Here is a 72,089-nt window from a genome sequence, read left to right as displayed (position 1 = left end):
CTTTTAATCCCTTTCAAGGTGATGCCAGTACTACCGTGTGACGTGGAGAAGACAGGGGTGATTATGGGTTTGAGACAAGGCTTCAGAGGTTCTGTTTGGCCATGTCCCACTTGAAGAGTCCATTAGACACTGGACTGGCCATTATCCAGCATCAAGGGAGAGTCAGGCTTGGGGCTCCATGTTTGGAAACCATCAGTGGAAGAATGACATGTACCTCCATGACAATGGCTGGATTTGCCTTGGGAAGCCTGAAGACTGAGTCCCACACAACAAGGAAGACTGAAAGGAAAGACCAGCAGGATATAAGGAAAATAGTGTAAGTGGGGGCCTGGAAGCCAAGTGCTTTAAGAAGAAGTGGTTATCAGTTGGTTAAATGCTGCTCAGAGGTCAAGATATGGATTAAGAGTTGGCCTTGGTTAGATGCATGGTTCAGAACTTCAATGGCTTGAATGTGTCTTTAATTGTTGATGTTGGAAATTAAATCCTCAAATCCATATGTTATTAGTATGTGAATACAGGGCCTTTGGGAGGAAAGTAGGATTAGATTAGATCATAAGGCCAGAGCCCACAATGACATTGGTGGCTTTGTAAGAAGAGGTAAAAAGACTGAACTAGCACACTTGTTCAGCCTTGTGTTGCCCTCCGCCATGTTATGATGCAACAAATTCTCACTAGATGCTGGTGACTTACTCTTAGATTTCCCAACTTTTAGATTTCCCAAGCTAAATAAACTTTTCTTACGTATAAATTACCTAGTCTCAGAGATTTTGTAATAGCAACTGATCAAGAGAAAGACATTGTCATGAGGAGTGTCTATAGAGATATGTGGATAAAAACCTGAAAAGAAGGCTAAGAAGGGAATGAAAGATGAACTGGAAATATCAAGTTGGAAAGTAGAGAAGATTCTACCTCCTGGAAATGGCTTCTCCCACTAGGGAATCATTCTTTAATATTTCATTTTAACCTTAGCACTTGTTTTTCCTATCTAGCTTACTTCTCCAGCAAAAATCTTCTCTTTTTGATGGAAATCTTCCCCACTGTGTTCAAACTAAAGAATAAATCCCTCCTGTGGCAGGAATCTGAACAGTGCAACACTCCCCAAATAAAGCTGCTTGTTTGTTATGCTGCCTGGTCACAGGGTTTGACTTTTGACCTACATCATGCTTACTGTCCCAGGGTCAAAGAGAAAAAAAGGGTTGGATTTTAAAAAATCACTATTGTCATAAACAACCAGATTTTGTTTTATGTAAATATAAATACTTCCTTTCCAAAATTTATTGGCAGATAGAAATTTGAGTTTAATATAATGCCTAAACATACAGTTATTCTATGGGTTTTATCTTCTAGACAAAGGGAAAATGCTGGCCATACATTACATTTTAAGGTAGGAAAAGAGAGTTTGTAAAGCCCAGTGACTGCTTTTGGGGTGAGTTAGGGATTTTGAAGGGTTGTCTCTCCAGTGGATGAGGTGAAACCCTCAGGTGAAACCCTCAGGCTTAGAGGGACAAGACACCTGGCACTGGCACCTGGCAGGAACTGTCACAGAAAACAGGTCACCTGGGGCTGTCTCTGATCCCCAACCCAGGGGCAATGGGGGTTTGAATCTTCATTGTTCTCCCAAAAGCCCATGTGTTAAAGGGTGGCACTATTGGGAGGTAATAGAATCTTTGAAAAGTGGGGCCATATGGGAGGGCCTTACATCATCAGGGATTTGCCCTTGAAGGGGAATGTGGGCCTCCCCCCGCCCTTCCTCTTCACTTTTTTGCCCCCTGGCTCATGATGAAGCGAGTGGTCCTGCTCTACCATGTGCTCCTGCCATGATGTGCTGCCTCACCAAAGGCCCAAAGCAACTCCAAAACTGTAAGCCAAAATAAACCTTTATTCTTTAGAAGTTGATTATCTCAGACATTTTGTTGCAGTAATGAAAAGCTAACAGTCACCTGCTGCACACTTTTTTTATTTTCCAACACAGATATTTAAAGACTTTAAAAATAAATGAGTTAACTTTTGACTTTTGAGTAGTTGGTGCTGTGAGCATAAACCCAAATATTGTTCAAGAATAAAATGAAAACTCAGCCAGGAAATATTTAAAAGTGCTGAAAAAGAGGCCAGGGGTACAGAATTATTGAAAACTAGAGCTGGGAAAGGGCTGCTGTTAGAAATTATCCAACTGAGGCCCTGAGCGCTGTCCATCGTGCCTTAGGTACCACCCTCTCAGAAAGCAACATCTAGCGGGAGGGAAATTAGAAACCTACCCCCAGATCTCCTGTAAACACCCATGATTTCCATCTTTCTTTCTTTAAGCAATTTTTAGATGATGAAAAGTAGAGCATATTCTGAAGAACATAGATGTGTATACCCTCCTGTTTCTTTTTTCACATTTTTACTGTAAAAAAAAAAAAGTCCAGGATGTCAAGTATGAGCCTTGTGTATTTCTGGGCTGGAAGGGCAGGGGTGGGGTGACAGGAATTGGGGTGGCCTACGTCATGCATACATTACCACCGCTGTGCTGGGCCCTGTGTGGGATAACCACCCCACCCAGCCTGGTTATCTCCCTCAGCCATGCTGGCAGGATCACGCCCGGCCAGCTCTGCCGCCTGAGCCCCATTGCAGCTGGCCCAGTATCCCCTGCCAGGCAAGGACAGAGCAGCAGTGGCCTTCCTGTCTCTGCTGTCACTGCAGTCTCCTCCTGCAAGAAGTTCCAGGGGGTCGAGTCCCGTAGGAACGTCTGCTAACTGCACAGCTTAATCGAAATATTCACAGGCACCAGATGCATGCAAGTTAGTTACTCAGCTCATTGGAAATAATTTAAAAATCTTAACTCCAGACTTTCAATCCACACGATAGAAGCCCTGTTATCTGAACATTATCAACGATAGGATCATTATTGACTAACCAGTCATCTAATTTAAAATAATTCAAGTGAGTGGGCTGTATGGATAATCCTAACCCCACTTTAGCTTAAAGAAGTTGGCCTTTCATCAATTCTCCAGTCTGATTGGTAGGGGTAACGAGGACCCACTATCCAAATGGATGGCATCACCATCCACTTTCTTTTCTTTACTCCTAAAGGACTTTCTTGTCTCAGGGCTGTTGGAGTTCAGAAGATTTTCAGGTCCCACCTCTCAGATCTACTCTCTCCTTCTCTGTTGCCAGACTTTCCCATAGAGTGCCCAACTGCCTCAGACTTGGTCCTGCAAAACCTCCCTTTGTCCCTTAGACCCATTTCTACTCCAAGTTCCAGCTGTCAAGTCACCATCCAGACTCAGACTTCACTGGCTGGAGGGGACAATCAGACAATTCATGCCTCACACGCTAGATTGTGGGAAGCTCTTTGTTGCCCCAGACATCCCCCCAGGCTCAAGGTTGGCCCCAAGCCTGGTTCTGCTGCTCTGTCTGATGCCCCCCCGAAGTGCCAGAGATGAGACCCTGGGCTTGCCCTTTCTGTGCAGAGTAACGGAACAGGTTCTTTTGGTGTTCAAGGGTCTGATTACAACTGAAGGGCCCATGCCTGGGGGTCAGAACCCACCACCCCAGGCAGCTGAGACAGCTTCCACCCCCAGATGGGCACTGTGGCCTGAGATCTTCCTGAACTTCCTCCCACCAGGGGGCTTAGATTAGCCATGCTCACGTGCACTTGGTGAGAAAGAGTTGTGGGGAGCAGTGCTGTGGTGGGGAGTCCTCCCTGGAGGAAGGCAGGCACTGTCTTGCTGGCTGCATTGTTGTCAATCTAGATTGTTCTTAATTCTTCCCCGCTCCTTTGCCTGCCAGGTGACTGCATGGTGTACCAGATGGGGTACAGTATACTTGCCCACATGTGACCTGGAGTGAAATCTCACGAAGCACTTTGGGATATGAGATGCTTACCGGACAAGATGGCTAGCCTTGGTTGTGAACTTGACTGGATTGAGAGACACCTAGAAAATGGTAAAGCATACTTCTGGGAGCATGTTTGTTAATGGGTTTGACAGTCATCTTGCGTTCTCAGCTGCTGCCCTTTCCCTGTGTCCTGAGTGGCTGCTCTATTGTGAGTACCTGGCCTGGGGTGGAGGTCTTGTGGGAATGCAGAAGGGCTGCCCAGGCTGGCCGCCCACTCAGTACTCTGCTAGTCCCTAATCAGCTGCCCTGACCCTCCTGCCCCGGCTCCTATCACCTCCAGGAGTAGAGCTCCTTAGTGCATTTCCTCTTTTGTGGGTGACCCCTCTGCACGTTCCTTGGCCACCTCTAGGGTGCTGCCTCCTTTTTCGGTCAGATCCAACATGCATATTGACTTTCAGAATCTGAGAAATTTGCCTCATCTACTAAATCTTGTTTGTAACTAAAAAAAAATCACATTATTTAATCCTTCTCTTGCTTGTCAAATAACTTCAACAATGAAATAGTCTTTCAAAAAGTCACCTACGTAGACCAGGCTTTTGAATATAATAGAAGATGGTAATGAATGAATAATTTCTTTTAAGGGAAAAAAGCAACAAAGGAAATGGTATTTCCAAACACATAGTGTATTTTCAAAACCCCACATTTTGGTTTGTCCACCTAAGGTAATCAAATTCCAAAGCATCAAATTCTTCCCACAGTCCTTGACAATGCTTCTCTGAGCATCTTACTGGCAAGAATTGGTTGGAACCAAGTAATTAAGTCTGTTCTAAGCAAAGTCACTTTTGCAAGCTAAAGAAAAATTATTTCATTATTTCAGGACCATATAACCTTGCTCTACTTATACAACACAAATTCTTAGTAGATGAATCAACTCTCTTCAGTCAATTAGACACATTTTTAGAGTTGCTTTAAACTTTTGTGGGCACGTAACCTGTGCGGTGATAAAGGTCGCTGAACTCCAAAGGGCTTAAGGCTCCAAGTGAAATGATATGCTCCCACCGTCACAGCACTCTGAATGATTTTTGAACAGGAAGTCCTGATTTTCACTTTGCACCGGGCTTCACAAATGATGTGGCGGTTCCTGCTTTCAGGTCATTATTAAGAAGAGAAGGCTCTAAGAGAAAGTTTGGTACCTTTTGCTTTCAGATTTTTTATTAATTCACACACATGTATGGAATCTACTTTGACAACTGAAATGAGCTCTTAAAAGCCATCTTTCACCCCTTTTAATTGTGGCAGGAGGGGTCATGGGAGTTGGTCTGATCTCGGTGGCTTTCATGCCGAGTGGAAATATCGTCTTCCTTCCCCCTCCCCCAGTTAATTCAGAAGGGCACCCCGCCCCTTAGCTTCTGTTCACCATTCCAGGCCGACTTTGCTGCTTCTCTCCTCCCAGAAATAAAACAAACTTGGGAATTTGCTCTTCTGGGGGAAATGACAAGTTTAGCCAACTTAAGTCTGCATTTGTGTCAATGACATGAAAAAGAAATCCAAAACGTGACATGAAAAAGAAATCCAAACGCGAGGAAATACGAACTTGGAAGGCAGTTTCCAAGGACAATTGATTTGAGATGCAGGGTGTGGAGGCTGGGACTGGAGACTGAGGAGGCTGGCTCCAGGTGACGTGGAAACACCTCCCCTGGAGGAGGAAGCCATCCCACCTCCTCGGGAAGACGGCCTGGAAAGGATGTGGGCTCAGGCTTATGAATATTTAACTTGTGCCTTTTAATGGTTTGGTCTTCATCATCTTTCTTTTGTAAAAGTAAGTCTGACTTCATTCTCCCCTAAACGAAGGCTAAACAGTGCTGAGCAAGCGTTTCGTCCCCTCCCTGATGTCTCTTTACGCCCAGGCCCACCGCTCCCCGGGGCACTTGAGGCTACCAAGTGCTTCGTCCTTCCGCACACCCTCCCACAGCTCCTGTCCTTCCCCGGGTCTGCGCCCTTTCCTGGAAGCATGTCTGAATGATGAATTATGGATCCAGAACAGGGTCCCGCGTGGGCGTTCAGTCGCACCACCCTGTAAAACAGTGAGTGTAATAAGAGTTCACTCTCCCTGAACAGAGAGCAGCCAGGACACCGTCAACCTGCTCCCCAAGCTACAGATTTGTGGGTACCATCCCATACTGAAAGTCACGGGAGGAGTGACGCAGATGAGTGACAAGCACCTGTGGGATAAACTGCAAGAGGTGAACAGGACTGAAGAAAGTCAAGGTTTAACATCTAAACTGCGCCTCAGTGAGCCCACCCTGCTCGCTTTAGTACATCAACGAGGGCTCATGTGTATATGGTCTTCTGCTGATTATAACTTGTCTTTTAGGTGCATTATGGTATTTGCAGGTCCCTGATGTGAGTAAACGCACAGGGTGACTCCCGCTGGAGACATTCCTTATGGACTTGGAAAACAAGCAACAAAGACAGGAACTTTTTTGGTGTAAACGGAGCTGGGAAGGGCAAGATGGCATAAAAGGGACAGCTGGGCCCTGCTCTCTTCTGCAGAATGGTCTCATAGTGCATGCGCACCCTGCCTGGCCCCCTTCCATACTTTTCTGCTCTTCCACCTTCAGGCCTCTGTCCCCTTGAAATACTAAGTGGCTGACTTGCCACTTCTTCCCACTTGGCCTGAGCATTCAGGGCTTGCTACGTCTCCCTGTCTTCTGGCTCCAATTACCCCAGGGCCATATCTGAGCAAGGCCCATAGCCACCCAGCGATGTGGCTTCTTGGTCACCTCAGTGTCCTCTTATCCTCAGCCTCCTCGCTCGAGGACACTGCTTGGAGCAGGCGGGTGTGCGTACACTCTCTTTTCTGGCCTCAGGCATCTGCCCAGAGAGGTCCTTCTACCTGCCCCAAAGGCCCACACACTTTTCTGCATTCAAGAGCCAGAGACTGAGCACTTGCTGCTTTGCACGACACGCAGTCGGTTACCAGGACTCAACTCACAGAAGCAGTCACGGACAGCGCGTAAACCAACGAGGCTGCGTTCCCACACAACACGAGTTAAAGGACGGAAATCAGAACTTCACATCACCTGGCCCCCTGGGTGTGGTTTACCAATCCCTAACCTAGACTATTACTAGTCTTTCCAGCCTCACCAACTGTTACCTTCTGTGGGAAACCACCCTGAATGTTGGGCAGGTTGGGCACAGGACCTTCTGTGCTCCCAGGGGACCAGTGCATATTTCTTTGTCAGCTCTTTCCATAGAGAGATGATCTGTACATGTGTCTGTCTACTACTAACTAAGTCCTTGGGGAGGGAAGGTGCCTTCCTCCTTTTATGCTCCTGACCAGGCCTGTTGCTCCCAGCTAGCTCCAGACTGGATCCCTTAGTGGTCCCTGGGCAGAGTTGGCCATTCTGAGATGGTGTCTGAGCCCCCTCCCTTGCCTGGGGCCCTGGGGAACAACAGGTCACTATAAGCGAGAAAGGATCTCATGGGCCACACTGTGGGCCACTCAGAACCTGACCTGGAGAGAAGGATGACGTGAGCATAGAAAGCATGTATGTCCACCCCAGATTCCTGTGTTGGAATCAGCCCAGGTGTGGTGGCATCAGGAGATCTCAGGTAATGAGATCACAAGGACAGAGTCCTTCTGAATGGGGTTGAGGCCTCATACAAGAGGCCCCAGAGAGCTGTCTTGCCCTGCCACATGTGAGGACACAGAAGAAAGGTGACATCTGTGAACCAGGAAACAGGCTCTCAGCAGACACTGACTGCCAGCACTTGACCTTGGACTTCCCAGCCTGTAAGACTATAAGGAATAAATGTTTATGAGCCACCCAGTCTGTGGCATTCCATGACAGCAGCCCAAATGGACTAAGACAGCATGAAAGGATACTTGAGAAGCCTGGGAAGGAGAGAGGCCCTCCACAGGGGGTACATGCTAAGGAGGGCATGTTTCCCTACTGCAGGGGTCTACTGAGAGCTAAGGGTTGTCCTCCTGTCTCATGATAACTAGCCCTTCCTCAAACCTACAGGCTCAGAATTCCCTGTGAGGTCTACTTTCCCAACCTTTTGGTTCTTGTACACACTGCAGCTGTGAACCACTCTGTCCTGCTTGAGCACAGACTGCTTTGCTCTCTCTGAAGACTGATTCAGGCTGCATCAAAGTTGGAGAGATGGGGAGTAACAGTTGTGCTGAGTACCCAGATAGGTCCAGCAGAGAGCAAAGATACCCCCAGGGCTCCCAGAGATCTTGGACAACACACATGTGACCATCAGCAGCATAGATCATGGTGTATCCATAGAGGTGAGCTGAGCAATGGTGGGCAGTGGCCTAAGCAATGGCAAGACTCAAGACTGAGGTAGAGGTCCAGGTCTGAGAAGGTGAGGCATGGTGGTAGGTATGGGAGTGAGGTGATAGGGGGCCAGCAGACCCAGGACAAGCCTAGAAAGGAACCTAGCACAAGGTCAGATGTATAAGCTGCAGACGGCCTCTCTGCATTTGAATCCCAGATCCACCTCTTACTTTGCTGGGTGACCTTGGGCAGGTTATTCCTTCTCTCTGCCTTGGTGTTTCACTAACAAAATAGTAAAAATAACGATCCTTAGCAGGCTTGTTGTGTGAGTGAAATGAGTTACTCATTTGAATGGATTAGGATAGCATCTAACATGTTCATACCAGACTACTGTTTTTATTACTATTATGGCCACCAAGAATCTACAAGCCAGCAGGACCCAAGGGGACATACATGTTACTGGGTTAGAAAACAGCTGTGGAGATGAACTGATCTGACATGCAGGTGCAACCCGAGTTCCTCACCATTCAGTATGTTCCATGCTTCAGAACAGACTGTGCCTTTCTCTTGGGGCCCCCTGCATTCCCAGAGAAGTATCTTTGATTTCACGTGGGCATAAGAGCCAGCATGAATGAACCACTTCCAATTTCTAGAATGTACCCCCTTGGTTTTGAATACTGACTGCAATTCAGAATATGGCCAGCTGTTTAAACTCTCCAAGGCTTGATCCTCTAGATTTAAATGAATACCATTCTGTTTAAGTAAAATCTCCTTTTCTCTAAATAGACAAGCAATCTAACTAAGGTTATTTGTATTCTAATGAACTTGACCTGGTTAGGGTGGCCAGAGAGTGAATCCAGTTAAATCCAACATAACTCTGATGGGATTGGATTCAGTGGTCCTCTCTTCTACCTGCAGCCTGTGGTCAACCTACCACTCCACATCCTATAATAGAACAGACTGCAGAGATACACTGCATTAGTTAGCTGCTCCTATAAAATAAGTTACTCAGGAACTTCATGACTTAAACCAACAATAACTATTATTATCTCACACCACTTTGGTGGATCAGGAATTTGGAGCAGCCTGAGGAGTGGTTCTGGCTTGGGGTCTCTCAGGAGATTGGAAGTCAAAGGTCACCTAGGACTTCAGTCATTTGAAGATCTGACTGGCACTTGAGGACTTGATTCTAAGATGGCACACTCACCCGGAGCAAGCTGGTGCTAGCTTTAGAAAGGACACCTTATTTCCTCGTCCTATGGAACTTTCCATAGGGATCCTCAAGTGTCTTTACAATATGGCAATGGGCTTCTGCCAAAAGTTCATCATCTGGGAGAGATAAAGGAAAGCCACAAAGACTTTTGTGACCTGGCCTTGGATTCTGCACCCTTCATTTTCACTATATGCTGTTGATTACACAAGTCAGCCCTGCTTACCATGGGAGGGGACAACACAGGGTGTGATTATCAGGAGGCAGGAGTCATGGGGGCTTCTTGCAAAATATGCAAAATAGCATAAAGCTATTTTGTTTAAAGACTAGATTAAATCAACTTTAAAAATATACTATTTTTTTGAAAAAGTCCCTTGGTCAAGACCTCACCAAGATTCTTGAGTCTAGGCAGATACTAGAAATAGGAAGCTATTTTCCAGGGCCAGATTTTTCTTATCCCTTATTGTGTATGGGGTGAGCTGGCAGCTTCTGTTGCAGGAGCACCTCAAGGAATGGGGCATGGCATTACTTACCCTGAAATAAATAGTTCAGTGTTTCCTTAAATTGTATATTCCTGGTGTTTGTGTGTATAGTAGATTCCAGATTAGTTCATGTCAATATCCAGGTTCCCTTCTTCTGGTTAGGTCTTTGGGACTAGCTACCACCAATGGAATGGAAGCAGAAATTATGTACGCCCCTCTGAATGGAAGGAGTTGAGTAGAGTGTGATTTATCTATTCTCCTCAGTCTTTGTACCTGTCAATGGGCTGCAAATCATTGGAAGAGGAAACCAAGGAACTGAAAGATGACCCACAGCAATCAGTTTGGAAAAAATCTGGATCCCTGAACCAGCAGGTGAAGCAGAGCCACCTCCCTGCCCCCCAAGGGACTCACACTGTGCTGTGATGAGTTGAGAAATAAACCTTGATTTTGTCAGATGCTGAAATATTTGGGTTTTGCCTCTGCAGCCAGCATTATTTGTTATGACTAATATCAAGTATAAGTCATACTCAAATCTTTCCCATTCTGAGATTCAGTTTAATTGTTGCAAAATTGAATCAATGTCTACTTCCTTTAGTATTTGTATTTTCTCATAGGACAAACAATTTTTAAAAATAAGGATGCCAAAGCCCCAGAACATAGTTGTAAGGTGCAAATGTATAATGTCACAATTCATTAAAGGACTTCTGGATCATAGGACAGGAAGGTGTGGTTTAAAAATAAAAAGTGAATAATGGTTATAAAAAATGCAATACTATATAAAAATTGATCCAATGTATTCTAAAGTTACAGGCACTTTACCTCCTAATAAATATCCAAGTACCACAAGATTCTTTTTATAGCCCTAGGTCTCAGCAGTTAAAACAAAACAAAAACAAAAACCATATAGTTCCAGGATTAAAGGTCAATTTAGGAGACCTCTGTAACACACTTATAAATAGCTCCTAAAATCCTGTCCACACAATCAAGGGCTGTTTCCCATTCCCTATAAAAAACTAGATCACATCCTCATTTTGGAATTTCAGCTCTATTCATTTTTGTCCTTTCACTGGACAAACTGAGTGCTATGATGAAATTGGGAAAAACTTGACCAATGGGCCTACCCTCACCCCATCACCCTCCACCGCAGGGTGTGGTCCTTTTCTTGCCATCGTCCACTTTGGAGCTGCCACCACTTCAGCAGGTGATCTCATGTTTCATGAGATGTCAAACCCAACCGTGTCCTGGGCAGCAGCAGGGACATGGCTTGTGGAATTCCCAGATTCCCCTGGGGCTTCAGAGCCTGTGTTGGCAACATGATGACCTCAGGCTAAATAGACTTATTCCTGCCCATGAGTCTCTTCCATTATTGTCCTTTGCAGTCTCTGAACTTGTCCCAGATGAAGCCCTGCCAAGCCTCGCTGTGGGCTGCATGTGTCTGGCTGCAGTGGGTGCTGAATTGGGGGTGGGGACGCCTGGTCTTGCTGACTTAGCCCCGAGAGTAAATTTCTTCCCTTTATTTATTTTAAATAAGATGACAGAGTGACCATTTACTTTGTGTCTTTGGACATTTCTTTTCTCTAACATCTTCCCCCAAAGCTGGAGCTCCCTAATCCCTGATGCAGGGCAAAAGAAAATGGGTGACACCTTTAAGAGGGCTGAGAAATTTATGTGCTGTAAAAGAATTACCGGTATGTTAAAGATGAGTGATTTTCCTCTTTTTATCAGTATGTGTACAAAAGAAAAGAGACCCAGGCCACTGATGTAACTGTGTGAAAAACAAAAGAATGTGTTGCAAAGGAATAGTCCAAATACTTGAACTGAAAACAAAGTGATCATTTTTACAGGCTGGCTCCGGTTACTGAAAAGTTGAATTAGATGACTAACACACACATCTGTATTTACACGATCTGGAAGACATAAATTACCAACACATAGGAAAAATCTGGAACCACAGTAAACCAAACTCCTAGAGGATGTGATGAAGTTACCCAGCAAGACTCTCCTCACCCGGGCGCAGTCTCCGCCACATTCGGCACCACTGCGCCACCTAGCGGCGCCACGGTACCTGTCTCACGCCAGAGTCCCATCAATTCAAAAGGTGCTTTGAGTTTCCCAGGAACCATGATAAAAGGAGATTGGAGGAGCGTGTTTGTGGCATCCACACGCAGCTGTTTCCAAGTTACAGCCACGGAGTAAAAGCTCATGAACATCATGCCTAATATTATTATTATTATTGTTATTGTTGTTGTTGTTATTATTATTATTCCTCCTCCTCCTCTTCCTTCTGCTCCTCCTCCTGTCTTCCCCTTCTCCTTCTCCTTTTCCTTCTCCTTCTGGGATTGAACCCAGACACTCAACCACTGAGCCACACCCCACCCCATTTTTGTTATGTTTTGTTTTGTATTTTATTTAGAGATAGGGTCTCATCAAGTGGCTTAGGGCCTCTTGCTAAGTTTCGAGGTGAGCTTTGAACTCACGATCCTCCTGTCTTAGCCTCTGAGTCGCTGGGATGAGGGACGGGCACACCTGGCCTCAAATGTCTAATTTCAAACTGAAGATTTGTGCTGTCTGCAAGCCTCCACTCAGTGCCCCAGCCAGTGAGCTGTGGCTGTACGCGAAGCACACCAGCAACCTCTGTGAGTTCAGTCACTGCCCCCCTGAAGTTTATCTGAAGTTGTGGGCTTCTGTTCCTTCCATTTATAAGGTGCTAGGAGCAAGTAATGAGGATGCAGAAGAACCACCAAACTCATCAAAGCCACTGATAAGCAGAGGCTGATGTACTTCACATGGCAGCAATATTGACCTACCGAATTTCTTCCTCTGAATTTTTGTCTGTCTTCAATAATTTTTGCTCTAAAGTTGGAGTTGAGCCCCACAAGCTGCTGGCTCCCCTTACTTTGGGGTCTCTCTCTGTCTGGCCTGTGCTCTCATCTATACTTACCTAAGATTCTCCCAGCTCTCAAATGTCCCCAGTTCTGCACAATTTCCTACTCAGCCACCTATATTCTCAATGGGAAGAGGGGGGAAATCAATGTCAACAATGCTGAAAGAGTCAGAAAAAAGTTGGGAAAGACACATTAGAAAACAATGTCCAGGGAATGAAGAGTGTTATAGCTGTACATTTCAAATAGATCTGTAGAAACATATGAATATAGAGAATGGTAAAATAGCTGAGCTGGGAAGGAAGCCTGGCTAGGCCAAAATTTGGGAGACCAGAGGGGAGAGTTGGAAAGATTGACATGTATTGTAATTTTTAGAACATTCTATTTTTAAAGCCAGAATATTCCAAATAATTGACATTATTTGTATTGGTATTTTTATGATATATAACTCACATAACATAAAATCTACCATCTTAATGTTCACATTTGAATGGTTTTTAGTATATTCACAAAGTTGTTCCACTATCACTTTAAACGAATTTTGTGATATTTTTATTATCCCCAAAAGAAGTTCTGTGTCCTTAGCAGGGACTCCCAAGTCCCTCTTTCCTGCTTCATACCCTGGCAATTGCAAATCACTCTTCCATCTGTATGGATTGGCACATCCTGGACATCTCATAGAAATGGAATCACATGATACATGACCTTTGGTGTCTGGCTTCTCTCAGTATGATGTTTTCAAAGCTCATCTATATTGCTTCATATGACTGAATGATATTCTGTTGTATAGTCATCAGGGGATAGACACTTGGGTCGTTTCTATTTTTTGACTATTTTGAATAATTCTGCTATGAACATTCATATGCAAGTTTTATATAAGCATGTTTTTCAATGCTCATAGGTATATATCTAAGAGTAGAATTGCTGTGTCAATAGTAACTCTATGTCTAAGTCTGAAGAACTGTCTGGTGTCTGTATAATTTACATTCCCACCAGCAATATACAAAGGACTTCAAGTTCTCTGTGCACTTGCCAATGCTTTTTATCTTCTGTTTTTTAATTACTACAACATGCACCTTAATATTATAAGTGGCCATTGATTTTATTTTTAAAAGCATGTATTCATGCAAACATAGACTAGAAAACAAATGGATGATCTTTGAAAATAGAAAGGCCTCTAAACATAAAAGCCAACTACATACTTCCACTTACCTTCCCAGAGGAGAATCATTATGTGACTGTTCACATGTTTTCTGCTCTCAGGTGTTTATAAAATCACAATCTTGGAGATTCCTCCCACTGATGCAAGAAAGTTCTCTGCAATTCACTCAAAAGTTAGTCATTAGACAAAGCACACAGATTTCTACTGGTGATTGATACCTTTCATTCAAGTGATTTGCAGAGAAGCCATTGCCTTGGAGAGAGGAAGGAGGTAGTTGAGACCCAGAAGGAATTTGTGAGGTCCCATTCATTTGGAATGCTTTCTTTTCCTTATTCCAAACAAAAGCATGCAAAATTTCCAAATAAAAAATTCATTCCAAGAGCTGGGTTCTCTACAGTTGCCCGCACTTTTCAAGTCTTCAAAATGATATTTCCAAAAGCAAATGTGCAGATTTTAGTGCAAATCAAACTGCCCAAGCAACCACACTTTTTGACATGGCTAAAGGGGAGATGAACAAAGATGTTTGCAATTTACCACCACAAATTTATCATAGGTCAGTAAGGATGTAATTAAAAATGACTTCAGCATTGTTACAATATTCTTTGTAGTTTTTTTTAGAAGCCAGCTCACCTCAGGACCCTAGGGAGAGGGAAGGTCCAGAATTCACTGCTATCTTGCTGATTCCTCCAGTAGCTCCAACAATTAGCTTTCATTTAGAGAGGCAGGCCAGGCCATTAGGAAATGAGCTAGGAATAAGATCATAGCAAATGCAAATTGACTGCCTGTGGTGGCAACTAGGAGGAAACCAAACTCATTTGACAAGGATTATTTCTAAGTTACAGGATCAGGAAGGTTTCTTTCCTCTACTTTTCATATATGCTCCAAATTTTCCACAGAAAATAATAAAAATTTCCTTTAATACATCCCTTTGTCTTCCAATGTTTTAGCATTCACCTAGAAGTTTATATGTTCTAATGCAGTGAAAACCTGAAACATGATTGAATTTTCAACTGCTGTATAAAGAATTCAGTCCCCTGCATGGGAACGCATCTCTGCTTCTCTCTGTCTCTCTCTATGTGGTGCCCACCTAGTAACCACCAATGCTCACTTCTGAATTCATGTCATTTCCTCTTGTTTCAGACCTCTCTCCTCTCCTTCTAAATTCCTAATTCAATTTACTATATGCTGGGAAATTCAGTAACTATGCTTTTTAGAATCATTTCTAAAACAGAGTACATAGACTTTAAAATATCTGAAGAATTTGTTGTGGAGGATTGTTCTGGATCTTTAGGATAGCTTTTCCTTAGGTCTCTCTTGTTAAAAAAAAAATCACCTCTGAGGTTGAAATGCATGAACTAGAGGATTTCCACAAATCCAACAATCCATCAACTGAGTCATCATTATATTTAATAGAAATTCCTTGAGCATCTCACTTCCCCCTTACAGAGAGCATGAATAAACCATTGGCCGCCACCTTGGAAATTAAAGCCAAGACACATGAGCCATTGTGAGGACATTACATTTTTTTTTTTTTGCAGGGGGTGGGGGTCTATTTCCATACTTTATTAGATAACAAAATTCAGCCTTCTGATTTTTCTAAATCCATCATTTGGAGCAAATTTACTTTACCTGTGTCCTGTGGTTATGTCATTTAGACTAGATTGTATAGACGGGATAGACTGATTTTTGCAGTGCTTTGCAGACTACAATTAATATAATTTTAGTTGTTATGTGTTTAAGATGTATTTCCTGTAATTCTTAAATTTTCTCCCAAGCAGTCAGGGATCAAATCAGCTATGATGTGAGGCTGCAGTTCATTGCAAAGAGCTGTGTTTTAATTTTTCAGAGATTACTGAATTATTTTTATTCCATTTTAGAGTGACTATTTATTTTACTTGTCCTTCATAATAGAGGACAATGTCATTGACTATTTTATAGGAACACAGTTGGGATTATTTTGGGGGAGTAAGAATGGCTTGCATTCAATCTCCATTATTTCTGTTCCCATTGTAATTGTCATACTAATATCTACATAATGATTTATAGCATCACCATATAGATGCTCTTATTGGATTCATAGATGGACAGTGAGAGCAGGCATGGCCAGTGCTACCAGAAAAAGAAAAACACCAAGGTTGTCTGTGACTTCTGGAAGAGGAGACTCTTGACAAGGCAGAGCAGTTGTAGGCATCCATCCTGGACATGTCTGATTTTCCTGCAATCAAAGGATCCTGGTCCCTGTTGGACTGGCAGTTTCTACTTGTATCTGCTCCCTAAATTTCAGGTGTGATGAATCTTAACTACAAGTTTTCACTTTTTACATTAATGATTCCAAAAGAGAAACATTGAACTCCACACATAAGTTACTCCAGAAAAAAATCAGCAGGCTGTCAGGATCTCTCCTTTCTAACCTTGATGCTGGAAAAGATAGAGCTTCTGGTAACTACCTGCACATATTCCAGTTTACTTTCTAAGATTAATCTTAGAAATATGGCATATAGAAGGGAAAGTGGCATTTTTAAATGCTATCTGTTTGTATGGAAGGCGTGGAGTTGTTTGAAGATCTTGGTATCATTTATCATTTTGAAGTGAGCCATTTGTCTCCATGGCTGGGAACTACGGCTTCTGAAATCATGAAATGCCACGTGTCTGTGAAGAGTGGCTAAGGTGGCCGTTGTCCCCAGTGAAGAGCAAGCACTGACGCCCTCTTCAGGCAAGCTTACCCACACTCTATTTTCAAGAGACCTTGTTTAGATAACTTAATGGAGTGGGATCATCTTGAACTATATTCTGTGTATTTGCACCAGAGTACTGGGAAAGGGAAGCACCTCATCAGAAGCTATCTTCCTTCTTGTCTTTAACCTTTTTTTTAAATAGTATGTTTCAATCGTGTCAATTGCCTTAAATCTTCATTGAAAATAGACATATTAAAAAAATAAACGAGAGCAATTTCATGCATTTAACACACACCAATAGTACATCAAGGATGGACTTGGCCATCAAAACAAGCCCTTGGGTATGATGGTTTAAAGAGTTAACACTGCCGTTGATCAGCTTTGATTTTCATGTCCTGCAGTTGTTTTAATTAGTGGACATCCTGCCTCTTTAAGCTGTACTTTCTCTCCAGCTTCTCCCCCACAAATTTTCCTTAGAGGTCACTGCCAGAGTTCAGGCTGGCTCTGGTTGAGTTTCTGCCTCTAAGCTAGGAAACTCTGAGATCTGCTTTCAACACGGAAAAAAAGTCATGCGTGGATGAAAATTGGCACAAGTTAAATCATTTCGTTCCCTTGGTGCTTAATTAAGGGAATGGCAGAAGTGTTAATTTAATTATATTTAAATACCTAATTGAAAAACAGAAGTCCACTAACTTCTGGCACACAGAGTCTGTGATAAGAATTTTAAAGGATCCATTTCAGTTTTATGAACTGAATCTTATATTTGGGGGCAGGGGGCTCTTATGTATTTGATAAAGTCCTATTTTGTTCCAGTGGTTCCTGTGTTGAGTTCAAGGCCATGGGTGCTTATGGAATCACTAGCGCAATTTTCACTATTTTAGAGATTAATGCTATAGTAATTTACATTACATTATCAATATATGACACATATTAATACTGTGACTTTGAAGGTAAATAAGAAAGGTGATTCAAAGTATGTGTTCCCTGAGAAACCAGTTTACAGAGGCCTTGGGCAAACTGCTGGCTGCCTGGAATGGTGCAGGCACAGGCCTCTCTCCCTGGGTTGGCTCCTCTGCATCCATCAGGCTCGCTGGTCTGGTGCTGGATGGCCACATCACAGTGACCGTAGGGCCCTGACTCTGCAGGTGCAGCACAAGAACCCTGGGGCAGCAACTGAGCTTGGCAGTCATTGAAATGTCATTTTGAGACAAAGGAGAGCCTCCTTTCGTCTTTCCTACTTCCTGCTTCTAGTTTGAGTCCTAGCCAGATGGCATCTGGCAGGATGCCACACGGGTGCTTGCCTCCGGTGGAAACAGCAAGTGGGAATAAAGGCTAAGAATTGATGATATTTGATCTCCACCTCCAAATATTGTCACGGGAGGAGGATTACTCCTGTGGGTGGAGCTGAGAACAGGTGAGGACCTCAACCCCACTTTGGAAGCCTCTCACACAGGTGCTATTCTCAAGTTCTCAAATTAACCCCCTAATCCTTACCATAATCCTATGAAGTAGGAAGTACTGCCATTTCCCATTTTCTGCAAGGAGAGAGATGGAGGTGTGGAGACACTCACCCAAGACAGTCACACAGTTAGGAGTGGAGCCAGGTGGTCTGGCTCTAGGGCCCCACTCCTGCCACTGTCCCTCAACAAGCCACTTAGGCTGAGGAAGATGTTCTTCTGCAGTCCCTTAGGCACTTTGAGGTCAGGAGGAAAGAGACCATCCCTTACTATTTTCATGGCTACTGAGGGCTTTATATTTTTTACTTGTTCATGTGCTGTTTTCTTTTCTGGTATTACTAGCAAGCTATAAACATTTACTTTCACCTATGTTTTTTGTCTTAAACACAAATGGGGAAAGAGGAAGATGCAGTGGTGCATGCCTAAAATCCCAGCAGCTCAGGAGGCTAAAGCAAGAGGATCGTGAGTTCAAAGCCAGCCTCAGCAAAAGTGAGGCCCTAAGCAAATCAGTGAGACCCTGTCTCTAAATCAAATACAAAATAGGGCTGGGGATGTGGCTCAGGGGTCGAGTGCCCCTGAATTCAATCCCCAGGACACCTCCACCCCAAAATATGAGAAAGAAGTAAGGAGAAATGAAGATAGGGAGGAAATTGGTTCAGCAGACAAGAAGCACTGTGGGAAGAAGAGACACAGTATTTCTCCTGGCTGTGACTGCTCTGGCACCAGCCCCTACCTGACAGGTCAGCTATGGTTCCAGTGTCCTCCAGATGGTCTCAGATGCTTCCTTTCTGTCCCTGCTGCACTAAATACCCATTGCCTCCCTGACCCCTTTGGCTTCCCAGTATCCCCAACACCTGTGCAGTTGGTTTCTTCTTTTAAATTTTTCTCTGGAAAGACTTAGAATGGTGTCTGTCTCCCTGATGGTCCTGTTATGCCCTGTATTGCTTTTCTTAGAGTTTAACAACATGGGGCTTTCTTCCCTGCAAGAGTAGAATGCGGGCTTAGAAAGAGTCTTTTGATTCCTTTCCAGTCCAAAAATTTACAAAAGCAAAATATTTGGTCAGTCCAACCATCCCAGTGCGAGAACAGAAATTAAATTATAAACCCAGAGTAAAAGCGAAAGAGTAAAGGTTACATGTAGTTCAATCCCTTCCTGCCCTCCACACGCTACCCCCACCCTCCCCATAATTATGTGGGTTGTGTTGCAGCGGGTTTATCTAACTACTAAATCTAAGACTCAAGCACCTTTCCCCCAAGAGATTCCCACCCAAAACACAGAAATGGCTTCAGTGAAGCCTTCCCGCCCTCTAGTGATACTATCCAAATTGCTGGGAGACTCTGCAGTGTCTGTTCCACCAGACCATCCTTACCAAGGACCTGCAAGTGCCAGGCCCTGTGCTAGGTGCTCAGAGGACACAGATCTGGGTAGAATGAGCTGTGCTCTCCAGGAGCTGAGATCTGGTAGAAGGCTTGACCCAAGGCAGATCCAGTGTATGATAGTGCACTAGATCTCCAGGCAGAGGGATGAGCCAGCTTTGGTCTTGCCCTGTTGAAGTCTGATTGGAAAATCTGGGGAGACTCCTTCAACAACACAACATCAGGTTGGGCCTTAAAGAATAGAATCATAAAACTGGGAGGAGAATGTGGAAGGGAGTTCTGGGTCTGGGCAGGGAGGCAAGCTGGGAAGGAAGGGGCACAGCAGATGGTCCAAACTGACTCCCTGTGAACTCACAGGGAAGCCGACCCTGGGATGGTCAAACTCCCTGGAGCTGTTTCTGGACTTTTTTCTCTTTCACATCTTTCAAGAGGGCTCAGTGTCTTCTCTGTCTCTGTCTCCAGGTATCTGACTTGACATTCCCTGGTCCTCAGGGAATGAGGAGGCCCTGTCCCAGCTCCTGTGAGCTCGTGTCCCCAGCTTCTTTCTGCCACCCCCTTCTCTTCCCTGCTCCACTTTCTCAGTTGCCTTCTTCAACCCCACTTTGGGGGTTTTGGTTTCCATCCCTTTGGTGGCCCTGCTGTTCGGTTGCTCGCTAAGTGATTTATACATTCCAGGCTGGATCCAAGACAGTGTGGGATGAAAATCAAATGCAAAGGACTAGAAAGAAAGGCCAGGATAAACACCAACGGAAAGGCCTCAGACTAACATTTCCAAGCTTTGCATACATCTGAGCTGTCCCTCTAGATGCTCCACCTGGGCTTACAGCAATCTCCAGGCCACCCTCACCAGGACGCTTGGAGAGCTGGGGAGAAGGACGCTTTGTGTTTCCTTCTTTGTCATTTAAACCAAAGACTGATGTGGCCTCCCTTTACAAAGGCTTAGTGGAGTAGGCCATGTCCTCTGCTTGTTATCTGTCAGGATCCTTGAGCCACTGCAGCCCCATGGCCCCAGGAGCTCCGTTCCTATACTCAGGTCCTCACCTACTAGAGAATATTTCAGAACTGCAACTCCAATCTGCATTAGGAGCATGTGTCTGGCCCACTCCAGTCCAGACACACCGTGGGAAGGTGTTGGGGGCATAGTTATTTATTATAATTTTTTGTTGTTGTTATTTGGGGGCAGTACTTGGGATTGAACTCAGGGACACTCAACCACTGAGCCATATCTCCAGCCCTATTTTGTATTTTAATTTAGAGACAGGGTCTCACTGAGTTGCATATCACCTCGCCATGGCTGAGGCTGGCTTTGAACTCAAGATCCTCTTGTCTTAGCCTCCTGGGCTGCTGGGATTACAGGCGTGGGCCACTGTGCCCAGCTATTAGTAGTTTCTAAATGAAGATAAAAGATAGTCCTGAAAATTTGTCATAAAACAAACAAACAAGTAAATAAATAAAATTGTAATCAAAACACTGTGGATGATCCTTTAGGAAGAGGAAACGGACTTAACTTATATATACAAAACAATCAAAGCCACAGTTTGATGATCACAGGAGTGCGCCATCATGCCTGGATTATTATATATTTTACATGTATTTTTAAAAATTAATTTTTGTGTGTGGTACTAGGGATCAAAAAATCAGAACTTCATGCATATTGGACAATCCCTGTACCACTGAACTATATCCCCAGCCCTATGTGTACATTTTAACTGTTGCCTTCATTAAAAAAAATTATTAAACAATAAGTGCTCTGAAAAGAATAAATGTCTGAAGTGATTCAGAGTGACTGGGGCTTTGTGGGTGACATGCTGGTTATGGTCGGGTCTGGAATGGCCTCCCAAGGCTCATGTGTTGAAGGCTTGGTCTCCAGTGCAGCAATGTCCAGAGGTGACTGAATAGACTCATACATACATACATACATACATACTTCTGCTTGCATTCAGTATTTCCCAAAATTTTTGAGTGTCTGTTTCCAGCATTGTGCTTGGTTATGATGGGTGAAGTCATACCAGCATTTGGTGGTTATGAGAAATGGCCAAGGGAATTACTGGTTTCTCCAAATCAATGGACTTGCATGTGATATCTGCCTCCAAACTCATTATGAGAGGAAAATAATCCCCTATTTGCTTGAGCTGATACAGATAGGTTTTTTGGTATGAAAGTATATTGACCTTGCTATGACTGAATGTGTCTCCCCACAAGCATGTGTTGGAAACTTAATCCCAGATGCAATAGTGTTGGGAGGTGGGCCTAATGGGAGGTGTTTAGATCATGAAGGCCCTGCCCTCATGAATGGAGTAAGTTGATCATAAAGGGGCTTGAGGTTGTGAGCCGGAGCTTTTTCTCGATTGCTCTCTCACCCAGGTGATGCAGTCAGTCATGTTACGACACACAGCAGAAAGGTCCTCACCAGATGGGGCCCCTCAACCTCTAGGTTTTGAGCTAAATAACTTCTCTTGTTTGTAAGTGACCCAGTCTATGCCATTCTGTATTAGTAGCACAAAACAGAGTAAGACAGAACTGATACACATTTTATTATTCTTTTGATGAATTTAGTAGATTTAAATAAAATGAAACTACTCTTCTTTTGGAAAGCAGGAATTTGATAAATGCTTGGTTAATGCAAGTTGAATAAGCTAAATTTCCTTAAATCATTGGTGAATCTCCACTTCTACCTCCCCCTCCCCACCCATTGTGAGTCAGCATCTCATTTCAAAGAGAACATTTGGCCTTTTTTTGGGGGGGGGGGGATTGGTTTATTTCACTTAGCATGATCGTCTCCAATTCCATCCATTCACCAGTTTATGCCATAATTTATTTCTTCTTTATGGCTGAGTAATTCCATTGTGTATATGTACCACATTTTCTCTACCCATTCATCTGTTGAAGGCCACCCATTTGGTTTCATAGGTTAGCTATTGTGAATTGAGCTGCTATAAACATTGATATGGCTGCTTCACTGTTGTACACTGATTATAAGTCCTTTGGGTATAAGCCGAGGAGTGGGATAACTGGGTCAAATGGTGGTTCCTTTCCAAGTTTTCTGAGGAATTTCCATACTGCTTTCCAGAGTGGTTGCACCAATTTGCAGTCCCACCAGCAATGAATGAGTGTGCCCTTTCCCCCACATCCTTGCCAAGATTTATTGTTGCCTGTATTCTTGATGATTGCCATCCTGACAGGAGTGAGATGAAATCTTAGAGTTGTTTTGATTTGTATTTCTCTAATTTGCTAGGGATGTTGAACACTTTTTCATATATTTATTGATCAATTGTATTTTGCCGCAGTCTGGCTGGGCACAATTCAGGAGCCACTTGTCAAGAAACAAACTTTATTTTTAGAACACACACACCGCACCACACAGCTCCTCAGGAAAACCCTCAGAGCCCAACTGCCACCACCGGCTTCCCACAAGCCTCTCAACCTCCCCCACTCCTCCTGTTCTTGAGGCCAATTGGCTGGGTCGCATGGGCGGAGCCAAAAAAAAGTCCCCCAATGAGCAGCTCCGTGGTCTGAAAGGGCGGGGAAACAGCCCAATGAGCATCACCGCAGAGGAGCCAATCAGTTGGCAGCTAGAAGTTTGCTGGCAGCTGGAAGTTTGCTGGGGCCCCTTTGGCTGTGGCTCTCAACAGTATTTCTTCCATTCAGTTTCTTTGCCTATTTATTGATTGGTTATTTGTTTCTTTGGTTGCAAGTTTTTTTGAGTTCTTTGTATATCCTGGAGATTTATGGTCTATCTGAGATGCAAGTGGCAAAGATTTTCTCCCATTCTGTAGGCTCTTTCTTCACATTCTTGATCATTTTCTTTGCTGTGAAGAAGTTTTTTAGTGTGATACCATGCCATTTATTGATTCTTGATTTTATTTCTTGTGCTTTAGGAGTCTTATTGAGAAATTCAGTTCCTAAGCCAACATGATGGAGAGTTGGGCCTACTTTTTCTTTTAGTAGGCACAGGGTCTCTGGTCTAATGCCCATGTCCTTGATCCACTTTGACTTGAGTTTTGTGCAAGGTGAGAGATGGGGCCTAATTTCATTTTATTACATATGGATTTCCAGTTTTCCCAGCACCATTATTAAAGAGGCTCTTTTCTCCTATGCATTTTATGGTATGTGTCTAGAATAAGATAGCTGTGTTTATATGGTGTCTTCTGTTCTGTACCATTGGTCTTCATATCTGCTTTGGTGCCAATAACATGCCACTTTTGTTACTATAGCTTTGAGGAATAATTTAAGGTCTGGAATTGTGATGCCTCCTGCTTCACCTTTCTTGCTGAGAATTGCTTTGGCTATTCTGGGTCTCTTATTTTTCCAAATGAATTTCACAATTGCTTTTTCTATATCTATGAAGAACATTACTGGAACGTTGATAGGAATTGCATTAAATCTGGTATGGCCATTTTGACAAGATTAATTCTGCCTATCCAAGAGAATGGGAGATCTTTCCATCTTCTAAGGTCTTCAATTTATTTCTTTAGTGTTCTTTAGTTTTCATTGTAAAGGTCTTTCACCTCTTTTGTTAGATTGATTCCCAAATATTTTATTTTCTTGAGGCTATTGTGAATGGGATAGTTTTCCCAATTTCTCTTTCAGTGGATTCATCGCTGATGCATAGGAACACAATTGATTTGTGAGTGTTAATTTTATATCCTGCTACTTTGCCAAATTCATTTATGAGTTCAAGAATTTTCTAGTGGTGTTTTTTTAAAATATTTTTTTAGTTGTCAACGCACATTTGTTTTATTTATTTATATGTGGTGCTGAGAATCCAACCCAGGGTCTCACATATACTAGTCAAGTGTTTTACTACTGAGCCACAACCCCAACGCTCTGGTAGGTTTTTTTTTTTTTTTTTTTTTTTTTTTTTTTTGCAGGGAGGGTCTGCTAAATATAGACTCATGTCATCAGAAAATAGTGATAATTTGAGTTCTTCTTTTCCTATGTGTAACACTTTAATTTTTTTCTTCTGTCTAATTGCTCTGGCTAGATTTTCCAAGATTATGTTGAATAGAAGTGGTAAAAGAGGACATCCCTGTTTTGTTTCAGTTTTTAGAGAGAGTGTTTTCATTTTTCTCCATTTAGAGTGATGTTGGCCTTGGGTTTAGCATAGATAGCTTTTACAATGTTGAGATATGTTTCTGCTAACTCTAGTTTTTCTAGTGTTTTGAATACGAAGAGGTGCTGTATTTTGTCAAATACTTTTTCTGCATCTATTGAGATAATCGTGTGATTCTTGTTTTTTAAGTCTATTGATGTGATGAAGTACATTGTTTATGTACTTTGAAATGTAGTTTGAAATTTTCTTTCTTGTTGTGTTTTTGTCTGGTTTTAGTAGTAGAGTGATACTAGCTTCATAGAGTGAGCATGGAAGGATTCCCTCTTTTTCTACATCATGGAATAATTTAAGGAGGATTGGTGTTAGTTCTTTGAAGGTCTGGTAGAACTCAGCTGAGAATCTGGTCTTGGGCTTTTCTTTCTTGGTAGGCTTTTGATACCATCTTCAATTTCATTGCTTGAAATTGATCTGTTTAAATTTTCTATGTCCTAATTCAATTTGGGTAGGTCATATGACTCTAGAAATCTGTTGATTTCTTCAAGATTTATTGTTTTATTAGAGTATAAATTTTTTAAATAGTTTCTGATTATCTTCTGTATTTCAGTAGTGTCTGTGGTGATAGTTCCTTTTTCATCATGAATTTTAGTAATTTGAATTTTCTCTCTTTCTCTTTGTGAGCTTGGCTAAGGGTTTATCAATGTTTTGATTTTCTCAAAGAAAGAACTAACTTTCTGTTTTTTCAATTTTTTGGATTGTTTCTTTTGTTTCAATGTCATTAATTTCAGCTCTGATTTTAATTATTTCCTGTCTTCTACAACTTTTGGTGTTGAGTTGTTCTTTTTTTCTAGGGTTTTGATATGTAATATTAAGTTATTTATTTGTTGACTTTCTATTCTTTTAATGAATGAGCTCAAGGCCATGAACTTTCCTCTTTGCACTGCCTTCATACTGTCCCAGAGATTTTGATATGTTGTATTGGTGTTCTTATTTACCACCACTGTCGCCAGCTGGCCGGGCTGGCAAGATGAGCTGGGTTCAAAGGAGCTGGCTGCAGCAATAAGCTGAGAATAAGGAGAAGAAACCACACAAAACACAAGCATGAGTTTCAAGGGTGGGACTGCCTCAGTGACCCCAAGGGTCAACTCCATGCTGGATAGCGCTGGAAGGAGCAAGAGAGAGAGCACACCTGGAACCCCACTATTATTGGGGAAAAGATATTCGATAGACTATTCCACCCAAATAAAGCAAAGAGTAGGAGTCTTGCTTGGTGATGTCTTGTAGTCAGCAGATTGATTGACATCTTGGCAAGTCACACCCATCTCAGGTGCTGTGTGGGATCATAGGCAGAGCAAGAGGAAAAGCACACTTGCATGCAATGCCAGACCAGTTTCTTCATATGCTCAAATGTGCATAGCTCACACACAGCCCATGGATGGTTCATGACACACTCTGTACTTTTTTTCATTTCATCCATGATTTATTCTGCTATCAATTAGTCATTCAGTAGCACATTATTTAGTCTCTAGGTGTTAGAGTAGCTTCTATTTTTTTATTTTGTCATTGATTTCTAATTTCATTACATTATGATCTGATAGGATGCAACATATTGTCTCTATTCTTTTGTATTTGCCAAGAGTTGCTTTGTGGCCTAAGATATGGTCTATTTTAGAGAAGGATCCATGTGCTGCTGAGAAGAAAGTGTTTTCAGTCATTGATGGATGAAATATTCTATATATGTCTGTTAAGTCTAAATTATTAATTGTATTTTTAGGTCTATAGCTTCTTTATTTAGTTTTTGTTTGGAGGATCTATCCAGTGTTGAGAGAGGTGTATTAAAGTTACTCAGCATTTTTGTGTTGTGATCTATTTGCTTCTGAAAATTGAGTAAGGTTTGTTTGATGTTCATAGATACTCCATTGTTTGGGTCATAAATATTTAACATTGTTATGTCTCGATGTACAATTCTCTTTTTTATTAGTTGTTCAAAACATTACATAGCTCTTGACATATCATATTTCATACGTTTGATTCAAGTGGGTTATGAACTCCCATTTTTCCCCTGTATACAGATTGCAGAATCACATCAGTTACACATCCACATTTTTACATACTGCTATACTATTGTCTGTTGTATTCTGCTGTCTTTCCTATCCTCTATATCCCCCTCCCCTCCCCTCCCCTCCCATCTTCTCTCTCTACCCCATCTACTGTACTTCATTTCTCTCCCTTGTTTTTCCCCCCTTTCCCTTCACCTCCTCTTATATGTAATTTTGTATAACGATGAGGGTCTCCTTCCATTTACATGCAATTTCCCTTCTCTCTCCCTTTCCCTCCCACCTGTACAATTCTCTTAAGCAGTATGAAATGTTCTTCTTTGTTCCTTCTAATTAACTTTAGCTTGAAGTCCACTTTATCTGATATGAGGGTAGAAACCCCAGCTTATTTATGAGATCCAAGTGAATGATGTTTTTTCCCATCCTTTTACCTTTATTCTGTGGATGTTGTTGCCTATGAGGTTAGTCTCTTGGTAACAGTATACTTTTGCACCTTTTTTAAAAAAAATCCAATCTGCCAGTCTATGTCTTTTGATTGATGAGTTTAGGCCATTTACATTCAATGCTATTGAGATAGGATTTTTTATTCCCTGCATTTTTATTTATTTATGGTTTTTAATTTGAATTAGTCTTTCTACATTGATTTATTGTTCTTTTAGTGTAGTTCCTAGTAGTGTAGTTCCTGCTGGTTTTCACTTTTATTTTTCATTTCATCTTCATGAAATAGCTTGTTGAATATGTTTTGTAGTGCAAGCTTTCTAGTTTCGAATTTTTTTTTATCACGAAAGTTTTAATTTCATCATCAGTTCTGAAGCTTAATTTTGCTGGGTGTAGTATTCTTGGCTGGCATTCATTTTCTTTCAGAACTTGATATATATTATTCCAAGACCTCCTAGCTTTCAGGGTCTGAATTAAGAGATCAACTGAGCTGCAGATTGGTTTCCCTCTAAATGTTACTTGTTTGTTTTCTCTGGCAGTCTTAAAAATTCAATCATTTCCTGAATGTTAGGCATTTTTAATAATATGCCTCATTGTGGGTCTGTTGTAATTTTGTATATTTTGAGTCGTATAAGCCTCCTGTATTTGATTTTTCATTTCATTTTTAGGTTTGGGAAAATGTCTGATATTATTTTATTGAAATTTTTGTGTATTCCTTTGATTTGTATCTCTAAGCCTTCAGCTATCCCAATAAATCTTGAATGTGTTTTTTTCCCATATTTCTTGCACATTCTGTTCATGGTCTCAACAACTTTTTCCATGGTCAGCTTTGTTTTCAAGATTATATATTTTGTCTTCATTGCCTGAAACTCTGCCTTCCAATTGATCTAGTCGTATTGGTAAGGCTTTCATTTGAATTTTTAATTTGGCTTATTGATTTCTTCATTTCACAGATTTCTGCTTTTGCTTTTCTTTCAGAATCTCTGTCTCTTTATTGAAGTGATCTTTCACTTCCTGTATTTTATCTCTGATTCCACTCACACTGTTCTTTACTTCACAGATCAGTTTAAGTATGTACATTCTAAAGTCCCTCTCTGACATTTCTTCCACTGTGGTGTCAATGAAATCTATTATTAGAATATCATGGTTTGTTTGGGGTGATTTGTTCCCTTGATTTTTAATGATGCTTTTGTGTCTTCCAATCTAACAGTATGGATCTGGGGCCTTAGAGTTTCTACCATGTGGACTTATAGTGTCCCTCAAGGTTTCCAGTATCTCACTGTTTAGGGAGAGACAAGTAATCACAACAACCACGCAAACAATATATAGCATTAAATCAAATAGTTCCTACTATGATGTTTACAGTGTTAATTATCATAATAGACAGAAATGATATGATCATTTATGGCTTACAATAAAAACAGCAAGTTTACAAAAGGGTTTACAATTTCAAATGGTGAACAGGGAGAGAACAGAAGTTATACAGGATGTGATGATTATGAGGGAAGAGGAGAGAAGATAAAAGTAAAAAATTAAAGGAAGAATGAAAGAGAGAGCAATAGAGATTGGCTGTTTATTGAAGAAAAGAGAGAATCAAGGGAAACAGGTAAGAGAAAAAATATACATAGTAAATTTTTTAAAAAAATTAAAAGTAAAAATGAAAGAATACAAAACAAAACTAAAATGTATTAATCAAACATCCTAGTCCTCCAAAAATAATCCATCAAAAATAACTGGCTTAAAAATGCTAGAATGAGAAAAAAACAAATACGAATATATATTGATGCCCATGTACCATTAAGGCCATAATTAAACAGGGAAAATAATTTTTTTAAAGAAAAAAAAAACCTGAATGAAAAGTCAGAATTGTTTCCATTTGAGTTCAAAAGATTATCAGTTTCTCTTCTCGGTAATTTTAGGTGGGGCCATCTGGAGTGTGATGCTCCACTGTCTGGATTGCTGGAGTGAGAGAGGTAATCCCATAGGTGGAATTCCTGGAGGCAGGGTTTAGGCTTAGGTGGGCTCCAGGCTCTTCACTGAATGCCAATTGGTCTGGAGATTTTAAATCAGTGCACCTCCATAACAATACTTGCTGGTCCATGCTGGAAGACTGTAACCCAGAGATCATGGAAGGTTTTAATTTCATCATCAGTTCTGAAGCTTAATATTGCTAGGTATAGTATTCTTGGAGGTGCAGGGCCCCACACCCAGTGCCAAAGTCCTGTTCAGTACCTGTCTGGGTGCCCTCAGCTGGGCACCCTGGGTTCCACTTGTGTGGTAGGGGAGCCAATTCTTAGTCCCCTATGTCACCTGTATACCCCACACTTCCAGGTCTCAATTTGAATACTCAAAAACAGGTCTCCAAACAACTTCTCCCACCCATGCCCTTCTGAGTTCTGGGCCAGATGTGTCTCTCCCAGCAGGTCCTGCAAGCAGCTGGATTGGAAGGGGAGGGGTAGAGCTGGTGGGTTTCCACCTCTCTCTATGTTTGATTTTCTCCTGGTCACTTAAGCACATTCTATGTCGTGCAGTGTGTGCTTACTGGGCCTATATTTTGGGCCAAACTTGGGTTTGCCAGGTATTGGCTCTCTCAGCTGCCAGCCCCCATGGTGTGGCTGCACAATGGCTCCTTCCTTTGTCCTCAGCACACTGCTAGAAGAGATGGTGGCTTCTTTTCCACATAAGGATATTGTGCAGGACACCTTTTAGGTTTGTCAGGCAATGTCCTAAAAGCTTCATACCCAGACACACCTCGGGCCTCCTAAAAACAGGAGTCCCTTTAATTCCCTTATCCTTCCACTATGCTCATGGAGGGACACCTCTGGCTGGTGCTTCTGGCCTGACCACGGCAATGGCTGTGTGGCTGGGGATTTCTTCCTTATTTTATTATAGCCAACCTCCTTAGTCCCGGATCTGCTTTGATTGTCCAGTTTTAAATTCCAGTAAAGTTCTCCCCACCCTTATTTTGTTCATCTACCTTGTGGAAAAGCTACTATCTGCTTTCTCGGTTTCATGCCATGGATCAGCAAGGAAAGCGACCTGCTCTATTCTACCATCTTGAAAACTCTGACAAGATTATTCTAAAATTTAACATGAAAGTATCAATATTATGAATCTGATGTATTTCATCATCTCCATTTTGATTTTAAATATCCCCAGAATATTTGGGCTTGGAAAGTCACATACTCAATAAAGGAGGAGATTTGCTACCTCAAGGAATTCAAAGTTACTAGGTCAGCAGCTCATGAACACATGGTCGTATAACAGAAATAGGGCTGTCTATCAGTACTTCTGAGATAGAAGTCTCAATTAAAAGAAGATTATAAAGAAAAATATATGGTTCTACCTAACATTTTACCATATTAGCACTCTCTCTCTTTCTCCTTCTGTCTGAACAAACTACATACATACCTACTTGTTCCTTGAAGTAAGCTGTAGGATGGTGCTTCATCCCTAAACTCTCCAGGATGAATCACTAAATATTATAACATCACTCAACACCAAATCCACATGCAAAGTTCCCCAATTAGCTCTTATGCCTTTACCCCCACCCCTAAACCAAAATCCAATAAAGGTTTACCCTCTGCCATTGATGGCTAGGTCTCTGGCCATCCGGAACAGAGCTTCTCAATCCTTAGTGCACATGTGGATCACCTGGGGATCTTGTTAAAAGGCAGATTCTGACTCCAGCCATCTGAGTGGGGCCTGAGAGTCTAACAAACTTCACAGTTGTGGGATGCTGATGATGATCCAGGACTCCACTTTAAGTAGCAGGAATAGGATAGTCCCCCTTCCACTTCTGCCCCTCGTGACAGTGACTCCTTGAAGAGTCCGGGTCTACTTCTTATAGAATGACCTATATTCTTTTTAAATCACACACACACACACACACAAACACACAAGTTGTCAGTGGATCTTTATTTAATTAATTTATTTTTATATGGTGCTAAGAATTGAACCCAGTGCCTCACACATGCCAGGCAAGTACTCTGCCACTGAGCCACAACTTAAGCCCAAATGACCTGTGTTCTAATTATTCCATCATGTCAATAACTTGTCTCTCTATCCTTTATCTTTGTGGTAAATTGGATGTCAGGTGTAGAGTTGGTGGGTTTCTGTTGAGAAGTTTTTAGTAAGAATACTGCCTGAGTCATGATATGAGCTTTCTAATGCATTCAAATAGGAGTCAGTTCTATTATATTTCCTACTAGGAAAAGTGTGCTAAGACTTTATCACTTGAGTAAGGTGATGGCTGGATCGTTTAAATAACACTTAAACATGACTGAAAACATAAATAATGTAATTGCATATCAAAAAATAATGTAATTGAATATCAAATTAGTACTATTCACTACAAGAGAAAGAAACCTATCATTTCAAGTTCCAGTGTGATACTCACTGAGGAGTTTTCTGACAGGTAAGGCCAACTCCATCTGACCTTATAGTTGTTACCCGAGCCATGATTGAGCTCCTCCAAAGAGGAGAGAGTCTCCTGCCCATTCTTGTTACCTTTGTTCACCTGGATCCCAAAGCAGGGCTGCCTTACAACAATGATGGTGTCAACCACCACCACCACAATAAGGGCACCTACTGTCTATGAGCATAATTGTGTACCATGCAGTGTGACAAACCCTATAAGTTAAATGCAAATCCATGTTGAGATCCTAACCCAAAGTGATGGTATTAGGAAGTGGGCCTTTGGCAGGTGAACCCTCATGAGTGGAATTAGTACCATTATGAAAGTAATGAGAGAACTCTCTAACCCTCTTTCGGCCAGTGGAGAACTCAATGAGAAGTCAGCCTTCTATAACTCAGAAGAGGACCCTTCACCAGAACCTGATCTCAGACTTTCAGCCTCCAAAACTGTGAGGACTAAATTTCTGCTCTTTATCAACCATTCAGTCTGTGGTACTTGGTTATAGCCGTGGGAATGGGCTGACATCCTAAGTACCACCAGCTGCATTTGACTCCTCAGGAAGGCTTTGGGCAGGGAGCTAGCTCAAGGTCACCACTGAAATAAGAATCTTTCCTTTTAGATGCCCCACAGAACAGGAACCTACACCCAGCCTGTGAGACTAATCAGTCCAGCACCACCTTTGTCACATGGACATGACTGGTGGGGTAACACAGGTTGAGGGCGTGTTTCCTACCTTACTCTGGAATCTACCTGTGTCACTGAATTCAGATGCCACAACAGACCTGAGGTTGGTTCCGTGTTCATCTTTATTCTACAGAATCAGGAAATGAGGCTGAGGGACATTAAATTCCCATAGCTACACAGCTGGAAAGAACCAGGGGGCACCTTGACTCTGGGTCTGCCTGTCTGTGATGTCCCCAGGCAGAGTGACTACCCATTCCCTCCCCCAAGGGAGGCTGGCCTTCCTAAACCTGCATCTGAGCACCTCCGCTCAGGACCTACAAAAAGCCAGGGCTATTTCTGGGACTGTGATCTAAAGGTGGCAGACCTTTGTGATGTTTTGCTCCAGGGCCCCTAACTCACATGGCAGCCTTTTCTGCTTCCTTTCTGCACTGTAACAACCACCCAGGAGCCAGATTCCCTCGCCACCCCACGCCCACCTTCCCCTCCTCTGAGGATGGGCCAGGCCCTGTAAAGGGGGCAAGATTCTGTTTATCCCTCAGCCCTCCTCAGCATGGAGGACTAAAACACTGCCAATGAATTCCCCGATGTTGAGAGCCACAGCGGAAGGGGCCCCAGCAAACTTCCAGCTGCCGGCTGATGATTGGCTCACAGCGGCACAGCAACATCTAGCTGATTGGCTCCTCTGTGGTGATGCTCATTGGCTCATTGAGCTGTTTCCCCGCCCTTTCAGACTGCCGGCTGATGATTGGCTCACAGCGGCCCCAGCAACATCTAGCTGATTGGCTCCTCTGCAGTGATGCTCATTGGGCTGTTTCCCTGCCCTTTCAGACCACGGAGCTGCTCATTGGGGGACTTTTTTGGCTCCGCCCACGTGACCCAGCCAATCGGCCTCAAGAGCAGGAGGATTGTGGGAGGTGGAGAGAGGCTGGTGTTGGAGAGAGAGGCTTGTGGGAAGCCGGTGGTGGCAGTTGGGGCTCTGAGGGTTTTTCCTGAGAGGCTGTTTTGTTTGGCGTGTGTGGTTCGAAAAATAAAGTTAGTTTCTTTTGACAAGTGGCTCCTGATTGTGCCCAGCCAGACTGTGGCACCCCGAGCTCAGGGTTTAGGCATAAGAAATAAAAGTGTATAAATGCAACTTCAATTATGCTTCAGTTTCCAATTTCATAATGCCAAAGTATGTTTATTATTCATATATTTGGAACTTAAGAGTGTCTTTTTCCTTTAAAACAAGATGACATACAGTGGTTAGGCTGCCATTGCAGCTCACATAGGTCTTCCAAAGCCACAATGTGTTCAAAAAATGCTCATTTCCATAAGGGGACAAATACTTATCACAATACCAATATATTTTTAAAAGAATACAAATACAATATAAGAAAGTTTGCATTTATTAAAATGTACTGATTTGGGGAAAGCACGTTTACAGAAAATCAAAGACTTGGATGAAAGACTTTGGATGTTCCAAAAAACAAAACAAAAACAACCACAAAAACTTCTGGATATTCCAAAAGACTTTGAGTGTTAAAGGCACAGATTTCTGTAATGTCTAATTGGATTTGAAAGCAATGAAAGGGTTGTCACCCACTCTTGTTCTCATCAGTGACTCAGAGGGCTTTTCTTGCATTGTGTGACTCTCAAAGGGGAATGAAAAGTGGAAAAACAGATTTTTCTTGAGGGAATGGAGTTTTTAGAAATAGAACAGGAAAGGGACAGTGGAAAGGAATAAGGGACACTAGAGGTGCTAGAGGGCAATTGCCTGAGCTGTGAGGGCAAGCCCTTGTAGAGGAGGCCCATGGGACAGCTGGTGACAGGTGAAAGATAGGTCTGTCATCCCCAACAGGGCACATGTGACTCCATCAACCCAAATAGCTTTGCTGTCATTTGGAGAAACAAGTAAGTGTGTTTCAGGGGGTCTTGTGGGAAAGAAGTGTTCTGTGTGGTAAATAGTTGTTTTTAAGAAAAGTAAGCAAGCCCCAACTCATAGCATCTGCCAATGGCTGTGGTTTAAACATTCCCGCCACAAACAATTTTCAAGCTACAGATGGTTTCATAACTGGCTGGCCAATTCCTGGATATTCATCAGTTTCCATGAGCTGGGGGGGAGGCAGCTCCAACCCACCTATGGACAGCACTCCTCATTGTTGATCCGCTTGAATGATTGCCAGTCAGATTCACGTCATGCAGTCCTGCCCTCTCCTGTTCTGTGAGTGACATTTTAGTTGTTTTAATAGTTACTTATTCAACACTGGCAGAATATCCATGAAGTTCAGTGAAAGAGTGCAAATCCAAAGCACTTTTCTCAGGCTGCCCGAAATCAGAGGGCAGAATGCTATTTGATTAGTGTAAATTCTAGAATCATCACATAACTGAATTCTTGGGACTACATTATATTTTCTGATGACTCTTCTCCATGTAAAAAATTTTTAAGTTGAAGAAAAAAATCACCAGGTGATTTTCTAGAATAGTTTCAAAAACCTAAATACTGGGGAATCTTCTTAGTAAAATACAAATGCATTTCCAAAGTGGGTGAAAAACAGAAGTGTGAATACTTGTTGATGTCTTGCCCACATGTTCCTCAAATCACGCAGCCCATCTGAAACAACTTACTGGACTCAAAGGGCAGGAGGGTGTGGACAGATGTCCTCACACATATAGTGGCTGTCCCTGTGAACTGCAGTGCAGAGACCTGAGCCCAGGAGAAAGGGTAGCCAGGAGAACTGAGAGGAGCAGGGGATGTCTGAGAATCTCCCCGACGGGCTCTGGCCTACACTGTCACCATGATCTGGTCCAGCGCTTTCCGTCTGAGATCAGGCACCGTGGCCTCTTTGCTGGGATAACCCACAGGGAGCAGCATCAGCAGCTTCTCATGTGGGGGGCGGCCCAGGAGCATCCTCAGAGGAGGGCCACAGTTGAGAGGAGTGGTAGTGACTGTCACCAGCCCTGCATTCTAAAACAGGAGAGGAAAAGGGTGCATTTAAAGTCAAAGGCAAAATCACGGCTCTGCTTCCGGCTTGGGGACATTCTCATTCCTATTACACCTGTGGGTCCCATTGACTCCCTGAAGTTGGACAGCAGAGGCCGCCCGCTCGGTAGCAGGTGTGGCGAATCTCATCTCCAGGCCTCCACCTCCCCTCCTGCTGCTTCTAACCAAGCAGTGGGAAGAAGAAAGATGTTGATTTTATTTTCAATGGTGCTCAATAAATATTAATGGTAGAAAGAAATTTGGAGGACCCAGTTATACCAAAGTAATAACAAAACAACCAGGAGTTCTTTCTAGATAAGAGGTCAGTCTGAATCCGGGTGCATGACCCCCAAAATAACAGCAGTCCCTCAGAGCAATGTGCTAGCCACAATTCTACTATAATTTTTCTACTATATTCTTTCCTGAATTCCAGTTATCTGACTATAGCCTGTTATATCTATCTGTAATGTTAATATTTGACTTCATGGATGTGTATGGATCTGGAGTGATTTAATATGGTTTCCTCTAAAGGTCACTCACAGTTCATCATCATAAACATTGATTCATAAGTTTATATTACCTGGGGACTGTTCTCAAAAACATGCATTGAACAAACTGTTGATTTCCTCCTGAGTCATGAGCTTAGATTGTCTCTACCTTCTTATGGTATTTCTCTTCCTATCATATCTTAGCATAGTACTTGACTTTTGAATAAATAAATCTTAAACTTTTCATTGAGGATATCATTTGGTATCATTTTATGTTTCGGTTACGTTTCAAGAAACATAAAAGTTACTTTATACTGAAGTTTGTACATCTTTAGCAGTAGAAATTTGTGAATATATAGTACATAGGAAATAATTCTTTGAAATATAAAAATGATTTCTATTAATATATTTTATCTTCCAGTCTCTCTTGATGTGAGTACTTTGGTCTTATCACAGGTAAAGAGATTTTTTTTCTTTTTTTTAGTTCTTTTGTTTGTTCATTTAACTTGGAATCTCAATTTCCCCAAGGAACCAAGGATTGAATTTAACATATCCCTGCACTTGGAAAAGAAAAATACAACTTTATATTCCCTAACCTTTAACTGAAATTTAGCAATGTCTTCAGCTGTAAACATAAACAACAAAGTAGTGTTAATATAGTAGTGTTATCAGTATCTATGACTTGTCATCAAAACATTTCACAGATATTTTCAATCTACTTTGCAATTGTTACAGATACCTTAAAATATTATATTCACTACTTTAAAATTGCAGACTGACTGCTAGGTCTTGGTATTCGATGTATTAATAAAGATTTTACACATTTCATTCTCAGCAACAGGTACAGGGATTTCCCATGACTACAGAACCAACAATAAAAGCAGGGATGCATTCCTAATAAAAATGCTTATGCCCAGCAACTCAAGAGGCTGAGGCTGGAGGATCACAAGTTCAAAGCCAGCATCAGATAATTAGTGAGGATCTAGGCAACCTGGTCTGAAGTCCTGATTAGAAATTTAAAAAGGGCTAGGGATGTAGCTCAGTGGTAAAGCACCCCTGGGTTCAATCCCCAGTACTGAAAAAGAAAGAAAGAAAGAAAATGCTTATGTCCAATGATAGAGGACCTGGTGGCCAGAAGAGATATTGAGAGTAGAGGAAATATCCCAACAGTCTCTTGTTAAGCCTCCAGAAAATAAACATCTAAATAAAAACAAAGGGCACCTTCCAGACTCTTCCCCAGTGGTCCCTCTACCTCTCATGCTTTCCAAGCAGATTGCCACCTGTAAAAACTGTGCCAGGAAGAGGGTCTGCAGCTGCCTCTGTGCGGCAGAAATGGTGAGCTCATTCCTCCCATCTCTGTGCTTGAGATGGGGCTGCAAGATTTTCCGGTCTCTCTCACCCATCATGACCTACCTGCGGAATTACTCCTATGGAACGCTAGAGGGCAGCAAAACCAATCCTAAAGTGACCACAGCTGCGCGGCCTGCTTCTGGGACATACAGCACTTGGTGAACTGAGCTCCTTCCTCCAAGACCCTAAAGCACTGGGTGGTGCCCTGTGGTCTGATGCTGCACAGAGACTCTCTTATTAATCTTCCTGCAGATTAAGGAAAGAAAGAAAATGCTGGCTCCTTCAGGACAATTGTTCAAGTAACCGAAAAGCATATTTCTCTCTGGTGCAATGTGACTATGTTGTGCTACTCGGCATCTAAACTGTTCTTTGAAATAATGAAGGTCATATTTTTAAAAATCAATTGTTTCTTGAAAGTAGGATCACTCAGTCTTCCAACCTTGTGCTTTATTACTTTTATGTGTTTGCCATCCCTCCCCATCCATACCTGAACCCCTATCCTCCCAAATTGTATGGTGCATGAGACAACTACTCCCATGACCCCCAGGATGCTACCTGGAAGGGGCTTAGAAAATATTCATGGAGGGGAAGAATGGTGTTGTTTGAAAGGCATGGCTCAGTTAGGCTCCATTTCACGTCTGCATTGCTTTCGCTGTTTGTGGGTGGGAGTTTTTGTAAGCTTGGGGCCCTCTTCCTAATGCAATTCAGCTTCTCAGGAGAGAAGCTCAGGGGCAGAGCCCTGCTTATGGCTTTTCAGTCATTACAACATGACCTAGGGAGTGAGTCTCTGTGACTTTCCGGCTCTGACGTTCTTCACCTATGTCCGCCAAAACCCTTAAGCGACCTGCTGTTACAGTGGAAGGCAAATGCAACAACAAATCTTTCTGTCCCTGAGATGATGTTACAAGTGACTTTCCAGGAAGAATTCCAGCTTGCTGAGCCATCACGCTCACCCACGCAGGTTGCCAGGACTGGTTTTCACAGTGGAGTTGCTTTACTTAGGAATTTAGATTTAGATAAGCAATTTCCAAAGGACACTGTTGGAAACCGAGCTGAAATTTTCTGATAAGGCTCCCCTTGGGCTCCCACTTCTCTCTCATGTCCCTTGGGCCTGAGGGAGAACAACATACCTGCAGCGCAGCCAGCAGGATGCCGCACGCGATGGAGACACTGATCTCATTGTAGTAGTGGACCTTTTTCTTGCCACTTGCAGTAAACCCATGTACTTGTTTGAAAATGAGAATCAAAACAGGGGCGGTGTCCAGGTATTCTTTAACCCAGTTGGTTCTGGAGGGGAAAGAGTCAGGAGAATGTTTACTCTAACTTTTCCCCTCTTTTTACTACCTTACCTTATTCATGATGAAACACACACACACACACACACACACGTTTTTAATTTTTAATTTTAAAAGAGTAGAAATTTTGTGTTTTGCTGTTTTGTGATGTGCACATGTATGTGTGTGCATGTGCTATTCATCCTTATTTTTGTGGGTGTCCAAAGTCAATATGTTCAATAAGCAAGTGCCTAGTGTGGCAAAGTATATGAAATGCTGAAAGAGAGTAAAGATATATCCTATGTGCCAGAGGGCAGTAAGCCAATATGTCCAGCAAACTGAAAGCTGATAAGTGCTGACACCAAATGGATTGGGAATCCTTCAAAAATTGAAATATTAATTTTGAGTAGGAAGATTGGGAAAAAGTCCCCAGAATGGCCTCAGGCTGGGCACTGAAGACCAGGTGGAAAAGGGGGATAGGGATAGTGTCCCCAGGCAGAGCAAAGAGAATGAATCTGAAAGGAGAATGCATACAGCCAGGAAATTTCCAGAAGCCTGGAGGGCTGGAGGACGGGTGCGAGCTGGGGCCTGGGTGGAAAGGTAGGTTCTATACAGACACTGGAGGGTCCTGGCCTTTGGGTGCGTAATGGAGTGTTATCACAGGCTGATAGAGGAAGCATTTCAAATCTGTTTTCAGAGGGAGGTGGATTGAGGGGCGAGAGTGATATCACCAAGGTTGATATTTTAAAGTACCAACTATAAAGTCAGAAGGAAACTGGACAAGAGACCTTGGCAATGGCCCAGGCAGGAGAGTGGGCAAAAGGGCCAGGCTCAGGAGAACTGGGGGAGGGGCAGGAACTGGAGCTGAGGGAATCCAGTTCAGGAGCAGGCAGGGGAAAGGGGACCATGACAGAGAGGCTCAACTGAAAGGATGGGGTGAGCAGAGGGAGAGCTGGTAGCTCCGTTACAGGAAAAAGGAAGGGACCTTTTCTGGGAGCGAGAGACCCTTCATGTGAAATAAACATGTGGAGCTGAAATTTCTGTTTTCCAGCTCAGAACATATCCTTCTTTATTCCATTTCCCTGTCCCATACATTTTGGCAGAAGCTTACTTTTAGAACAGATATTCAAAGGAGAGAGAGAATCCAACACAGTGTAGTTTTTCCTTAAGATATTTTATGTGACTAATTTTTAAGAGATGGTTGCCATACATTTCACTTTTAGCCTAGTTATTTTTTGCTCTTTTAAAACACACTAATTTCATTTTTGCGTTTTTCTTTCTTTTTTTTAAAAAAAAAAATATTTTTAGTTGTAGATGGACACAATACCTTTCTTTCTTTCTTTCTTTCTTTCTTTATTATTTATTTATATGGTGCTGAGAATTGAACCCAGGGCCTCACACATGCTAGGCAAGCTCTGTACCACTGAGCCTCAGTCCCAGCCCTCATTTGTGCATTGGTCTATGGTTCTTGCACTATTAATGACTATGGGTTACACTTTCAAAGCCACTTTATAATACTTCGACAAACAGTCCTGCTGAACTCACTGAGTCTTTTCTCCTTACACAGAGGAGGGACTAGCTCTGGAGCCAAACTGAAACTCTCATGGCTCAGTTTCCTCCTGGAACCACTGTGCCCCCAACCTCGTGTGATCATAGTGAGAGTGAAATAAATACAAATATACAAAGTGGCCTTTACTAATACAGACAACAGACTTTTGAATCATGGAAATGTCAGTACAGAAAAATCATTTCCAATCCACTTTCCTGACTCATTTGACTTCTAGCACCCTCCAATCCCTCTGTAACACACCCTGTTGGAACCAGGATGCTGCTCTCCACAGTGCCCCTCCAGCCCCGCTGTCCTACGTGATTGAATGTGGCCCAGAGACTGTGTGGGACAATGAAGTTACAGACGTTCTCAATCAATAATATGTATACACACACACACACACACACACACACAGACACACAGAACTCTGGGGATCCAGGGAGCCCAGGTTTAAATGCTCTCATACCATTCAACACCCATCTCTGGGCCACATGGGTTCCATGACATAAATGTGCATTGTGTGTTGATAGTTTCATGATCTAAAATTCTGATGTTTACATTTAAAAAAATAATTTTAAAAGCATATAAATATGAAAGAAAATGTCAATTCTAAAAATATTAGATTAAGCAGTTTACTTATATTCTGAGGTAAGACAAGCATTTAAAAGTATTTTGGTATTTACTTTGCCTAAGCATGCATTGGAATCTGATCTTTTTTTGTTTATTTGTGAGTTATTCAATTTTATACAAATTTATCATGACATAATATTAGAACTAATAAAAAGCAATTCACACCGGGCCAGGTGGCGCATGCCTGGAATCTCAGTGGTTTGGGAGGCTGAGACAGAAGGATTGTGAGTTCAAAGCCAGCCTCAGCAATTTATCGAGGCCCTAAGCAACTCAGTGAGACTCTGTCTCTAAATAAAATACAAAATAGGGCAAAATAGGGCTGGTGACTCAAGTGGTCAAGTGTCTCTGAGTTCAATCCACAGTAAACCCCACCAAAAAAAAAAAAAAAAAAGCAATTCACAAGGACTATTAAAAGGAGGACAATTAGCACCTTCTGCCTGGGGTGGAGGTCTCTTGCCAGCAAGCCAGGGAAGGCAAGATTTGGAACGTAAGTTTTGTCCGTATTGCACATAAAGAATTAATAATAGCTATGATTTCAGAATTGACTGAAACAGGACATATGTTTATCAGCTGTTCATTTTAACAAATATTTATTCAGTTACCTACCATGCATCAGAAAGGTGTTGGGTGGTATGAGAGTTTTTAAACCTGGGCTCCCTGGATCCCTGGAGTTCTGTGTGTGTGTGTTTCTATGTGTCTGTGTGTCTGTGTTTATATGTACGTTTTGTTGATTGAGAAAATCCATAACTTAATTGGATTCTCAAGGGTATCTTAGTGTACAACATGGATTTATAAATATTGGTCCATAAAATGGGAAGAAAGGAAAACAATAATTAAAATGCTATGTAGTCACGGTCATTTAAGCATATGGAAGGTGTATATGAGATACATTAGGTACTTAGATGAGAGCAATTAATTCTGCCTCAGTTGAGGCAAGTGAGAGGGTGTAGTATTTTGAGGTACTGTGCTCGACTGGAGTTCAACACCTCTCTAAGTGTGGAAACTCACCTTGATTTTTACTTTTCCCACTTCTTCCCGTAAACAAACAATAAGATTCATAAATGCATTATTGATGTCTTATACTTGTTCCAGACCACAGTAATAAATTGCAACTTCTTAAGTCATCAATTCTGATAGAGTTTAAATATCTTAGAAGTTCTTTGGGGACAATAAATAAAACAGGAGCAGGGCCAAGGGGCCCACCTGTCCTCACCTTGGCTCTGACTCCTGTGCAAGAAGTCCTACTGTGCCCCAAGGCTGTGATCTCACAATTCTTTCTTAGGCTCATATCACCTGTCAGATCTTATACTTGTATTAAATTGTCCTCAACTAAATCTTGCTTTATAAAATCATGTGGAAGACATTATCTTTTTAGTAAAATGAAATTTACTTCATTTAAGATCTTAAAAAGTATTTCATCATCTTATGTTCCAGAGAGATGAAAAAGTGAAATAATTCCTCAACATTTTTTTTTTCAGAAGCAGTGATGTAAGTCAGAGGCTCTATGGGAACAAGGCCTGAATTAATCTTCATAATTCCTTCCAGAGGCAGAATTGAACTTTTTAACACTAAAAACAAAACCAGGGCAGGATTTGCTCAGTTTGTGTTATATTGTTATATACGTATTAATGTGTTGACACATCACATTAATACATAAAATCAATGCATGCTAATCCAAAATACAATAGTTAAAAAAACCCTACAAAACCATGAAAATGCACCAATTGTTTCATTTTAAGAAGTCAAACCAAACATCCCTAATTGCACCAACTTTGTACCTCAGTTTCTTCAAGTCCGTGACCCATCGGTGTCCCATCCTCTTCATGTAGTTTATTTCCTCTTCCTTTTCGATGATCTCCCGGATCTTATGCTTTGTGTCTGGGTCCTTCACCACCACAAAGGTCCAGGGTTCTGTGTGGGCCCCGCTTGGGGCTGTTCCTATCACAGGATGAATTAACATCAGAAACCAAGACTGCAGGAAAGCACACGACTGTTAATGAAGAAGAAGCATAAGTAGTCACCATTGCTCAAAATGAAGGCAGGCAATCTGGGGAACACAGTGCCTGCCGCTGCCTGCTCCATTTTGCTCTGCTGCACTTTAGGTGTCTCATGACTCACCCACTGAGATCCAGGCCAGGAGCCCTGGAACTGGGAGACTTATCCTTCTGCTCTGATCACCTGGGAGAAAATAGCCCTCAGTGACTGCACCATGACCACTAAGGAAGTCTGTAGGGAAGCTCTGACAGCCAAATTCTCCAAAACATCATTCTTAAATGAGAGTAACTGGGAACAGAGTAGGGACGAAGAGCATGAGAAGAAGATTAACATTAAACAGGGATGAGAGGTGGGAGGGAAAGGGAGAGAGAAGGGAAATTGCATGGAAATGGAAGGAGACCCTCAGGGTTATACAAAATTACATACAAGAGGAAGTGAGGGGAAAGGGAAAAATAATACAAGGGGGAGAAATGAATGACAGTAGAGGGGGTAGAGAGAGAAGAGGGGAGGGGAGGGGAGGGGAGGGGGGATAGTAGAGGATAGGAAAGGCAGCAGAACACAACAGACACTAGTATGGCAATATGTAAATCAATGGATGTGTAACTGATGTGATTCTGCAATCTGTATATGGGGTAAAAATGGGAGCTCATAACCCACTTGAATCAAAGTGTGAAATATGATATATCAAGAACTATGTAATGGTTTGAACAACCAACAATAAAAATTAAAAAAAAAAAAAAAGAAAAGTCAGGAAGGTGGTTGGAAATGGCAAAATGGCAATGATAAAGTGGTTCTTAAGACACCCCTTAAAAGGCTAACAAAGCCTCTAACAAAGCTCTGAGCGTGGCCCCATAAGGTTTGTGATCTTGGGGATACTCAAGAGTTGGGGAACTCCTGGCCCTGTGTGCTCACTATGCACCACGGTGTGTCTTTCTGCTCTTGTGGGTTTCAGGAACCCTCAGGCCACACGTGGATCAGTCAGTTCTGGTGTTCCCGGATGAAACTTCATGGAGCCCCACCTTTGTCCAAGGGGCTTGAGTTTCCTTTGAGGTTCCAGGGAGGGATTGGGGCTCAGCCTCTAATGGGTGTCCCATCATTTCTAGAGATGTTCTCAGGGGTAGACCACAGTGACCCACAGGAGGACTTTTCCAGAAGCAGTGATTTCTTCCTTCCTAGTGAGTAGTCTAATGGAATAAGCTCTGCCTCTGGAGGGAGTGGGGCCTGTGGACTCTTTCTGGGATTCTTGGTTGCCACACACCACTCCCAATGCTGGAAGTCATGACTGGTTGTGAAATAAAAGTCAGAAACTGAAGAGGAAGGCTGCATTTTCTGCCGAGTGATTCCAGTTAACTTTGTACCCATTTTATTCATTCATGAATATTTGTATCTCCAAACATAGTAATTAATTAATTTTCTCTATTTTCAATTATGCTAAATTTATCTTAACATCATATATGTTACATATACATACAGATATATAGTAAAAAGGAAATTTAGTAACTGCTGCCAGTAAAGGACTCAACAGTCTAGTGCACTTGTATCCTTAAATGAAATGAAGTGTTTTATTCTTGCTTCCTTGTAAGAGGGACAATGGGTTCAAAATGGGCATACAATAATTTCTAAAATGAACCTAAATGCAATTTAGATAGGAATAACAGGAGACACTCAGATAGAAGGTTTTCTCTTGTAACTCCTCCCCTTTTTTCTATAGCTTTCATTTTTCCCCTTTGTGATATTAATTTACTTTGGAAATAAGGTTGTCTTCCTTTGGTTTATTGTATAAATTCACACGGGTAACTTTTGCTAGCTTGTTAGACTACTGTACACGTTAGTTCTTTCCTGTACATACTAGTTCATTAGAATATTGCACATGTATAGATTTTATAGATTATAGATCTTATAAATATATTACCCTAACCTTAATTCACTGTTCCACTGTTGTCACACCAGTACAGAGCTGATGTTGTTGAGGACCCAGCGTGCAATTAATTACAAACCTGCTGCTTTGATGACATTATTAATGACTTCCATTGGGACTTGCTCGTTACTTATGAACCTGACCGACCGTCTCTTATTGAGAAGCTCATAAAATTCCTGTGACCTCTTAGCCATTTCCTTCTCAGGATACCGGGTATGGGAGAATGGGATGTGTTCAACGTCTTCCTCTGATTCTGGCCATTCATCTACATCTGCAAATAAGAACAATAAGAGTAGCAAATTTAATGGTCTCTCTTGGTCCACAGGAGGAAGGAGATAAAGTTCTCAAAAATGTTTACAAAGTTATGTAAGCACAAGAATATCAAGGAGAAGGAGGGGAAAGAGAAAAGGAAGGAAGGAAGGAAGGAAGGAAGGAAGGAAGGAGAAGAAAGAGAGAGAGAGAGAGAGAGAGATCTACAAAACCCTGGCGACCGATCTTGACTATTCTTCCAACTCTAGACTTATTGAAAATCAAGAAAAAGAAACTTTTTACCTACACAAAGTATAAGGATTTCAAATTTGAAATTTGAGATAATTTGAAATAATCTTCCATCCACTGGAAAATGCTCAGATCACTGAATCAGGTGTTTTTAAAAGACCTTTTAATATCACCAGGTTGATGACATAGTAAGAAATCCCCCGGCCAAAACCAAAGGAAAAATACAAGCCTACAGTCAATAAGCACAAAAACTGTGCTTCCCAGTTGCATTTGCTATCACTACACACTGGAATTTCCATTTTTACATTTTTCAGAGATTGAGGGCAACCAAAATCAAATTACAGGCCTATACACAGTGGGGACTTTAAATGCTGGGACCCCAAGACTACAGAAAAATGAGAGTTATTTTTAAAAATCAGCCCTCAGGGTCTTATATCACTTTGAAGGGTCCTCCCTCAAACATGAATTTAGAATAAGGTGGTCCTGGATGTCAGTATACCAATTACCTAGCAGAAGCAAAAGCAATGTGTAAATAGTTTATGTGCAATTACCATATATAGCAATCCACCAAATATAATCAGGCACATAAAGAAACAAAACATTTGAGCAAGAAACTGCAGAATCAATTTTTAAAAATAAAGTAAGATGCCTAAAAACTCCAAATATTGGAATCAGTAGGTTCAGAGGATAAAACAACTAAGGGTTAGTATGTTTAGAGAGAACAACAACCAAACATACAAATCTCAAAAAGGTAACAGAGAAAATATGAAAGAATATAACCTCTAGATCAGAAAAAATAATAGAATGAAGAACTTAATGGATAGATCTACTAATAGGTTAAGCTACCTAAGGAAGAAGTAATGAATGGGGACATAAGACAAGAAAATATCTAGAATGGGGCAAGTAGAGACCAAGATGGTAAACATAGAAGAATTCAATAGAAAATAGAGCAGAATGAGGGTAACTAATACACATTTTTCATAGTCACAAAAGAAGATAAAAAAGACTATGGCAGAGGCAATATTTGAAAGGTTGATGTCTATGATTTCCCCAGGACTCATGAAATATACCACATCTATAGATTTACAAGTTTCAGTAAATTCTAGACAGTATAAAAAAGAAACATACCTTTTATAATCAAATATAACATTTTTCCACAATAATGACTAAAGAGACCTGTGGAAGGATGAGGGACTTGCCCACATGCTGACCCTCTGTGAGTGGATGGGAAATGGAGATTTCCACAAGTAAATTGGTGACTTTCTATTTTTTTTGTGAGGACAAAATTGCTCAATTTTGCAAAAGCTAAGTTTGCCCACAGACTTGATGATGTTACTTTTGCTTTTATGATAAAACTTGTAAAACCGCTGACTAATCTAAAAAACATGGGACAAAAAGCACTTGTCATGTAAACCTTCCAACCCCTCCTCCTGCTGGGTATAAAGTTCAAAGAATTTCCAGGTTTGAGGTCCAGAGAAATTTTAGGCAATCACCCTTCTAGACCTTGCAGCCAATAAACATGCTTCCTGAAAATTCCTTGGGTATCCAGTCTTTTCTGTCCTATATCACAAGAACACAGGGAAGAGAGCCAGAGAGTCCAAGGCCTGGCCCAGAGGGACCCAGCCATTCTCCAGGTGGAATTCAGCAGGGATTAGACTTCTCCTGCTCTCACGCTGCCTTTTCCAGAGACTGGGAATCCATGACTACAGTGTTAGCTGTGGGTACCACAGTTTGCTCCTGGCTTCAGTGAGGAATTTTCTTTTTACATTAGCAGGAGTGGCTCGGGGCCAGACTGTACCCACTTAGTTAAAAGAAAGTAGGTGTGATGGGAGATTAATAACGAATACCTATCAGCTTTCTAGCAATCTGTTCTGAACTACATGCAGATAACATCAATTTCATGACAACCCTGAACTTTATCACAGATGTGATCAAGACTTGCTTCACCATGTGCAATTAATTCTGACGACCTTTGCAGCTAGTCTTTGGTACAGGAGCAAATGTATCAGGTGCTCCCTGAGCGTCTGAATGGTAAGTTACCAACTCTTAAGATACATTCAGTATTTGCATAAGCTACAGGCAGCCTGTTTACATGACTTGGCAGTTTCTGAGGCTTTTAAAGTTCAAGTAGGCTCTCCTGATCTGGTCCAATGGAGTGGGTGGTTGTGGTTGCCTGAGCCTTCTTAGTGCCAGCTGTTGTCTCTCACCAGGGCAAACAAATGGGCCTATCACCTCCAGACAGGAATGTCCTGTGCCAATCCCAAGAACCCCACATGGTGGGCTGCCCTTCTACAGCCTCTCACAGGGCAGAAGGTCTCTATCCTGCCTGGACAATGGAGCAGCCAAAAGAGCCACTGACATGGAGGCCAGCCTGGAGCCCAGGGAGCTCCCCAGAGACACAGCACTGGAGAAACTAGAGGAACTGTAGGGCAGAGAGCAAAGAAGAAAGGCACCACCTCTCCACCCTTGAGCCCCTGACTACCCCTAGGAATGTGGCCTTGAAGAGAAAAGGAAACAGCCTCTGTAAACTCCTGTTTTCTAGCCTCTGCCCTAGAACCATCAGAGCCACAGGCACTCATTCACCTCCAAGGCCCTCCTGCTCCAAGGCTCTCAACAGTCTGCTTTTCAGTGGGAGTCCTTTGCGGCCACACCTGGGGTTGGTTGCTGATGCCTGTAGCAACTCACCTGCATCATTGCTTTATACCAAGGAACCCCTGAACTGCTCCCTAATTAGTTTCAGCCACCAAGAAATTCTAGGTCACTTCTATCCTCGTTCACAGGGAGGTACTTTTCTGGCTGCACCTCTAAATAAATGGCTTTGGTTTTTGCAGTTCTGCTTCAAAATCTTTGCAAAGGAGCGAACTATTTTCTAATAGTGAAAGCAAGGACAAAGTGTGTCATGTGTGGAGGAGCCTTGATACTGGGGGAGGGGTGATACAGCTCCTGTCACCACAGACAGATGCCCAAGGTGTTGGTAGGGGAGACACCTCAGGGCTCAGCACCTACCAGGAGAATGCCTTTTTCCCAGCTGCCCAGCATGGCTCAGCTGCCAACTCAGCCTCTTTGTCGCCTGGCCGCTTAGCTGCAGTATTGACTGATTATTTCACCAGCAGCACTGAGGTGGATAGAACTGGGGAGCCTGGGGTACCCAGATGGAGAGACCTCTGATAGAGTCATGCTATCCAGAAGCCGGTGGGGTTCGGGACACTCTACCCCAAAACATGCCACCTTGGCAGGAATAGGAAGAGCTCTTGGACCTTCCCCTGTCCTTCTTCCCTGAAACAGATCACAAAAACTGAGAAAGAGTTTTTGACTCTTTCCTGAAGCAGGTCATTAGACCCTCATGGGAGGACTGCTCTCCCTTTAGGGAAAAAACCATCCTGATCTCTATAGAGGAGGGGTCTCAGAGAAGGATCTCAGCAAATAGGCCTCCCTGTTCCCTGTTTGTCACCATTAGACACACCCCATTGTGCTATTCTGTGTCCCCACTCCTGTTCAATCTTCATCAAACCTAGCAGAAAAATCTACAAGTTTGGGTTCTGGGGATGTGGCTCAATGGTAGAGCACTTTTCTAGCATGTGGTGGGCCCTGGGTTCAATTCCTAGCACTGAAAAACACAAGCCAAACCCCACTAGTGTAACCATTTCCTAGGGTCTTCATCTTATGAAAGATCTCTGTGCCATGCAAAACTCATATAATGAAGCACACATGCTTTTCTCTTGTTCATCTCTCCTCTGTTAGAAGGGCCTCAGCCGAGGAGGAATAGAGAAAAGATATTCATCCTCCCTCCAAGCAGAAATGAAGCTGGCAGAACTTGTTTCTTAGACCATCCTCTCTTTGTGGTGCCCCAGGGTCCTGTGTGGATCTTAACTCTCCACTAACAGGGACCCCCACAGGATCTCAAGGACAGTGTCTTCATTCAAGTCTTTTTCCTTTCATTAGAGAAATGTCATCTACATTCACCTGTCCTTTGTCCTAAAACCTAAGGGACTTTCAGGAGTCTTGGTCCACCAACCTTTTACATCAGCCATTCAAAACTATGAAAGGGGAAGGGGTTTGTCAAAGGTTGAAGCCACCAAAGACAAAGCTGTATGCATTGTTTCACGATCTATGCTGGTCAAGCTCATCTCTGAGCAGAGTGGAACCTGACCTTGTATGGAATTTTTGGCAGTGGTGTGCTGGTAAGTCAGCTCTTAGGGTGGCAAAGAAAGATTCATAGCCCATGCCAAAATCCATGATGTAAATCACAGCCTGACCTCAAGCTACTGATGATTTAACCATTAGCCCACAATGATGAACATTCAACAACTATCTCTTGCTAGCCCCCAAAGGCTAGCTCTAGCTCACTATTTGGTGTGGAAGCATAGTGTTCAGGGTTTGGAGGGCTCTCAAGGGTGTAAGTGACTGACATTCTCTGTAGATACAGTTTCTAAGACCTTTACAAATGTGGGAACCTGAATCCACCCCTGGTTGGCTGACATTCGGCCGTGAGAGGCTGACATTGGTTAGCTTGTTACACTGTTACTGAAGTTAGTTGTTGATAATCCTTTGAGCAGGTTTGAAACCAGTTGTGATGGCTAGTTGTGATCGTTACAATATGTCACTTTCCAAGTTGGTGCAGACATTTAGATTCTCAGGTGTTACTAACAGTAGGTAAAAATTTCAACACAGGCCTTTCTTAACAAATTGGACAATTTGGGACAGTGAAATTTAATTAGAATCAAAGATTTTGGATGGCCTGTGAAGCTCAGTGCAAAAACTTCCCCCGTGACATTAAAATGAATGTGTCTTGATGAGGTGTTTCCTATATCTTTCTTCTTTTATTCATTTCTATGAACTTCCATGAATCTGGGCCTAACTAGAGAATTTGTGTGTTAGATTTTCAGTTAATTTTACAGGGATGATCTGAGGTTTTCTCTTGGGCATAAACAACAGCAACTTCTCCTTCTTAGACCTCTGCTCCAGACAAACAGGGAACTGACAGTCTCAGTAGGAACCACACTTGACCTGTCACCAAAGGAGATATAGCTTATCAGCTTGGCCACACCAGACTCTCCTTCTGTCCTCTCCACATCCCTTTCACGAGCTGATTCCTGGTCTCTAAGCATGGAGCAGGAGTACTTTGTGAATCAGGACTGGAGGAGTTTGGGTTGGTTCCCATATCTTCCTTACCAGACACCAGAACAACATAGAATATTTATTTTACTGTTTTATATCTTTTGGTTAATATTCAAAATGGTTTGAATTTGCTGTCCATAGTCATCATTTCTTCAGTAATGGAATCATTTTTCTTCACCAACTCTCCCCCTGCTCAATGCCTTCTCAACCTGGTGTTAGACCATGTCACTCATCCTGTGGCTAAGAGCAGGAATTTGGGTGGCAGAGAGCCTAGGTTTAAATGCTCATTCTCATTGGCCACCCACGTGACCTTCCCGTGTATCATTTATGTAAACAGCAAACATTTCACCAAGAGATCTATGAATGCTACATTCAGGCCAGATGTGCACTAACTGATGATGAGACTTATCTTCTCTATCAGAAGACTGTTAGCACTAAGACTGCTATCTCCATTGCTCTGTGAAAAGATAGGAGAAGGATAGGGATGGAAGGGAATGGAGAATGGAGAGGCAGAGGACTTTGCAAAAATGAACACTAGGTGGAAGCCAGAGGAAGGCCATACATCTTTGCTGTATCTCCCACCTTCAGGCCCAACCCCAGGCCTTATTCCTTCCCAGCCTCACCAATCCCTGGTCCATCCTCCATCCTTCAAATCCAGTGGCCTTCCCTCCATGCTTACCACCTCTGATCTCTCAGAGAATTTTAACCCTGCTGGCCACCTGCTGCCTCCTACGTTCTAGATAATTCTGTGGGAGAGGATGCTCAGCAAACACTTGGATGCCTGGATCCCGGAGCCTGACTGCCTGGATCCTGCCTCTACCACTGTCTTGGGAAGGTGGCTTACCTATCTGAGCATTAGTTTCCTTTCCTGTGATACGGGGATAATAGTAATGCCTACCTCATTGTACTGTCATGAAAATTCCTTACTAAGCATGTCACTGACAGGCCCCAGAAAATGCTTTACGAGGCTTGTTGTTATCCTGGAGCCTCGTTGCCTACTCATTTTCTTTTCTGTAGAACATTTTCCCACCATATTCCTCTTATCTGAAGGGTCTGTCCCCAGCCTTCTCTCTCAATGTGCTCATTTCATGGGTTCATTAGTTCTGCAAATTCCAAATACCACCCACTGCTGGTGCCTCTCCCGTGAAGGTCTTCTACTGGTATCCCTCACCTGAGGTCACTATGAGCTCAGACAGAACACTCCCTAACGAAAGTCACTGTCTTTCTCTCTAAACTGGATCCCCTTCCCCTCGCTCCTTTATGATTGTATCATTCTGACTCTTCCAGCCTCCAAATCATCATCTCCATCTTCTCCCAATATCCAGCTTATTACCAAAGCCTGTTGTTCTTCCTTTAACTTCACTTCGACTCACCCTCCTTGTGTTTCCCCACCACCACCACCACCCAACCCCTCCTTGCCAAGATAAATCATTCCACAGCTTCAGAATAGATGTCTCCTTAGGGGAAGCGCTCCCCACCTGGACACCAATGGGGATCAACTTATGATGTTTCTACCTAACAACGTTTTTACTTCATGATGATGCCAAAACATATATATTATTTCTCACTTCCATACAGTATTCTGTACACTACATGAGCTCTTCAACATTTAATGTAAAATGGGCTCTGTGTTGATGATGTGCACCCTGATAGGCTGAAGAAAGTGTTCTGGGCATGTTTAAGATAGGCTGGCTAATCTAAGATTTTTGGTAGTTTAGGTTATTAAATGCATTTTGCACTTATGATATTTTCAACTTACCATGAATGTATCAGGATATAATGCCATCGTAGGTAGAGGACCTGTGCAGTTGGCATTCTGGGTGGGGTGTCCTTCAACATTGGAGCATAAGAGGTGGTCCCCCTAACAGGCTTCCTGGTCTTGGCTCCTGGGTGGCACGTTCAGCATTGCTACTGACTCCTAGCATTCAGGGCCAGCAGGACACCCCACTCAGTTCCCTCAGGACAATTCAACAAACATACACACTCACAATTTCCATTTCCATTTCCAGGCAGCCTCTGTTTGAAGGTGGGAGTCTCACCAGAATCACACAGCCTCTTCCAGATGGAATCCATCCTAGGCACCCAGCTCAGACAAAGTAGCTCTAAAATACCATTGGGGACTCCTGCCATCTCTCTTGCCTGCCTCCTTTATTGTCTCTTTCTAGGGCCAGCCATGACCTGCCCCTCCCCTGGTCAGCAGGCCCTCCCAGCTGCTAGCAATCTGCCCAGGGCATTCTGTTCCTGGGTACCCTTGGCTGCTCCTCCCTGATACACTCCCTCCCCTTGCTGATCATCCTCAAGGCAAGCTTTATTCTGTCCCAATCTCCCATCACGCCCCCAAGCCTGCCTTAAACACTTTAAGGTGTTTAAACTCCACCCAGTTTGAATCACCTTGTTTCCTAAATTGGACCCTCAGCTTGTTGAGAACAGAGGTTACTCTTGACTGTAACCTACAGGATCTGGCACAATAAAAACCAGAAATCCCAGAGAGATGCCACTTTGTCAATTTTAAAGTTTTGATCAAAACTCCATGCTCACTGTGATGAAAACCTTCAGAAAGACCGTGACAACCAGAACAGGATCAAGACCAGGGAAAACTTCCAACCCTCAGAAGCTTTTGACTGAGTAGGAATGAAGGGGGTGGGTCGCTGCAGGTGACAAGCTGATTGCCTGAGAGATGGCTTGTCTCTGTGACACACTGACATTAGAGGTCAATGGCAAACCTGTCTTTCACATCTTCGCAGCCTTAAACTCTCACCAAGCTGACGATGTGCACAAAGGCTAAGCCAGAGGCTGCCGCGGTCTTTACCTTCTTGGACCTGGTGGTGGTCAGTGCTGTCTTTTAAGTCTTCATCCACCCAGGGCCGGGCTTCAGCCTCCTTCTGGAGGCTTCTGTCAGCAGGTTTAAAGATCCACACAATCAAAACGCAGACAACCGCTACCAAGACTGCAGTCAGAGAAAGCATGTTTGGTAGCCGGAGCCTGAGGGTGAGCACAGGTTCCACAGAGGTTACTTAAACAGCCAGGAGCGGAGGTGGGGAATGCTGGGAGTGCGGAGAAGGAGAGGGAGGAGCTGGGGGAAGGAACAAAGTGCAGAACTCTCAAACTCTATGGGACTTTGCAAAAGAGCAAAGATCACAGTCACACATGGGGGGTGGGTCTGGGTTTGGTCCTACACCAGCACATTCACTTTTTAATAATCAATATATTCTTAGACATAATTTCCAGGAACTGCATAAACAGTAATGCTCTAGGTCTGGCCAGTGGTGGTAAAGACATTTAATCTTTCTGCTGTGTAAGTTTTCTCCACGAATATCCTTAGTTTGCCCAAAGCTAGGAAACTCCTAGCAAACTTGTTTTTAAAAGAGTACATTTCCAGGTGGCTACTCAGAACTGCCGAAATAAAATTTCCAGTAAAGAAGCCTAGTTAAAACAGAAAGAAAGAAAGAAAGAAAGAAAGAAAAGAAAAGGAAAAAAAAAAAGAAGAAGCCTAGTCTCTGCATTTTAAGGGGCATACTCAAGGCACTGACCTGAGGTGACTTGTTAAATGATGCTCATGCCAAATATGGAGTCAAGAAGAAGAAAGTATCATTTTTGCTTTATAGAAAAACTTTGATTTGGGGGACTGGGGTTGTGGCTCAATAATAGAGTGCTTGCCTAGCACGTGCAAGGCGCTGGGTTCCATCCCTAGCACCACATAAAAATAAATAAAATAAAGGTATTGTATCCAATACAACTGAAAAAATAAATAAAAAGAAAAAAATAAAAACTTTTTTTTTATTTTTATTTTTTTTAATTTTTTATTGTTGGCTGTTCAAAACATTACATAGTTCTTGATATATCATATTTCACACTTTGATTCAAGTGGGTTATGAGCTCCCATTTTTACCCCATATACAGATTGCAGAATCACATCAGTTACACATCCATTGATTTACATATTGCCATACTAGTGTCTGTTGTGTTCTGCTGCCTTTCCTATCCTCTACTATCCCCCCTCCCCTCCCCTCCCCTCCCCTCTTCTCTCTCTGCCCCCTCTACTGACATTCATTTGTCCCCCTTGTATTATTTTTCCCTTTCCCCTCACTTCCTCTTGTATGTACTTTTGTATAACTCTGAGGGTCTCCTTCCATTTCCATGCAATTTCCTTTCTCTCTCCCTTTCCCTCCCACCTCTCATCCCTGTTTAATGTTAATCTTCTTCTCATGCTCTTCGACCCTACTCTGTTCTTAGTTACTCTCCTTATATCAAAGAAGACATTTGGCATTTGTTTTTTAGGGATTGGCTAGCTTCACTTAGCATAATCTGCTCTAATGCCATCCATTTCCCTGTAAATTCTATGATTTTGTCATTTTTTAATGCAGAGTAATACTCCATTGTGTATAAATGCCACATTTTTTTTATCCATTCATCTATTGAAGGGCATCTAGGTTGGTTCCACAGTCTTGCTATTGTGAATTGTGCTGCTATGAACATCGATGTAGCAGTGTCCCTGTAGCATGCTCTTTTTAGGTCTTTAGGGAATAGACCGAGAAGGGGAATAGCTGGGTCAAATGGTGGCTCCATTCCCAGCTTTCCAAGAAATCTCCATACTGCTTTCCAAATTGGCTGCACCAATTTGCAGTCCCACCAGCAATGTACAAGTGTACCCTTTTCCCCACATCCTGGCCAGCACTTGTTGTTGTTTGACTTCATAATGGCTGCCAATCTAACTGGAGTGAGATGGTATCTTAGGGTGGTTTTGATTTGCATTTCTCTGACTGCTAGAGATGGTGAGCATTTTTTCATGTACTTGTTGATTGATTGTATGTCCTCCTCTGAGAAGTGTCTGTTCAGGTCCTTGGCCCATTTGTTGATTGGGTTGTTTGTTCTCTTATTGTCTAATTTTTTGAGTTCTTTGTATACTCTGGATATTAGGGCTCTATCTGAAGTGTGAGGAGTAAAGATTTGTTCCCAGGATGTAGGCTCTCTATTTACCTCTCTTATTGTTTCTTTTGCTGAGAAAAAACTTTTTAGTTTGAGTAAGTCCCATTTGTTGATTCTAGTTATTAACTTTTGTGCTATGGGTGTCCTATTGAGGAATTTGGAGCCCGACCCCACAGTATGTAGATCGTAGCCAACTTTTTCTTCTATCAGACGGCGTGTCTCTGATTTGATATCAAGCTCCTTGATCCATTTTGAATTCACTTTTGTGCATGGCGAGAGAAAGGGATTCATTTTCATTTTGTTGCATATGGATTTCCAGTTTTCCCAGCACCATTTGTTGAAGATGCTATCCTTCCTCCATTGCATGCTTTTAGCCCCTTTATCAAATATAAGGTAGTTGTAGTTTTGTGGATTGGTTTCTGTGTCCTCTATTCTGTACCATTGGTCCACCCGCCTGTTTTGGTACCAGTACCATGCTGTTTTTGTTACTATTGCTCTGTAGTATAGTTTGAAGTCTGGTATCGCTATACCGCCTGATTCACACTTCCTGCTTAGCATTGTTTTTGCTATTCTGGGTCTTTTGTTTTTCCATATGAATTTCATGATTGCTTTCTCTATTTCTACAAGAAATGCCATTGGGATTTTGATTGGCATTGCATTAAACCTATAGAGAACTTTTGGTAATATCGCCATTTTGATGATGTTAGTTCTGCCTATCCATGAACAGGGTATATTTTTCCATCTTCTAAGATCTTCTTCTATTTCTCTCTTTAGGGTTCTGTAGTTTTCATTGTATAAGTCTTTCACCTCTTTTGTTAGGTTGATTCCCAAGTATTTTATTTTTTTGAAGATATTGTGAATGGAGTGGTTGTCCTCATTTCCATTTCAGAGGATTTGTCGCTGATATACAGGAATGCCTTTGATTTATGCGTGTTGATTTTATATCCTGCCACTTTGCTGAATTCATTTATTAGCTCTAATAGTTTCTTTGTAGACCCTTTTGGGTCTGCTAGGTATAGAATCATGTCATCTGCAAATAGTGATAATTTAAGTTCTTCTTTTCCTATTTTTATGCCTTTAATTTCTTTCGTCTGTCTAATTGCTCTGGCCAGTGTTTCGAGAACTATGTTGAACAGAAGTGGTGAGAGAGGGCATCCCTGTCTTGTTCCAGATTTTAGAGGGAATGCCTTCAATTTTTCTCCATTCAGAATGATGCTAGCCTGAGGCTTAGCATAGATTGCTTTTACAATATTGAGGTATGTTCCTGTTATCCCTAGTTTTTCTAGAGTTTTGAACAAAAAGGGATGCTGTACTTTGTCGAATGCTTTTTCCGCATCTATTGAGATGATCATATGATTCTTATTTTTAAGTCTATTGATGTGGTGAATAACATTTATTGATTTCCGTATATTGAACCAGCCTTGCATCCCAGGGATGAATCCTACTTGATCATGGTGCACAATTTTTTTGATAAGTTTTTGTATCCAAGTGGCCAGAATTTTATTGAGGATTTTTGCATCTAGGTTCATTAGAGATATTGGTCTGTAGTTTTCTTTCTTTGAAGTGTCTTTGTCTGGTTTAGGTATCAGGGTGATGTTGGCCTCGTAGAATGAATTTGGAAGTTCTCCCTCTTTTTCTATTTCCTGAAGTAGCTTGAAAAGTATTGGTATTAGTTCCTCTTTAAAGGTTTTGTAAAACTCTGCTGTATACCCATCCGGTCCTGGGCTTTTCTTAGTTGGTAGTCTTTTGATGGTTTCTTCTATTTCCTCAATTGATATTGGTCTGTTTAGGTTGTCTATATCCTCCTGACTCAATCTGGGCAGATCATATGACTTCAGAAATTTATCTATGCCTTCACTATCTTCTAATTTATTGGAGTATAAGGATTCAAAATAATTTTTGATTATAATAAACTAATTTATGGTGACATTATACACAATGATGAGAATCCTTTAAGCACTAAGTTATATAGCTTACAACCATGAATAAAATTACTACGCATAGTATGAAACACCATGCCTTGAAATCTACATAACTGAAGATTCCTAAGAGTTTATCCTTCCTAAATTCAATTATCAGTTGAAGAATTTAAAGAACTTCAGCTTTCACTTGATGTTTCAACTTCCAGTTGAAATTTTTCAATTTTCAGTTGAACTGAATTCACACACACTGACAATACATAGATTTCTATGACATTTTGTTATAGATTTCTGCGCATTTTGAGTTTTTTTAAACTTAGATAAAATTTAAGCTTAACGCTATTTAGATGGCTGTTAATATAACCACTGAGTATTAAGTTTGTGAAAAGGCCCTTATTTTTGGTACTGGGGAGCTTTACCACTGAGCAACATCACCAGTCCTTTTTTATTTTTTTAACTCATCTTGCTAAATTGCTGAAGCTGGCTTCAAACTTCCTTCTGCCTTAGCCTATCATATCGCTGGGATTACCAACTCACTCAGCTTGAAAAAGCTTTTAAGGTCAACATTTCCAAAACACTCCATTGCATTCATCTTTATCCACATTTAGTTGTAAATCAAGTCATGCACACATCTCAGGGGTTCTGCACATGTTCAGAAATATTTTCAAAATTAGCTTCATATCATATAACTTTGTAAAGTTTGCAAATTAACAGGTTAATTAACCAGGTTGCTACTTCAACATATGAATGAAATAAGGAACTAATTTCATTATTACTATGTACCTTTAACCACATTTAACAACTTCTGATAGCTTCAACCTATTGTGTACACCAATTCCCACCCAACTGCTCTGCCTGTCTGAGGCATTAAGGGCTGAATGAGTGATATAACCAGGATGCTATGTGGATAATCACTAGGTTTTACCATTTGAATACAAATATATTAATAAATTCATTCTTTAAATTATGTCAACATTATAAACAAAGCTGATTATTTAATTTGAATAACAACTTTCATTAAAAAAGGAAACTCAGGGCTAGGGATATTGCTCAGAGTTAGAGGACTTGCCTAGCATGCCCTGAATTCAATCCCTAGCACATATTTTAATATTTGGTGTAGTAAATTCAGATACTTTTCCATAAAAGTTATTCTCGATAAAAGGAAAATTCAGGGTGCTTCCATCTTGTCCTTTTATTACACACTTAGTGAATCATGCTTTGTATGAAATTAATGGTTAAATAAATTAAATGCAAAGCATAAAATGCAAGGCATAACATGAGAAAATCTGGGAAAGGTCAATACTCATTTTAATCTGAGACTGTAGGATTATCAGCTCCAGTTACCCTAAATCAATAACTTACCTTTTTTTTTTAAACAAATAATAGAAAATTAACTCTTCTTAATTGATTAGGAATCTAGAATGTCCTTAACCTTTTTTAAAGATCATAAAACCAAAGCACTGTGCTGAGGGTGTAGTTCAGTGGTAGAGTGCTTGTCTAGAAGGCACAAGGCCTTGGGTTCAATGCCCCCACTGCAAAAGGAAAAAAACCAAAGCACTAATTTCAACATACAGCAAAAGCATAGTGCATATAAATTTCAGATATGATTTTTGATAGTTAAAGCCTAATAATGGAGAAACATTTCTTTCCAGATAACAATAATTTAAAATATAAATTAATTAAAGTTTCACTAAATAGAAAATATGAAAGTTCCTGGTATTAAAAAAAGAAAGCTTTAGGACTTGAAGTTTGATAGTCATTTCATTCTATTGTGGGACAGAGACTGAATTTTGTTTGCTTTCCATAATTACTTCACAGTCTTCCTCCATTTCAAAATTAAGATTCACAAATGAACTGGACACCACTGTTTCTGGTTGATCTGTATGAACAATAGAATTTTCCTGAAGCTTGCTCTGTTGGTATTGTCTTTCTGCTTCTTCAGACATCCTATTTTCTTCTTCTTCTTCTTCTTCCTCTTTCTTCATCCGGTAATACTCAGCAATGGCATATTGGTATTTTGGGGTGCTAATACCCAAAACAGATGCAATCTTCTCTCCAAGAAAGTCACACACTGAAAGGGTTGATGTGGCAGCCCGAAGCATGTAAAACCATAAGTAGGGGCCCCAGGTAAGTTTTGTCGGATCAATAGAAGGCAAAACATCTTTCTTCTCTAGTCCATCAACTTCATCTTCATCTGTACTGTATTCTTCCATTGTTTCACCACTAACAAAGTGGATGACCCTCCTTGGAACTTTCTTCTTTTTTCTTATGACTCCCAGTTCTACATTTTCAAAGCCTCTTTCATTACTCATCTGCCGCGCCGAGTCTCCGAAAGCCGCAGCTCCCGAAACAGCGACGGTTTCTCCTTCCACACTGCCCACCGGATCCCGGTCCATCGTTGTCGTCGCCACAGGGCTGCTGGCAAGATAGAGTAATGGCCAATAAGCCCACTTCCATCCTCCGCCTCCCCGCCCGGTGGATGGCCCCTTAGGGTGGTTTTGATTTGCATTTCTCTGACTGCTAGAGATGGTGAGCATTTTTTCATGTACTTGTTGATTGATTGTATGTCCTCCTCTGAGAAGTGTCTGTTCAGGTCCTTGGCCCATTTGTTGATTGGGTTGTTTGTTCTCTTATTGTCTAATTTTTTGAGTTCTTTGTATACTCTGGATATTAGGGCTCTATCTGAAGTGTGAGGAGTAAAGATTTGTTCCCAGGATGTAGGCTCTCTATTTACCTCTCTTATTGTTTCTTTTGCTGAGAAAAAACTTTTTAGTTTGAGTAAGTCCCATTTGTTGATTCTAGTTATTAACTTTTGTGCTATGGGTGTCCTATTGAGGAATTTGGAGCCCGACCCCACAGTATGTAGATCGTAGCCAACTTTTTCTTCTATCAGACGGCGTGTCTCTGATTTGATATCAAGCTCCTTGATCCATTTTGAATTCACTTTTGTGCATGGCGAGAGAAAGGGATTCATTTTCATTTTGTTGCATATGGATTTCCAGTTTTCCCAGCACCATTTGTTGAAGATGCTATCCTTCCTCCATTGCATGCTTTTAGCCCCTTTATCAAATATAAGGTAGTTGTAGTTTTGTGGATTGGTTTCTGTGTCCTCTATTCTGTACCATTGGTCCACCCGCCTGTTTTGGTACCAGTACCATGCTGTTTTTGTTACTATTGCTCTGTAGTATAGTTTGAAGTCTGGTATCGCTATACCGCCTGATTCACACTTCCTGCTTAGCATTGTTTTTGCTATTCTGGGTCTTTTGTTTTTCCATATGAATTTCATGATTGCTTTCTCTATTTCTACAAGAAATGCCATTGGGATTTTGATTGGCATTGCATTAAACCTATAGAGAACTTTTGGTAATATCGCCATTTTGATGATGTTAGTTCTGCCTATCCATGAACAGGGTATATTTTTCCATCTTCTAAGATCTTCTTCTATTTCTCTCTTTAGGGTTCTGTAGTTTTCATTGTATAAGTCTTTCACCTCTTTTGTTAGGTTGATTCCCAAGTATTTTATTTTTTTGAAGATATTGTGAATGGAGTGGTTGTCCTCATTTCCATTTCAGAGGATTTGTCGCTGATATACAGGAATGCCTTTGATTTATGCGTGTTGATTTTATATCCTGCCACTTTGCTGAATTCATTTATTAGCTCTAATAGTTTCTTTGTAGACCCTTTTGGGTCTGCTAGGTATAGAATCATGTCATCTGCAAATAGTGATAATTTAAGTTCTTCTTTTCCTATTTTTATGCCTTTAATTTCTTTCGTCTGTCTAATTGCTCTGGCCAGTGTTTCGAGAACTATGTTGAACAGAAGTGGTGAGAGAGGGCATCCCTGTCTTGTTCCAGATTTTAGAGGGAATGCCTTCAATTTTTCTCCATTCAGAATGATGCTAGCCTGAGGCTTAGCACAGATTGCTTTTACAATATTGAGGTATGTTCCTGTTATCCCTAGTTTTTCTAGAGTTTTGAACATAAAGGGATGCTGTACTTTGTCGAATGCTTTTTCCGAATCTATCGAGATGATCATATGGTTCTTATTTTTAAGTCTATTGATGTGGTGAATAACATTTATTGATTTCCGTATATTGAACCAGCCTTGCATCCCAGGGATGAATCCTACTTGATCATGGTGCACAATTTTTTTGATATGTTTTTGTATCCGATTCGCCAGAATTTTATTGAGGATTTTTGCATCTAGGTTCATTAGAGATATTGGTCTGTAGTTTTCTTTCTTTGAAGTGTCTTTGTCTGGTTTAGGTATCAGGGTGATGTTGGCCTCGTAGAATGAATTTGGAAGTTCTCCCTCTTTTTCTATTTCCTGAAGTAGCTTGAAAAGTATTGGTATTAGTTCCTCTTTAAAGGTTTTGTAAAACTCTGCTGTATACCCATCCGGTCCTGGGCTTTTCTTAGTTGGTAGTCTTTTGATGGTTTCTTCTATTTCCTCAATTGATATTGGTCTGTTTAGGTTGTCTATATCCTCCTGACTCAATCTGGGCAGATCATATGACTTCAGAAATTTATCAATGCCTTCACTATCTTCTAATTTATTGGAGTATAAGGATTCAAAATAATTTTTGATTATCTTCTGTATATCTGAAGTGTCTGTTGTGATATTGCCTTTTTCATTCCGTATGCTAGTAATTTGAGTCCTCTCTCTTCTTCTCTTCGCTAGCATGGCTAAGGGTCTGTCGATTTTGTTTATTTTTTCAAAGAACCAACTTTTAGTTTTGTCAATTTTTTCAATTGTTTCTTTTGTTTTGATTTCATTAATTTCAGCTCTGAGTTTAATTATTTCTTGCCTTCTACTTCTTTTGCTGTTGTTTTGCTCTTCTTTTTCTAGGATTTTGAGATGAAGTATGAGATCATTTATTTGTTGTTTTTTTCTTTTTTTAAGGAATGAACTCCAAGCAATGAATTTTCCTCTTAGAACTGCTTTCAATGTGTCCCATAGATTCCGATATGTTGTGTCTGTGTTTTCATTAATCTCTAAGAATTTTTTAATTTCCTCCTTGATGTCTTCTATAACCCATTGATCATTCAGTAACCTATTGTTCATTCTCCAAGTGATGTATTCTTTTTCCTTCCTTCTTTTATCATTGATTTTCAGTTCCATTCCATTATGATCAGATAGGATGCATGGTATTATCTCTACTCCTTTATATTGTCTAAGAGTTGCCCTGTGACATAATATATGATCTATTTTTGAGAAGGATCCATGTGCTGCTGAGAAAAAAGTGTAACTACTTGATGTTGGGTGGTATATTCTATATATGTCAATTAAGTCTAGGTTATTAATTGTGTTATTGAGTTCTATAGTTTCCTTATTCAACTTTTGTTTGGAAGATCTGTCCAGTGGCGAGAGAGGTGTGTTGAAGTCTCCCATGATTATTGTATGGTGGTCTATTAGACTCTTGAACTTGAGAAGAGTTTGTTTGATGAACATAGCTGCACCATTGTTTGGGGCATATATATTTATGATTGTTATGTCTTGTTGGTGTATGGTTCCCTTAAGCAGTATGTAGTGTCCCTCTTTATCCCTTTTGATTAACTTTGGCTTGAAATCTATTTTATTTGATATGAGTATGGACACTCCTGCTTGTTTCCGAAGTCCATATGAGTGATATGATTTTTCCCAACCTTTCACCTTCAGCCTATGTATGTCTTTTCCTATCAAATGCATCTCCTGGAGGCAGCATATTGTTGGGTCTTGTTTTGTGATCCATTCTACTAGCCTGTGTCTCTTGATTGGTGAGTTTAAGCCATTAACATTTAGGGTTAATATTGAGATATGGGTTGTTCTTCCAGCCATATTTGTTTATTTCTGTTACTAAACATGGTTTGATTTCCTCTTTGATTATTTTCCCCCCCTTTACTGTCCTACCTCCCACTGTTGGTTTTCATTGTTATTTTCCATTTCCTCTTCCTGTAATGTTTTGCCGAGGATGTTTTGAAGAGATGGTTTTCTAGCTGCAAATTCTTTTAACTTTTGTTTATCGTGGAAGGTTTTAATTTCATCTTCCATCCTGAAGCTTAATTTCGCTGGAAACACAATTCTTGGTTGGAACCCATTTTCTTTCAGTGTTTGAAATATGTTATTCCAGGATCTTCTAGCTTTCAGAGTCTGTGTTGAAAGACCAGCTGTTATCCTGATTGGCTTACCCCTAAATGTGATCTGCTTCCTTTCTCTTGTAGCTTTTAAAATTCTCTCCTTATTCTGTATGTTGGGCATCTTCATTATAATGTGTCTAGGTGTGGGTCTCTTATGATTTTGCACATTCGGCATCCTGTAGGCTTCTAGGATTTGGGATTCTGTCTCATTCTTCAAGTCTGGGAAGTTTTCTCGTATTATTTCATTGAATAGATTGCTCATTCCTTTGGTTTGAAACTCTGTCCCTTCCTGTATCCCAATGACTCTTAAATTTGGTCTCTTGATGTTATCCCATATTTCTTGGATGTTCTGCTCATGGTTTCTTAACAGTCTTGCTGAGCTGTCTATGTTCTTTTCAAGTTGAAATACTTTATCTTCATTGTCTGATGTTCTATCTTCTAAGTGTTCTACTCTGCTGGTAGTATTCTCTATTGAGTTTTTAAGTTGGTTTATTGCTTCCTGCATTTCTAGGATTTCTGTTTGTTTGTTTTTTATAACCTTTATCTCCCTGTATAGTTGATCTTTTGCTTCTTGGATTTGTTTATGTAATTCATTGTTGAAGTGATCTTTCATTGTCTGATTTTGCTGTCTGATGTCTTCCTTGAGACTCCAGATCATCTGAAGCATGTATATCCTGAATTCTTTATCTGACATTCCATCTGCTGCAGCTATTACCTCTTCTAACGTTGAGTTGACCTGCATTGCTTGTGGTCCTTTCTTTCCTTGTCTCTTCATACTGTTCGCGTTCCTTTCTACTTGGTGAAACTGTTGTGCTATTGAATTTTCCCCCTATATATTTATATTGGTCTTGTATAGTTGCAAAATCTCCCTCGAAGGCGCGGGCGGCGGCTCTGCCCCTCCTCCAATTGGGGCAATGTGCCTACCACGCAAAAACTTTGATTTGGAAAAAGCAACACAAAAAATTTAAATGGTTTATTACATAATAACTTTAAGTAGGTGTATGTGTGTGTGTGTGTGTGTGTGTGTGTGTGTTTTGTTTCAGCAAAGTCTTCATTGGGACTGCTATAATAAAAATACCATAGACTGGGTACATTAAATGTGTTTCTCACATTTTCTGGAGGTTGGGAAATCTAAAATCAAGGTGTCAGCAATTCAGTTCTCCTGGCTTATCAGTGACAGCCTTCTCCCTACGTCCTCGCATGGTAGACCAGCTGACTTGAGAAACAGCTTTTGACCTGGAATTGAAAGATGCCATATTGCTAATTTGGAAGGCCCAAATGTGCCTGTATCCTGAGTAGATCTAAAGCATCTGGGCTACTTGTTTTCCCAGCTCATGTTCCTGGGAAAGGGAAGGAGCACTGAGGAAGGGAAGATGGCATGAGATATTGGACACCAGGAGTTATAGTTAGTTGTCATTACTCTCTTGAGACTTACTGTCCATTTTAATCATTAGGGGACCAGCCATCAGCCTGCAGACCACATTGCAAACTGCACTGTCCCAAAAGACACATTTCTCCAAACACACATACATAATTTTTAACTTTCAGCGCTGATGTTAAATCTAATGATCTCTGTGATTGTTTCCTTCCTGCTTCCCAACACCCCAAATGTATGTTTGCAGGAGAAGTAAAACAAATTTGATAGAGGACTTTCTAGGATAGACACTGGGGCCCTGAGTGAGTGAATGCAGCTCTAAGGTTCACAGGAGCAAGCTGTTATCATGCATTTCTAACAAGTGCTAAATGCTGTCAAGTGTTCAAGTTGAAGATGCAAAATAGGCCTGTGTTTCACCCCAGGATTTAATCTTGGTTGAGTTGTGAAGTTGGAAAAACACAAGGAATTCTCAAGTGTTTCTAAATCTCATCAACTTCACCTGTACACAACCAACACCTACACACAACCAATACATCAATCCCACCAAAGGGTATTTATTATCTGCCTGACTGCCTGGTCTGCTGCATGATGCTGACACTTGTCACAGGTCGCTGTGTGCCTGCACTGGGCTTGCTCTTTCTCTGCATTATCCTATTGAGTCCACAGGATGAAGCACTTTAGAGGAAATTCCACTGTCCTGAAGAGAAGGGGAAATGAAGTGTTACACACCAACGCTTAGAGAAGAGGGGGACTCAAAGTGTGGTCCTGGACAGTGACATAAGCATTGTCCTCAGCTTGCTAAATAAACCAATTCTCCCCCCATAGAGTCAGACACCCTGGGGGTCAGTGACCAGCAGTCTGCTCCAATGGTCTTCCAGGTGATTCTAGTGCCAGTTAAAGCTGGAGAACCACCAGGCTAGAGGAAAGACTCTTTCCTCACATCTCCTACTTTACCCCAAATTTTGATTTTCCAAATCCAGCCCCCTGCCCTATCCAGAGGAATAAAGTATTCCAAACAAATGCATATTGAAACATTTTTGTAAGTGATGTCTCAATTATACAAAGTATTTTATAGATAATAAAGTCCCAGTAAATATAAACTGAAACTTTTAAGAGTGGCAATGATATTTTAAAAATTATATTAAGATTAATCTTAATATAATTACTATGGCTCATAAATTTGGGGGACAACAAGCTTGTGATTAGGAAAGGGGTCCAAGGATGCTTGCAGCAGTGCAGGTGAGAGCTAACAGGGGTCTTCCTGGGAAGAAAGTTGTGCAGAGGGTAGATGGATTGTTTGCATAGACTTTGTGGCAGTGGAAGTGATTGTGTCCAGACACAGCTATATTCCTCCTTCTCCGAGCAAACCACATATTCCAATATGTACTTGGTCTCACTCCTTACTATCCCTGGGGAAAAAGTTTGGGAATTCACAGGCTTGCTGTATTACATAAGCCAGTGAACCTCTAAGTGGAGTCATTTATGGGTTCTGCAAGGGGCAGGCTCTCCACTAAAGAGCTCTCATGAAAAACCTTGGCAGAACATGTGGGGCTGAGAAAGTTGAGGATTGTGCAAGAGCGCGATTCATCAAGCAAGACTCTCTCTGCTCCTAAGGAAACATTAAATCTGAGATTGGAGGATTTCCCGAATTATTTCCCACCCAAGCAGTATCCAAACAGTGCTGCTCCATGCATGGGCTGTGGGCCACAGGGAAAATGATGATGATTCTCCAAACTTTTATTATATTATCTTTTGAAATCAACGCCCTTTTTATGGAAGAGCTCAGCTACAAATGAATTGACATGCATTGTAGACTGGAGGACAGAAACTCTCGTGGTATTAGTCACACATTTTCCAAAATAGAAAAAAATGGCATCTTCCAAAGTAATAATATTTCCTTTTCTTTGGGTGGGGGATGCTGGGAACTGAACCTAGGGCGTTGTGAATGGAAGGCAAACACTCTACCCACTGAGCTATATTCCCAGCCCCAAAGCAATAATATTTAATTGCTCTCTTTAGAGATTTATTATTGCTTCTTTGCAAATAAAAAATACTAATTACTGTCAGAACTGGCAATTATCTCTCAATATCATTTCTCCTTTAATAATAAATTATGAAACATTTAAATTTTTTTATTTATTCTGATTTGTTATATATGACAGCAGAATGCAACCCAATTCATATTACACTTATAGAGCACAATTTTTCATGTCTCTGGTTGTACACAGTAGAATCACACCATTGTGTCTTCACACATGTACTTAGGGTAACGATGTCCATCTCATTCCACCACCTTTTTTACACCCTTTGCCCACTCCCTTCCCTTTCCCCTATCTAGAGTTCATGTATTCCTCCCATGCTCCCTCCCCATCCCCATTATGAATCAGCATCCTTATATCAGGGAAAACATTCAGCATTTTTTTTGTGGGGGGGTGGATTGGCTTACTTCACTTAGCATTATATTCTCCTCCAACTCCATCCATTTACCTGTCAATGCCATGATTTTATTCTCTTTTAATGCTGAATAATGTTCCATGGTGTATATATACCACAGTTTCTTTATCCATTCATCTACTGAAGGGCATCTGGGTTGGTTCCGCAATTTAACTATTGTGAATTGTGCTGCTATAAACATTGATGTGGCTGTGACCCTGTAGTATGCTGTTTTTAAATCCTTTGGGTATAAACTGAGGAGTGGGATAGTTGGGTCACATGGTGGTTCCATTCCAAGTTTTCCAAGGATTCTCCATACTGCTTTCCATATTGACTGCACCAATTTGCAGTCCCACCAGCAATGTATAAGTGTGCCTTTTTCCCCACGCCCTTGTCAACACTTATTGTTGTTTGTATTCTTAATAACTGCCATTCTGACTGGAGTGAGATGAAATCTTACAGTAGTTTTGATTTGCATTTCTCTAATTACTAGAGATGTTGAACATTTTTTTCATATATTTGTTAATTGATTGTATATTACCTTCTTAGAAGAGTCTGTTGAGTTCCTTGGCCCATTTATTGACTGGGTTATTTGTTTTTTTGGTGTTAAGATTTTTGAGTTTTTTATATATCCTAGAGATTGGTGCTCTATCTGATGTGTGAGGGGTAAAAAATTTCTCCCAAAATGTAGGCTATTTGTCTCACAGATTATTTCTTTTGCTGAGAAGAAGTTTTTTAGTTTGAATCCATTCCATTTGTTGATTCTGGATTTTAATTCTTGTGCTATAGGAGTCTTATTGAGGAAGTTGGGGACCAATCCCACATGATGGAGATTGGGGCCTACTTTTTCTTCTATTAGGTACAGAGTCTCTGATTTAATTCCTAGGTCCTTGATCCACTTTAAGTTGAGTTTTGTGCATGGTGAGAGATAAGGGCTTAATTTCATTTTGTTGCATATGGATTTCCAGTTTTTCCAGCACCATTTGTCAACGAGGCTATTCTTTCCTCAATATATATTTTTGGTGCCTTTGTTTAATATGAGATAGCTGTATTTATGTGGGTTTGTCCCTGTGTCCTCCATTCTGTACCATTACTCTACAAGTCTATTTTGGTGCCAATAGAATGCCATTTTTGTTACTGTTGCTCTGTAGTATAGTTTAAGGTCTGGAATAGTGATTCCACCTGCTTCACTCTTCTTGCTAAGGATTGCTTTAGCTATTGTGGGTCTCTTATTTTTCCAGATGAATTTCATGACTGCTTTTTCTATTTCTATGAGGAATGTCATTGGGATTTTGATCAGAATTGCATTAAATCTGTATAGTGCTTTTGGTAGTATGGTCATTTTGACAATATTAATTCTGCCTATCCAAGAACAAGGGAGATCTTTCCATCTTCTAAGGTCTTCTTTAATTTCTTTCTTTAGCATTCTGTAGTTTTCATTGTAGAGGCCTTTCACCTCTTTCACTAAATTAATTACCAAGTATTTTATTTTTTTCATGCTATTGTAAATGGGGTAGTTTTCCTCATTTCTCTTTCAGAGGATTTGTCACTGATATACAGAAATATCTTTGATTTATAGGTGTTGATTTTATATCCTTATACTTTACTGAATTCATTTATTACTTCTAGAAGTTTTCTGGCAGAATTTTTGGGTCTTCTAGGTATAGAATCATAAAATCTGCCAATAATGCTAATTTGAGTTCTTTTTTTTCTTATCCATATCCCTTTAATTTCTTTCATCTGTCTAATTGCTCTGGCTACTGTTTCAAGAACTATATTAAATAGTAGTGGTGAAAAAGGGCATCCCTGTCTTGTTCCTGTTTTTAGAGAGAATGCTTTCGATTTTTCTCCATTTAGAATGATGTTGGCCTGGGGCTTAGCAAAGATAGGTTTTATAATGTTGAGATGTGTTCCTGTTACCTCTAGGTTTTCTAGTGTTTTGAACATGAAGAGGTGCTGTATTTTGTTGAATGCTTTTGCTGCATCTATTGAGATAATCATGTGATTCTTATCTTAAGTCTATTGATGTAATGAATTACATTTATTGATTACCATATGTTAAATCAATCTTGCATCCCTAAGATGAACCCCACTTGATTGTGGTGCACTATTTTTTTGATATGTTTTTATATTCAGTTTGCTAGAATTTTACTGAGAATTTTTGCATCTACATTCATTAGAGATATTGGTCTGAAGTTTTCTCTCTTTGATGTTTCTTTATCTGGTTTTGGAATCAGGGTGATACTGGCCTATGAGGCATATTTTTAATGAAACAAGATGCTCTTTATAAAAGCATTGGTGCCTTAGCATCTAATAGATGCCTGCTGTATTCATTTCCTAGGATTGCAGTAGTAAAATATCACAAACTGGATGGCTTAAAACAATATATATCTATTCTCTCAATACTGGAGGCCAGAAGTTCACAATCAAGGTCCTTCTAAGGCTCCCAGGGAAAAGCCCTTCTATGCCTTTCTCTTAACCCCTGGGGTTTGCTGGCAATCCTTGACATTCCTTGACCTCTGGAGGTATTGCCATAGTCTCTGCCTCTGTCGTCACATGGTGTTCTCCCTGTGTGCCTTCACATCATCATCCCTCTGTGGCTCTTCTCTTCTTGTAAGGATGTGGTAGGGACTTTCTCAGAACAAAGGAAAGATAACATAGTGCCATCAGTATCAATGTGAACCTTCCACAACTCAGTTGTAACAATGTTGCTACTCTAGAAATAGAAAGCTAAATCCGAACGTGTATTGTACAAGGGAGACAAAGGGGTGGCAAGTAAGAAAAGGAAACTAACAACGGCATATAAGGCAACGCTGCCTGCATTCAGTTCTCAGCCTTTGGATACAAATCTGCTGGGCTAGCACTGGCACTGATAAATGTGCTTCCTGCTGAGTGCTCAGTGCCCTCTCTGTGTGAGAATCCCACAATAAGGAAACCAATCATATTGAATCAGAGCCCCACCCTAATGACCTTGTCTTAACTTGATTATATCTGCTAAGACCCTATTTCTAAAAAAAGTTCCTCTAATAGGTACATGGGGTTAGGACTTGAACACATCTCTTCAGGAACACAATTCAACGCATAACACCTGGTAAGATAGAGGTAAAACACTTCAACCCCTTTTTTGCTGAGGATATGTTAATGTTGAAACATTAATCCAATCATATAGTCTCCAGGTTTTACTGATTTTAAAGTAGGGGGAGCAGGAGAAATTTCATTCATTTCCCTCTCCATGAAGGTATTCATTCAACCAGCTTGTCTGCCATCTGTTCTCTTTTGAGAGCGAAGCACCATCAGTGACCAGCCTGTTCTGCTGGGACTGTGAAATTGCTTGATACAGTTATTGAAAGAGGAAAGCCCCTCCCCACTTTCAACGTCTAGATGTATCCTTGGGCTCTATGAAGGCCCGAAGTCCGAAAGTTGCACATTTCTAATTATTCAATACATTTTAAGATCCTACTAGTTAAATAATGCTAACTACTGTAAAAATTCCAAACATGGGTCCAAAATGAAATGTACTCTAAGAAATATGGAAAATCAGATAGGCTGTGTCTGAGTGTTAAATCATCTCAGAGAGGATTTGAACAGAAATTTGCAAAGTTGGCTAAAGAGGACGGTGGCTGGCTTTGCTTAACCAGCTGTGACAATAATTACAAAATGGTAGCTGATGCTCCCCTGAGCCTTTCCCCTGCGCCAGGCACTGTGGTCTTCTCTATATAGCATTTAATCCTCACTTCAAGTCTACAAGTTGGGTGTCACAAAGCCTTTCCCTCCTCCTTCGCCATTCACACATGAGAAGGAGGGCACTTCCCCTTGGTGCCCAGGCCTCCTCTTCCTCACTGATTAGCAAAGGAGCCCTCCTTTTTGCTCCTGTGGCTCACAAGCCTCTGGAACCTCTGTTTTCTCCCACGTTCGTTGCCCATGGTTTGATCCTCTGGGTGGTAAGCAGACTGGAGCAGAACTGCTGCTGGGGCTGGTGGTAACAGAAGAGGGTGGAATGGGATTTTAGTTGTTGGAGGAAGAATAAGTAGGAATTTAATTCAACTCCATTCTCCAGCTGAGCTTCACCAGTAATAAAACCAATATTTTGGTTTGACCTGTCTAACTCCTGGGTCTATGTCTGAACTTGGAGGAACAGAGAAATGTGGTTAATAGTCATATGCAAGTCTCACAATGGATACACTTATTATATTTTTTTAAAGAGAGAGAGAGAGAGAGAGAATTTTTTAATATAATATTTATTTTTCAGTTTTCGGCAGACACAACATCTTTGTATGTGGTGCTGAGGATCAAACCCCGGCCGTATGCATGCCAGGCAAGCGCACTACCGCTTGAGCCACATCCCCAGCCCCATGGATACACTTATAATACTTATTTATAAAAGAAATTGAGTTTCAAGAGATAAGCAGCATACATGCACATCCATGGGTACGTCTCCATGTCAGGCCACTGAGCTCACACCGATACCTGTGATATGAACAGACACCTTGCCCAGTTCACAGTGTACAACTTCCTATCCCACAGTGTGACAGTCGTGGCCCCAGTAACCCTGGGAAGAGTGAAGGGGAGTTGCTGGGCTACAAGTAAACAGATGCTCAGCTTTATAAAATAATGCCAAACAGGATTCCAAAGTGTAGATCCCTCTGCAATCCTGTTAGTTGATGACATGTTAAAGAAAAAAGAATTGTTCTGATACTTGTTAAAGATGGCAAGGAAGACTGAATTCAAAGCTCTACTCCAATGGGGGTTTTGATAGAGAGGAGAGAGATTGGCCTCAACTCCAAAAGACAAGTGGGGATTGACAGCCAAAGAGGAAACGGGGGCGAGTGGATGGAAATGGGGATGGTTGGGGTGGAAGTGGGGGGTTCTTGCTTGATCTCCCTAATAGAGATGCATGCAGCAGGTGGGCCAGGGTGATAACAAAGCAAGAGTGAGGTAAAGGAATTTAATCAGGTTTTGAGTGTGGGAATTTTCACTGAACTGACTCAGCAGGATTCCTGGTAAAACTGGACTGAGCTGGCCAAAGGGCAGTCCAAAATACAGACCTTCAGTCAAGGAGACCTAAGTCAGGGAGGCATGACTTAAATTTGGGTTGAGGAGTTTTTCTCAATAGGAGTTTCTGTTAATGGATGCCCCTCTTCGTCAGCTTGTGACGCTGTGCTCCCCGGGGGACACGCGTAGAGCAGCCTTGTCTGGATGAGTGAGCGTCCTGTGGGTCAAGTGGAAGCCTCAAATAGTGGCTGAGCAGGAACCATCTTGCCAACATCCTGCCCCAAAGGGACCACCCCTGCAATAAGGGCCCTCAAGAGTGTCCTTGAGAGCAGGATGTGAAGAAGCTGGGAGAGGCTGGGATGCAGGCACTCTGAGGCACACAGGCACCCAGAGCACCTGGCAAGACGCACTTTTTACACAGGAGTACTGGAATAAGAAGGGGAACATGGATTGAATAGAAATTCAAAATGTACATATCAAAAATAGTATAAATAGAATTTGGAGACAAATTAGAGCACAGTTATAGTAAATATGACAGAGAAAATATATT

At 41.5% G+C, this 72,089-nt stretch overlaps 2 protein-coding genes across 2 annotated transcripts; both read right to left on the bottom strand.

Moving 5' to 3' along the window:
- Positions 1-33,137: 33,137 nt before the first annotated feature.
- Positions 33,138-52,829, bottom strand: Iyd (iodotyrosine deiodinase). The gene is made up of 5 exons (XM_046427460.2): positions 52,588-52,829; positions 44,242-44,433; positions 42,028-42,187; positions 37,927-38,083; positions 33,138-34,943 (listed from the first exon to the last, which is right to left on the bottom strand). The coding sequence occupies exons 1-5, from the start codon at positions 52,742-52,744 to the stop codon at positions 34,761-34,763; spliced, it is 849 nt and encodes a 282-aa protein (XP_046283416.1). The 5' UTR covers positions 52,745-52,829; the 3' UTR covers positions 33,138-34,760.
- A 4,961-nt stretch (positions 52,830-57,790) lies between these two features.
- LOC124081201 (protein FAM177A1) lies at positions 57,791-59,075 on the bottom strand. The gene has a single exon (XM_046427405.2). It carries the CDS (start codon positions 59,017-59,019, stop codon positions 58,390-58,392), a length of 630 nt encoding a protein of 209 aa, XP_046283361.1. The 5' UTR covers positions 59,020-59,075; the 3' UTR covers positions 57,791-58,389.
- Positions 59,076-72,089: the final 13,014 nt, after the last annotated feature.

Source organism: Marmota monax, unplaced genomic scaffold (genome assembly GCF_021218885.2).
Source record: "Marmota monax isolate L192 unplaced genomic scaffold, Marmota_monax_Labrador192_F-V1.1 WCK01_AAM20220418_F8-fsc00114, whole genome shotgun sequence".
Lineage (NCBI taxonomy): Eukaryota > Metazoa > Chordata > Mammalia > Rodentia > Sciuridae > Marmota > Marmota monax.
Note: the sequence above shows the minus strand (reverse complement) of the source record. Positions and strands in the feature narration are given on the sequence as shown.

What these genes read in the sequence shown, in the direction of transcription:
- LOC124081201 (XM_046427405.2), bottom strand. Translation starts at nt 59,019, where the DNA reads ATGGACCGGGATCCGGTGGGCAGTGTGGAAGGAGAAACCGTCGCTGTT.
- Iyd (XM_046427460.2), bottom strand. Translation starts at nt 52,744, where the DNA reads ATGCTTTCTCTGACTGCAGTCTTGGTAGCGGTTGTCTGCGTTTTGATT. An exon ending in CCACCACCAGGTCCAAGAAG is followed by an intron (nt 44,434 to 52,587) that starts GTAAAGACCGCG and finishes TCTTATTTGCAG; the next exon opens with ATGTAGATGAATGGCCAGAA. An exon ending in TAATGTCATCAAAGCAGCAG is followed by an intron (nt 42,188 to 44,241) that starts GTTTGTAATTAA and finishes ATCCTGTGATAG; the next exon opens with GAACAGCCCCAAGCGGGGCC.